This window comes from Vicia villosa, unplaced genomic scaffold (assembly GCF_029867415.1).
Source record: "Vicia villosa cultivar HV-30 ecotype Madison, WI unplaced genomic scaffold, Vvil1.0 ctg.000358F_1_1, whole genome shotgun sequence".
Lineage (NCBI taxonomy): Eukaryota > Viridiplantae > Streptophyta > Magnoliopsida > Fabales > Fabaceae > Vicia > Vicia villosa.
In genome coordinates, this window is record NW_026705161.1 from 215 (window position 1) to 72303 (window position 72089).

The window sequence follows — 72089 nt, forward strand, 5'->3', positions numbered from 1 at the left end:
ATCCCAGTGGGGCTTAATCTTTGACGGAGCTGTCAATGCTTATGGACGAAGAATTGGGGCAATCATTGTTACACCTCAGGGTACCCATATTCCATTTACTGCCAGATTAACTTTCAAATGCACAAACAATGAGGCCGAATATGAAGCTTGCATCATGGGTCTCGAAGAAGCCATGGATCTAAGAATCAAACACTTGGATGTATATGGAGATTCTGCTTTGGTCATCAATCAAATCAAAGGAGAATGGGAAACACGCCAACCAGGGCTAATTCCTTACAAAGACTACGCGAGAAGATTATTACCATTCTTCGACAGGGTAGATTTTCATCACATTCCTCGTGAAGAAAACAATTTGGCTGATGCATTAGCCACACTCTCTTCCATGATTAGGATAAATCATTGGAATGACATTCCTCGGATCGATGTTATGCGCCTGGATAGGCCCGCTCATGTGTTCACAGTAGAAGCAATCATCGACGACAAACCATGGTATCACGACATCAAGAACTTTCTTCAGAAGCAAGAGTACCCTCTTGGGGCATCAAAGAAAGATAGAAAGACTTTGAGAAAGTTAGCTTGTAGATTCTTCTTGAATGAAGATGTTCTGTACAAGAGAAACTTCGACATGGTTCTGCTCAGATGCGTTGACAGAAAAGAAGCAGAAATACTCATGAGAGAAATACATGAAGGTTCCTTTGGTACTCACACCAATGGACATACCATGACAAGGAAAATACTGAGAGCAGGATATTATTGGCTGACGATGGAGTCAGATTGCCACCAGTACGCAAAGAGGTGTCACAAATGCCAGATCTACGCCGATAGAATTCATGTACCACCATCTCTGCTCAACATACTCTCTTCCCCTTGGCCTTTCTCCATGTGGGGAATCGACATGATTGGAATGATCGAACCAAAAGCGTCCAACGGACATCGCTTCATCTTGGTAGCCATAGACTATTTCACCAAATGGGTTGAAGCAGCTTCATATGCAAACGTTACAAGACAAGTTGTCGTCAGGTTTATCAAGAATCACATCATCTGTCGCTACGGCATTCCTAGCAAGATAATCACTGACAATGGGTCAAATTTGAATAACAAAATGATGAAGGAGCTTTGTGAAGAATTCAAGATCGAACATCACAACTCATCTCCTTACAGACCAAAGATGAATGGAGCTGTAGAAGCAGCTAACAAAAACATCAAGAAAATCATTCAGAAGATGGTCATTACTTACAAAGATTGGCATGAAATGCTCCCGTATGCTCTTCATGGTTACCGTACATCAGTACGTACTTCGACTGGAGCAACTCCTTTCTCCCTTGTATATGGCATGGAGGCAGTCCTACCTATAGAGGTTGAAATCCCATCAATGAGAGTTCTGATGGAGGCAAAATTAACAGAAGCCGAGTGGTGTCAAAGCAGATTCGATGAATTGAACTTAATCGAAGAAAAGCGCATGACAGCTTTATGCCACGGACAGCTATATCAACAAAGAATGAAGAAAGCTTTCGACAAAAAGGTTCGACCTCGCACAATCAAAGAAGGCGACCTTGTACTCAAAAAGATTCAATCTTTTCTCACAGATTCGAGAGGGAAATGGACTCCCAATTATGACGGCCCCTACGTGGTCAAGAGAGCTTTCTCAGGAGGAGCCTTAATACTCACGACTATGGATGGAGAAGAATTCACCCGTCCTGTGAACGTCGACGCAGTCAAGAAATACTTCGCCTAAATAATTAAAAGAACAGCTCGCTAAGTTGAAAACTCGCAAAGAGCGGCTTAGGCAAAAAAGAGCGTCTCGGTGAATCGAAAACCCGAAAGGGCGATTCAGGCAAAAGTTAGAGACATAAAAAAATAAATAATCAATCCCGGTAAACTTAAAAACCCGAAAGGGGTAGTTTACGCAAAAGTTAGGGATATATGGCAAGTAACTGTGTTCAGGACAAACTTGATCATTCAAAATCCATAGCGGAGTATTCATCATCAGCAGGTCATCTTCTACGAAGCACGAATACAGCGCAACTCGGAGTGGAAGGGAAAGATAACGGTCGTTACGTTTCATCGTAGCCCTTTTCCCAAAAATTACCAATTTCCAACTTTGTAAATACTCCATGGAATCAAGCATTTGGCTGATTACCATTCCATATATAATAATTTGAGCCTTGTGCTTTCCTTTGCAATCTAGTCTTATTCAGTTTCTTGAAATGCATTTTAAGTTTAAACAGTCATTTTCTTGAAACAAATGTTTTCATAAAATTAAAATGAGTTTACTTGCAAAGATAAAGGTGAAATTTCTTTCTAAGGTTTACAAACAATAGGAAGAATGCAAACAGTTGCTCCGAGAATGGTTGAGACTCCGGGAACCAAGTTTTCCCCATGAGGTCGCTTTGCGAACATCTCCCAATGACGGATCTTTACTTCAATTCATATTACTCATTTCGGACAGCGGACAACTGATAGCCAGATATTCCAAACAGAGTTCGAACTACAAGAAGAGGACATCTTCTGATTAACAAGAATTCAAGTCGTATCATTAGGATTTTCCATCCGCGACAATTCCATTCACATTCACTTTACATTTTATAATTGTCATAATATTCATGCATACATTACATCACAACTGCATAGTCAAATTAGGCTTTTAATCATGAGAATGCCCGAATCATGAGGGCATGAACTCAAGTTTCCCCTGCAAGTCCTGGAGAAACTTTTTCCTTCAAGACAACGATCCATGTAGAGAGGTTTCCCCAAGCAAGTCAATAAATGATGGTCTCCCTCAAAGAGATAGTTTGTTCACTTTTGGGAATCCCTCAACTGAGAATCTCCTGCAGAGCGACATTCGACAGTCTTCTTCAGGTAAGATAGTCTGCTTCACATTCCGGAACTCCCTACAGGTCTGGTATTTCCCCAGCAAGGTCAAGAGGTGCCATTTCTTGTCAAGGGAAAATTCAGAATCTCCCAGCAGATCGACAAATGATTCCCTAGCGGAGTCAGCGAATGGCAGTCTCTTTCAGCAGAAGACAGTTTGCTCACTTTCTATCACAACAAAGTCAGCAAATGGCAGTCTCTTTCAGCAGAAGACAGTTTGCTCACTTTCTATCATAACAGAGTCAGCGAATGGCAGTCTCTTTCAGCAGAAGACAGTTTGCTCACTTTCTATCATAACAGAGTCAGCGAATGGCAGTCTCTTTCAGCAGAAGACAGTTTGCTCACTTTCTATCATAACAGAGTCAGCGAATGGCAGTCTCTTTCAGCAGAAGACAGTTTGCTCACTTTCTTTCATGACAAGGGTCGATAAATGGCAATCTTCCCCGGCAGAAGACAGTTTGTTCCCCTAACAACTGGCAAATGGCAGTCTTTTCCCAAGAAAAGACAGTTTGTCTGTTAAATACTCAAGAGATCGACAAATGGCAGTTTCTTCAAACAGTTTGTCTGCTCATGGGATGCTTAGCTCCCCACAGAGTCAATGAATGGCAGTTTTCCTCTTAGGAAAACAGTTCGTTGATTCCCCAGGCATCAGTTGACGAATGGCAGTTTTCACCCTGAAAACAGTTCGTCCGCCTTCAAACAAAGTCATTAGCCCCTCAAAAGATCATGAGGCCATATGACATTCTTTCAAAGACGTCAAGTCAAAAAGGAAGATGGTGAAGTTTCTTTACAGCCGTCAAATGGCATCTTATCTCCAAGCACTAATAAGAAGTTTGACGAGGAAACAAACCCTTGAAGTTTCTTTACAGCCGTCAAATGGCATCTTATCTCCAAGCGCTGATAAGAAGTTTGACGAGGAAACAAACCTTTGAAGTTTCTTTACTACCATCAAATGGCGTCTCGTCTCCAAGTGCTGATGAGAAGTTTGATGAGGAAACAAACCTTTGGAAATTTTCTCTTTATCTGAGATATTGTCCAAACGCAACCAAGACCAGTTTCGAGATATGGACATCCGAAACGAGGAAAGGTTGTCTACCTTTTTCTAAGTATCAACACTTAGTTAAAAAAGATGGATTGCGCATCCCACATTGCCATCCATTCACCAGAATCTACATCAAGTATTTCTGCAGGAGTTTGTCTCCGCATCCCCCGCCAAGCGCGACAACGGGATCAAATCATGCAAAGATTTTATCAATTACAACATCTCAGGAGCGCCCAAAATTCGGGCATTCTTTGATATTTAAGTTCCTTTTACGCAGGAGAGATCGAGATCTCAATCTCTCTCCCTCCAGATAAAAGAGACTTAAATAGGGGCATCTGTCATACCCTAATTTTTGACCCCCCTGAGATGGCATGTCTTCAGGATTTTTCATCAGGTCAAGACAAGTACTCAGAGCAGTCATTTCTCCATCTGGTACCTAATCGAGGATGCTCAAAGACAAGAAAGCTCAGGCAAAGGATCAATCAATACAAAGACTAGTCTCTAATACAATCATGGGGCTCAAAAACTTCACTTTTCTCATCTATGATTGATTAGACATCCAGTCATATGAGTACAGGTTTACTCAGGTCACCAGATTAGGGTTTTGAGCCTGTCAAGGACTGAAATCAGGGATCACATTTGGGAAACCCTAAAAAACCTCAGAGGGTCATTCAAAGACATCAATCATCTTCAAATAACTCATATTACAAGGTCTACTGGACATCACACTTCAATTCAAAGTCTACAGTCATTACTTTCACATGGTCGACAAATTAGGGTTTTGACCTAATTCACCAAGATAGTTGACTTCTGATCAGGGCATGAATCCAAAACTCAAGACATGATTTAAGGATCTCTACTACCTCCATATAATCCATTTATATCATCCATTTGGGGAGAAGATCTTATTTCTACACAAAAGCCCAAAAAGTCACTTTGTCAGGAAAAAGTCAACTGTGAAGGATCATCATTGACTTTTAAGGTTTTTGGTCAAAAAATGACTTTCAAAGATCAATATCATCAATATATGGATGTCAAAGTCATTTGGCCAAAGAAATTCAAAGAAATTCATCAAGGAGCGAAAAGTCGGGAATTAGGGTTTTTGAAGGCATGGTGAGATCTCAAAATTTCACCTACACAACTCAAAAAACTTCCAACATGAAAGTTGTAGATCTTGCAAAATAAAACAACATCTTACAAAGGAACTTTTTTCAAAAGATCAACCATTTATGAAGTTTTGGAGATTTTGAAGTTTAGGTCATAAACACTTAGAAATTTTTCTAAGTGTTTTAACCTAGTTTTCATCCAACTTTGAGCTCATTTTTCACAAATTTCCCAAATGATTCTGAAGAAGACATAAACTAATGATTTGAAGTAGATGTTTAGGGCTTTCCAAATTGTGTTCAACCTTCTCCAAATTCAATTTGAGCTAAGAGTTATGCTTGTTCAAAGTTGGCCTCATGAAGTAAAATTATAGGTCATGTGCAAATTGGACTTTGCAAATTTTGTGCAAATAACCTCTCTTATGGATGCTACACGACCCATAACACATCTGAAACCATGCCATACATCCATTTTCATCATTGCATAAGGATTAGAGAAGATTCCAAAAACAAATGCATGTGATTATGTAATGATTGCATTTTTGAATTTATGACAAATTGGTGATTCATCAAAGGAATCTTCTCCCAACCAATTGGAGCTCATTTCTGCAGCCATTTGGTCCCCTAAGATCAAGCAAAACCGATGGCTAGGGAGTGGTATAGATTATGTGGGATATTGCATAGATGATGTTATGCTTATCCGTATGATGAATTCTCCGCTGTGTAAACATGAGATGTTTGTGTATTATGACAGATTGTTCCTTAGTGAAAGCATGACAATGAATTTGTGATAATTTGTTCTAAATTGAATTGTGGCACCCTTGTTTTCATGTTTTACTCTGAAAATTATTTTATTAATTTCCGTGGGGTTTAGAAGGGTGTTACAGCTCACACTCTCACTCAGTACTGAACCAATTGCCTATAAATAGAGGCCTCATTCTCATTCAAAAAACACACCAAAGCAACCATATTCCTTGCTTTCTCTTTCTCTCCTCTTGTTCATTGTTTTTCAAAGTTCTTTGGCAAGAAGAATCGATTTCTTCAAACCAGAGCTTATCTTTGGGAAGTGAGCATTCTAACATCTCAAGGGAGATCATTTGAGGTGATCCAAGCACCTGGATCACTTCTGTAAGTGGAGGAACACCATTGTTGCTCTCACTTTGGAGCATTTGCAGTTGGAGGTCCATGGAGTGATTCAGAAGGTTTCAAGGCAAGCCAATCATCCAGACACACTCCTCAGGTCATAGTGAAGCTAACCAGATGGCTGCAGCTCACCTGTAACTCCAAATTCAACAACCTCCATGTCCACTTGAAGTTCAAATCGAGGGAGGTCCATAGAACAATTCAGAAGGATTCAGGCTACAATAAGCATCCAGTTAGCATCATTGAGTCTCAGGGAAGCTATTGAGATCATTCATTCAAGCTCAGTTGCTCTCAATCATCCTCACGACCTTCAGTTTCAGAGGTAAGTTTCTGAACTCCCTCTCTTTAATTTAAGTACTCTTTGTGAAATATCTCGATTCTATCTTGTTCAGCATCATCAGAGGATTGAAAACCATCTATCATCATCCACTTATCTTTCAGTATAGTCATTTAATTTGATTTTGAAATTTTAGGGTTCTTCACGATTTCTGGTAAATTAGTTAGATGTAGTTAATGTTAGTTCATGTTAGTTACATATTTAGAATCGTGAGTGAAATTGGAGCAAGTTTCGTGTTTACATCATGGCAAATGATTGAGAAATGAGTGAGTTCAGAAATCCAAATTCATGGAGCTTGAGGTTGAAGACGAAGATGGTGGTGGCGCGCAAAATTCAAATCTCAGGGCAGAGTTATTTTATTTTGAGTGATATGCGTTTTATTAATGACTAAACAACTTGCCCTAGTGGCCACACATGCGCCCTTAGTATCATCATGCCACAAGTCTGGGGTTCGAATCCCACTCGCCCCAGACTTTTTGTTTCTTTTATTTTTCAAAGATTTACAACTTGTTTTGAAACATAACCAAATGGATGCAAGTTACTATCACCACACGCGCGTTGGCTCAGTGGTGTTTGTTTTGTGTGTGTGACTTAGAGGGCGTGAGTTCAAGCCTTGGTGAAGACATTTCTATATTTTTTTACCACTTTTCACACTTATTTTCTTCACAACTTCACATAAATATTTAACCTATCAAATTAATTTATTTTTACTTCATTTTTCACACACTTATCATTTAATATACCTATTTTGTGAATAATCAAAAAAATCATAAAAATATTATTTATTTCTTGAATTTTAATTAGGTTTAAAATAGTATGTTTTTAAGTGTTTTCTTAAATACTTTAAATATATATTCTCACTTTATTTTAACCTAATCACTTTGTAAATAATTTTATGATAAAACCCTAATTATTTAGGTCTTAATTAAATAAAAATCTTGATTTTTACTTTAATTAAGTTGACTTTTGTCAAATCTCAAAACTATTTTCAATCTCTGATAAAATCAAATGATTAGGGTTTTCAAACAACAAAACCTTGTGTCATTCCAGATCATTTTCAAATTGCTTTTGCACCAGTACTGCAAAGTACTGGGCCTCTAATAGAGTGTAAGTCCCAAAAATCTTCTCTTCTTAGCTTGTTTTCAAAACTGTATTTTCAAAATCTTCTTTCTGTTTTCAAAACATTCTTCTGGTATTTGAAGGGCATTATTCCCGGTGAAACTCTTCAGATACCTATGTGACCTTTGTCCATCTTCACTTCTTCTGTTTTCAAAAAAACCATTAACTGTTTATCATATATATATTCAACTGTTATCAACAAAACAACAAAAATACTGTTGAGGCTCTGTACATACTTCTTCAATGGCCTCCACTCCATCCAGGTTAGGCTTTACAAGCTTTCAATTTACAGTCTTTATTTAAATTACTGTCAAATATAAACTGTGCATATATATATTAGTTTAGAACTACGTTTGAGTGTAAACCCTAGGACAGTTAAACTATATATATATTATAGGAATATGACCTAGGATTGAGAATGTCTTCCCGGTGAAGGCTCTTTCCTAATTAGAGATCTGTAGTTCAAACCCCCAAGATGAATTATTCCCGGTGAAACATCTTGGCAAAAACCTTAGAATCCAAAAATATAGGACACATCCACCCAAAGAGGAATTATTCCCGGTGAAACCTCTTACCCATTTGCTTAGAGCCAAAATAAGTTCAAAACTACATAAGCTTTCTCTTGTGCTATAACAAGGACCCTCGATTAGCCTCCTCTTGGGCTTTGTACAAGGACCCACAGGCTTCTTAAAAGCATTTCCAGCTTCCTCTTGAGCTTGTATACAAGGACCCATCAGGTTTCTTATAAACATAGGAACAGGTCTTTAGTCACCTTTTAGCCTACCCTGGTGAGTTTCTTCCAATTTAAAACCAGACTTTAAACAAGCTAAGTTTGTCTCAATTTCACATTGAGTACATTTTTGGAATGAGAGACATGGACAGTCTCTGTCACCCTTATCTTCATCAATCTTCCTTAGCAGAGTCTAGGATCCATGATTGGTCACCCTCAGCATTGAGTCAGCCTTCATCTTGGGCTTTAAACAAGAAGTCTCCACTAGATATCTTTCTGCCAACCTTTTCATCCTTTAATAATTAATGGAGTGCTACCCACATTCTTTCATTTAATAAAAACCCCTGGAAAGGGTTAGCCTCCAAAGTCAATTAATAAAAAGTCAAAAGAATAATTTCATTCTCTTAGGAGATAATTTCCCCAAAAGAGTCAAAACCCCTGGAAAGGGTCAGCCTCCAAAAACATGATAAAAGTCAGTCTTTTAATAGACAAATTCACCAGCTGAGTCAAAATCCCTGGAAAGGGTTAGCTTCCAAAGAAAAACAGTCTTTTTAATCTCCAGTAGAGTCAAAACCAACAAAAACAGTTAGCCTCAACCTTGGGCTTCATACAAGGCACCAAACAATAAAACTCCCCTGTTAAGAGTCAGCCTCAACCTTGGGCATTGTACAAGGCAGATAATAGAGTCTCCCCAGTGAGTTCTTCATCATTCAGCAGCCACAACCTTGGGCTTTGTACAAGGCAGATAAACCATATCTTTCATGTGTCAAAGATTCCTAACACTTAGGATCTTTACTCATATAGTCATCCATACTCAATTCATTTATTTAAGAGTCCGCCACAACCTTGGGCTTTGTACAAGGCAGAAAATCATGTTTTCCCTAACTAGAGTCATAGTATAAAAAACCCAATTTTTCTCAGCAGTCAGCCACAACCTTGGGCTTTGTACAAGGCACACAAATAGAGTCTCCCTAAACAGAGTCAGCCTCAATTCTGGGCTTTGTACAGAACACCAAACAAAATCCATCAAATAAACACTCTCCAAGTAGAGTCAGCCTCAATTCTGGGCTTTGTACAGAACACAAAAATACCCTGTAATTAATCCCCAATGGAGTCATCTCCCAGAGTCAATAATATTAATTAATCAATCAAAAAGCCTCAAGCTTGGGCCTCATACAAGCCAGCTAAAGTCAAATCTTTTATACAGTAGATAGACATAGCTTATCTCTATAGAGAGATATTTTTACTACTCTACCACATTCAAACAAACAAACATTTCAATTTCAATTTCAATCAAAGTCTCCCATTTAGGACTCTGAAAGACATGCTCTGGCACATCCCCAGACTTGTACACTTTCCCTAATTTGGACGAGCATCTTTCTTTCATTTAAGAGGCATCTGACTGGCATACTTGCACACACACAAGTAAGGTCCCCCTCTTGAATGAAATGAATTCAGTTATTCTGTCACTCTTTCAAAATGTTTGTGGTAGAATAGTACAAATACCTCTCTGCAGAGATAATTTCATGTCTCTTTACTGTAAACAGAGATTTAATTCCAAGCTTCAACCTTGAGCTTCAAAACAAGGCACCCAAAAACAAGTAATTTCCCTAGTTAGTTCCCCGAACTACATTAAGCTCTGACTTCCACTAGGGATATGTAGGCATGAGGTTCACAAGGAATCTCAGCGAGCTAATAAAATACCAAAAATAGTCAGTCTGTCTATCTGTCTGTCTTTCTTTAAACAATTCAATTCCTTCTTCTAACACAAAGGAGAAACTTTCCCAATCATTAGCAGCAAACACAATCACAATGACACAGAGAAGGTTCCTGTAGAGTACTACAGATATGTAGGGTGTTTAAACACTTCCCTATGTATAACCGACCCCCCGGACTCCAGAATTTCTAGTCTAGGTGAAATCCCCACACTTAGCAAACTCCTAGGGTTTAGTTGAGATCTTTTTTCCCCTTTCCTACTCGTAGGACAAATAAGAAAGTTCGTGTGATATCGTAGGAAGAACTGAAATAAAATTCATCCCGCCACGGGCGCATTCTCCTTCCAAATTTCGCGTGAAGGGTTTAGCGTGCCGTCCTCCCAAGTGAAACGGGGAGGTAAAAGAAAACGACACCACAGTCCGAAATCAAACAAAGATTAGGTTGTGGAGCAACTCTAGCTCGGAGATTCTTCAGAAAGAAACTCCAAGCAGCAGCTGTTTCTCCTTCTACCAGAGCAAAGGCTATTGGAAAAATGTTGCTGTTTCCATCCTGCGCGACCGCCATCAGCAATGTTCCCTTGTATTTCCCATATAACCAGGTTCCATTAATTTGAATTATCGGCTTGCAAAAACCAAAACCGATGATACATGGTCGAAACTCCCAGAACAGTCTATGGAAGATTCCATTACCTTCGAGAGGGGTTCCGTCTTGGGATTGTGCCGGCAGTGTCTCCAATATAGTAACAGTCCCAGGTGAATACAATTGCAGTGCAGCCAGGTAGCGAGGAAGTTGTTGGTATGATTCCTCCCAGATGCCGTAGACTTTTTCAATTGCTTTCTGCTTCGCTAACCAAGCCTTTCTGTACGAAGGTCTGTACTTGAACACAGAAACGCAATGGGAAATAATTGTCTTCAGCTTCAGTGATGGGTCAGTTTCTACGAGAGGAATGATGGTATGACATATCATGTCATGACTGAGTTTTCGATGATCTTGCGCCATATTTGTGTTGACGCAAGTGTGGCCTTGAGATATCGAACGTATCACCCACGCATTAAATTTCTTTCAAAATGATGCCTTCAGCATGTATCCACACTCCGAGTTTTTGCACACAATAGTGACTCTCTCTGGATTTGAGCGATCAGCTTTAAAATCAACACAATTTTCTAAATGCCAATTTTTTATAGCTAACATACAATCATCCTTCGAACGAAACGTGTCACCCTCTTTTAACTCCTCGTCTGACCTCATATATGAATTGTAGAACATATCGGACGATGGCTCGTCCTCTCCCAAATTAAGTGTTGTGAAATGTGCTGGAGGTGAATATGCATGTGTATCGGTACTGTATCCGGTGCTGGAACTTGTTCGTCATCTTCGGAAGAATGGTTCACCAACTCATCAACGACATCTTCTATTTCAGTTTCTTCGTCAATGACATCTTCGGGCTGTTGTTCGTCATCAACAACAGGATCAATAACCTGTGACTGAATATTTTGTGAAGGAACAATTTGTTCAATCACTATGTACAGTTCCAGATAATCATAACCAAAATACTCATGGGTAAGGAACATGTTTTGAACCTCTATGTCAGTTGTTATCTGTGATTGATAAAACTTGACCGAGTTGTTAGGCTCAACTAAGGGTTGTTGGTAAAATATTTGAGAGACTGGTTCTCTGATTTTGGATTCGATTTTCCTTTTTAGATAAGAGAAATCCGCTTGTCTATTTAGAGCAAAACGTGTTGAGTTAGTGTTTATAAATAGAAAACCGTTTGTGTCGCAGTGGTAAGTCCCACCGTTCATATGAACCCGAACTTTGTATTGCGAGGTGGATGCCATAATTTTGATATGTGTTTGTGAGGAATATATGGGATGAATGTTTGTGAAGTTTATGTGTAAAAGAAGAAATATTTGTGAGAAATGTGTTGTGAAGTTTATGTGTGAAGTGGTTCATATAATACATGCAAGAATGCATGCAATAATGCAAGAATCAAACATGACAAGACTAATGCATGCCACAGTGGAATCTCGTCCCCACCTCTTACACAAGCATGCATGCAAGAATACACGCAATACAAAGTCTGAAACAAATAAATGTGACAAGACTAATGCATGCCACAATGGAATCTCGTCCCCACCTATTACACAAGCATACACGCAAGAATACATGCAATACAAAGTCTGAAACAAATAAATGTGACAAGACTAATGCATACCACAATGGAATCTCTTACACACCTATGCATTAATGGTAGTCGCCAAAGGGGGTGGCGACAACATTGATTTTTAAGAGTTGTCGCCAATGGGGGTGGCGGCAACATTGATTTTTAAGAGTTGTCGCCAATGGGAGTGGCGACAACATTGATTTTTAAGAGTTGTCGCCAATGGGGGTGGCGACTTGCTTCGAGTTAAGTGTTCAACCGTCGCATGCACTTGTCTTGTCACATTTAATTGTTTCAGACGGTTATTGCACCAAACACATTTAATTGTGTTTCATTTTGGCTATAAATAGGTTCCCAAACTTGTTCATTTTCTTCATCACCAAACAACTATCATCAGAGCAACTTTCATCAGAACAACTAGTTTTCATCATCAACAAAAATGTCTCTCCTAACAATGGGTCAAGAGCATCGAGGATCCATTGCAAACATCGCCGATTATGTAAGTTTGAGTAAATTCAATTTATTTTATTTCTAAACACTAATTTTTTTAATTAAATTTACTAATTTCAAACATTCAAATACTTATGGTTCATCGTTTTTTTATAGGATATCACGAGATTTAGGACCCGTGCTGGACTGATAAATGCTCCGGACCCTTGGATTGTGCCTTATCTTGACCATGCGGGGTTTGGGAAGGTAATGAACTTAATACGTACCTCAATCGATATGAAGTTTATATTAGCATTATGTGAGCGCTGGAGGCCTGAGACCCATACTTTTCACCTTTTAATGGGTGAATGTACCGTCACTCTAGAGGACGTGTACATGTTATTGGGTCTCAACACAAATGGAAAAGCTGTGTTTGGAAATGTCCAACAACCAAACGCTCTATGCGTCGAATTGTTGGGTGTTGATTTAATAGAGGGTGAGGGGCGACAAAGAGGTAGGGGCCAAGGTATAAAGCTTGCTGCCCTTCAACAAGCTTATCAAGGCCTTGAGTTGAATCAAGGCTCTAGCGAAGAAAGTAAACTACAAAAAACTAGAATGTATATTATGTTGTTATTTGGTAGGTTTCTATTTCCCGAAGGCACGGGGAATAGTGTTAACTTTATGTACTTGTGTCTACTTGAGGACATTGATGCAATTAAGACGTATAGTTGGGGTTCGGCGGTGTTGGCATACCTCTATAGCTCTTTGTGCAAATGTGCAAAAATGGATAGTTGTACATTTAGTGGCTGTCAATTCTTGCTACAAACATGGGGATGGTGGAGAATGCCGGTATTAGCCCCTGAAAATTCGCACATTTACGTCTTCCCTTACGCATCAAGGTAACTTAATTATCTTATTTTAATTAGTGCCTTTTTTCCATTATTAATTGTAACTATATTGATTTTTATTTTTGAATGTGTTTAGGTTTAATGCAACCGGGATGGACTACACCAATACGCCAGTAAACAAAATCATTTTTTACCGCCAACTATTGGATCGATTAAGACCCCAAGATGTAATACCACTAAAAATTTTCATCTTCTAAATATATTTGTAAAATTAACTATCTTATATAATTTGAAATTAATATTTTTTTTGTTGCAGTTTATTTGGAGACCTTACTTGGGTTTGGACCACGTACCCGACCCTAAAGAGGCGGCTGTTTGGACGGCAAAATCACCCATCATACGGTTCACCACTGTGGAGATGCACCCAAGTGACCATGTGAAGCTCCAATTCGGCATGCATCAAGGTATCCCTGACCCCTCTGAGCCTGACTCTTTGGGACGTTGGTATCTGGCGAAGGTTAGCAAACAGTAGTACATAGAAAATTGGAAGACGTTTGCTAGAGATCAGCGTAAAATACGGGCTCGTCGTTCCACCACTGTTTTACAATTTCCTGTGGCGCCGGAAGAAATGAAACCAACGCCTGAATATGTCAACTGGTACAGATCGGTCACAAATCCCGAAATGATTGTGTCTGCCCCTTTCTATTTGGCTGACCCGCGAGAACAACAACCATATTTTGGAGGACAACAACAACAACCACATATTTTCCAACAACAACAACAACAACAAAATTTTCAGCGAGAACAACCACCACCATATTCGGCATGCATCAAGGTATCCCTGACCCCTCTGAGCCTGACTCTTTGGGACGTTGGTATCTGGCGAAGGTTAGCAAACAGTAGTACATAGAAAATTGGAAGACGTTTGCTAGAGATCAGCGTAAAATACGGGCTCGTCGTTCCACCACTGTTTTACAATTTCCTGTGGCGCCGGAAGAAATGAAACCAACGCCTAAATATGTCAACTGGTACAGATCGGTCACAAATCCCGAAATGATTGTGTCTGCCCCTTTCTATTTGGCTGACCCGCGAGAACAACAACCATATTTTGGAGGACAACAACAACAACCACATATTTTCCAACAACAACAACAACAACAAAATTTTCAGCGAGAACAACCACCACCATATTTCCAACATCATCAACCACCACCAAATTACCAACAACAAAATTACCCACCACAACAACAACAACAAAATTACCACCACCAACCAATCCACCAATAAACACCTATTTACCAACAACAACAACAACAATCCCAACAATACCACCACCAACAACCATCCCAAACTCAACCACAAAATCAACCCCACCACCTACACTTCCAAGAACTCCATGTGGGAAGCTCTTCCAGATCACACTTCCAAGACCTCCATGTGGGGAGTTCTTCCAGATCACCACCACTAACCCCCGACATAGGCATACAAGAAGAATACCCGCCATACAACACATTCGACCAACCAACATCACAATACCCCAGCCAACCATTGAACTTCAATACACCACCACAACCAATCTATTTTAACCAAACCGAATCCACCACCAACTTCCAAAATCCAAACTTCCAAGCCGCACCCACTAGGAGAAATTTCAACGCACCTAGACAAAGCTTTGACGGCACCGCGGGCACCCGCCTTTCCTATAGCGGGAATTCTAGAGGTCAAGAACGACTCACAGATTTTGTAGACCCGGAATGCATTGAGGGGTCGTCGACTCAAACATAAGATGAACCAAATAGAGGGGGCGTCGCAGGATTATGGGAGCACTACCAACTCGTGACCCTTCTACACGACCTATTAGACAACTTGAATGCGGATCGTACCATGGTCCACGTGGCGCTCAATAGAAATTTTATTTGTATCGTTAATGTATTTTGTGTTGTTTTTAATTTTAATGTACCTTTTTAATTATGATTAATGGCTAATGTATTTGGTAATTTTTAATTTATTGATATTATTTTTCCAACCTAAAAAAATTAAAAAACAGCTAAAAAGTTAATATAAAAAATATTTAAAAAAAAAAATTAAGAAAAAAAAACAGCTAAAAAAAATAACATAAAAACAATGAAAAAAAAGGGGGGTGTTGTCGCCAAGGGGGGTGGCGACAACACATGATTTCTGAACGTAAGCGCCAGGCCCACTAGCGACAATGCATTGGGCTAAACGTTGTCGCCACCCCCCTGGCGACAACGTGTTGTTTTTTTTTTAAAAAAAAACCATTTTGGTAATTTTTTTGAAAAGTTGGTTATTTTTGAAATTTTTTTAAAAAAATTGGATATTCAAAAAAAAATTCGCAAATAGCAATGGCATGAATGGTAGAAGTAAAAGGGTATTGATGAAAATAAAATTATACATGCACAGTGATATGTTAAAGAAAGGTTTGTGGTGCAGTTTAGATTCATCTGACAGAAAAATTTATTTCATTTAAAATAAAATTCTATGTAGTGTAATTTTGAATAACTAATTAAAAATTTAATTTAATATAATTTATTTTGAATTTTTTAGATAATTAAATTATAAGTTGTACTTGTCTATTTAAATTATAAAAAATATAATATTATTGGTTAATAATTGTCTTTTTAGTTTAAAGCCTATAAAATAGTAAAAAAATCAAATTAAATATATATATATATATATATATATATATATATATATATATATATATATATATATATATATATATATATATATATATATATATATAAATATATATATAAGGAGGGTTATATTTACTCCAGGAGTAAGTTATTATAACTTACTCCAAATCTAGACCATTGATTCTTCTCGATCTAATGGTTAAAAATAATAAGTAATTAAATGTGGAGAGAGAAAATTATTACCTATTATTTTTAACCATTAGATTGAGAGGAATCAATGGTCTAGATTTGGAGTAAGTTATAATAACTTACTCCTGGAGTAAATATAACCCTCCTCTCTCTCTCTCTCTCTCTCTCTATATATATATATATATATATATATATATATATATATATATATATATATATATATATATATATATATATATATATATATATATAGGGCATATCATATGAGAATGTCTTTTTTATATGAGAATATGAGAATAAATCTGAACCATTGAATTTTAAAATAAATGGTGGAGATTATGGGTGAATATTTTTTCTCTCTCTTAGATTTTGAAATAAATGATGTAGGAGAGTGAAAAAAAGATTCACTCATAATCTCCACCATTATTTTAAAATTCAATGGTTCAGATTCATTCTCATATTCTTATATAAAGATGACATTCTCATATGATATGCACTATATATATATATATATATATAAATATATATATATATATATATATATATATATATATATATATATATATATATATATATATATATATATATATAAAGGGGACGACTCAAGTGAGAACACTTGGTTATTATGATAATTGAGAACAATGAATCACGACCATTAAATTTTGATTTTGTTGATTTTAATGGATTGAATTGGTTTCTCTTTTTAGGATCCTTAATATTCATTTTAAATCAACATAGAAAGAGAAACCAATCCAGTTCATTAAAATCAACAAAATCAAATTTTAATGGTCGTGATTCATTGTTCTCATTTCTCATAATAACCGAATGTTCTCACTTGGGTCGTCCCCTATATATATATATATATATATATATATATATATATATATATATATATATATATATATATATATATATATATATATATATATATATATATATATATATATATATATATATATATATCATATAAGAATGTGAGAATGTGAGAATGAATTTGAACCGTTGGATTTTTAAATAAATGGTGGAGATTATGAGTGAATCTTTTTTTTCTCTCTCCTATATTTTGAATTAAATGATGTAGGAGAGAGAAAAAAAGATTCACCCATAATCTCCACCATTTATTTTAAAATCCAATGGTTCAGATTCATTATCACATTCTCACATAAAAAAGGCATTATCATATGATATGCCCTATATATATTATATATATATAGTTTTAATTAGTATTTCTTCAAATATTGTTGGTGATGGTAATAATGTAGACACCCTTGATAGTAGAGCTGTCAATATGGGCTACCCTGCCCTAAACGGGCCGGTCCTAGCGGACCCTGGGCTTTTCAGGGCTAGGCCAAAAAAGACCTGTATAATATGGGTTCGAGATTTACTATTCGAGCCCGGCCCTAGATGGGCTTCGGGCTACCCGGCCCTAAATGGCCTTTTTTGTTTAAAAAAATTAAAATAAAAACTCCATAATATTTATTATAAATAAAATTAAAAATTATGTTATTTTAAACATAATACATTTTTAAGTACTATATTATCTTTTATAAATAATATAATGTGTTTCTAAATACAATATATGTCTAAATTTTATAAAATAATACTTGAAAATTTATTATAAGAGAAAAACTAATATAATATGATGAAAAATGTTGATTATATTAATGTATAATATTTAAAAGAGAAAGATTGAATAAAACAGGGATAAAATATAGTGAAGTGAAAAAAATCAATATGCTATTTTGGAGTAAGATAATATAAATATTAATATATTTTTTTAAAATTTATAATTATGCGGGCCTGATGGGCTACCCACGGTCCATATGGGCTAGCCCTAATGGATAGAGGGCTTTTCAGGGCTGGGCTAAAAAGGCCCTGAAAAATATGGGCTCTAATTTTAAGGCCCACGCCCTATAATTTTTCGGGCCTGACGGGCCGGCCCATATAAGCTAGCCTATTTTGACAGCTCTACTTGATACGATGGACCTTCAAGTATATCTTTGATAGTGGGTTATACTTATAAACATTCTAACGATCGAATCAGTAATATTCGTAAGAGAGAATTATGATTTAAAATAGTATATATTTGAATCTATAAGGTTTAGAGGATTTAGAATCTTTTTTAAAACAATTGTCTCAAAGGACACATGTCAGATCATGATCTGTCTTTATAATCTGACGGTTCTTATGCATTAGCCAACTTTAATTAAATACATTGCTAAAGCATATTTGTCTTATGATTTTGAGGTTAGCATCTTCTTTAGACCATCTTCAATGATAGTTTCTTCTATTGAGTTCTCCACCTGTACCATTAATTTAATAATTAAATATTTAAAAAATTTGTCATGTCATAATAGAGTTGCATTGCAATGCAACAACTAAAAGATTGTAGTATCCAATCAAATCAAATTATGAGGTAAAGTTGTGGGACCCACATCAGATTTTTATTAAAATTAAAATTAAATAAATTCTTTTAAGATGATGTGACTTAGTGGATCCCATAAAGAACTCAAATGTAAATTGCAGCATTGGAGATACTCTTAGAGATAACGGTCTAGGAGACATGTGTATGTAGATACAATCCTCCTTATCATTTGTTGGCTCTCAGTCTGTGATTGTGATTCTGTAGTTTGCTAGGGAGATCAGACTTCTTTTTTTATTTGGTGACTAGATATCGAACGGTTTGGACTTCAACCCAATCCAATGCAATTGATTTTGAAAAAACAGTCCACACCATTATATCATATATGATCCGAATAGCTTTTATAAAATAACTAGAGTTTGACCCGCGCAATGTAGCTGTTGAATTTTTTTGTTTTCTTTTAACTGTATATTTAAATATTATATATATATGAAATAAATATCATACAATGATAAGCTAAATAAATTTAAAAAATAATAATTTTGAGTAAAAATAAAAAATTTTAAACATACATTAAAATTTATTTTTTTATAGTTAATATTTTATATGAAAAAGTGTAAATAAATTTGACAAAGTTGCTACTAAAATCTCAATAATTTATTTTGTATTTTTTAATAATAATATTTCTTAAAGTAATATATGTTTGTGAATATCTTTTTTTTTTTAATTTTAAAATCTAATATTTAAAATATACAATTTTTTTAAAGAAATTAATTGACATACATGGATTTTAAAATTTATGTAATGTAATTGATTCTAAAATTTATGTTTAATGCCACAATATATTTTTGTTAAAAATTTGATTTATTTATATCAAATTATAATTAAAATTTATATGCTATTTAAATAAGATTTATATTAAATTAAAAGTGTAGTATTAATAGTAAACATACATTTAAAACTAAAGAAAAAAGTGAGTTAATTTTTTAGGTTTTTAATTAATGAGAAAAAATAATGAATTTCTTGTCATTTATAAAATTGATATACTTTTACTTTTCTAATATATTTCATATAAAGTAAAGTTTTTATCATAAGAATTAATTAAGATCATTATTTCCGATAAGACGAAAACATTATTAGAATTCTCTATATTTAACTCTTAGGCTATGTTTGGATACAATAAAAAGAACGGAGCGGAATGGGATGAAACAGAGCGGAACAGAGTGGAATAAAATAAATATGTCATTCCATTGTTTGGATAATTCATGATGGAATAGAGCAATTTTGTCATTCCGCCCAAATCAGAGGGTATAAAAAATGATGGAAAGTATTAATAATTTTAAATTCTAAGCATTTTAAATGATTCAATTGAAATTCATTCATTTTTAAATTATTTTGCTTGAATGGAGTATTAAGATAATTTGGAGGACGTAGCACAATAGGGGTGAAAATAGGCTAGGCTAGGCATTATAAGGCCTGGGTCTGACCTATGATAAACTTGAAAGGTCTAAACCTGGCCTGTGGCCATAATAGGATCTCTTTTTTGGCCTGACATTTTTAAAAGTCTGGTCTGGTCTGAAAGCCTATTTAAAATCTTATTTTTTACTATGGTTTTCAATTAATTCAGAGTATTTAGGGTCTGTTTGGTTCAAATGAGGGGGAGGGGAGGAGAGAGATTTTAATGGAGGGAAGGGATGGGGAGGGGAGAGATTTTTTGTAATTATATATATGTTTGGTTCAAACGAGAGAAGGGGAGGGGAGGGAAGGGATTTCGTTTAAAAATATGTTAAAAATATGTTTGGTTCACGAGGGGAGGGGAGGGATTTTAATAATAATTTACAATTTTATCTCTCTAATTTTATATAAGTGATATGATATTCAATTGTAAAATTTTCATAAATATTTTCTTGGAAATAATATTTGTATAACTAAGTGACTAATTAGTCATACCTTGTACCATATTATTAAAAAAATTGAGTACACTTGATTCGTATTATAACTCTCTACACAAAATAAACTATGCGTTGATAACAACTTTTGAATACATAAAATAAATTATAATAAAACACAAAAAATTATAGTAGTTATAATTTTTATTAAGTAAAAAAATAAAAAATAATTTGAAGGTGAAAAATAATTATAATAAGTTGATGGAAAGCTTGGAAGCAATAGATAAAAAAAATCACAAAAAGAAAAGTAGAAACATGAAAGAAAATAATATTTTTATAATAATAAAATAAAATTGAGGATATTTTATTAAATATATTAATTTAATTAATATTAAAACTTAGATCCCCTCCCCTCCCCTCCGAATCCCCCCGATTCTAGTGAACGCAAAAAGTGTCATTTGGAGGGATTTTGCTCCTCTCCCCTCCTAAAAATTGAACAAACACATTTCATTTTAAATATTCTCTCCCCTCCCCTCGCTCTACCTCGAACCAAACACACCCTTAAGGAATCTTATAGATCGTCCTATATATGCATATATATGCTGGCCTATTTAGTCTTTGTTCTAATATATATGCATATATAGGCTTGTCTGTTAACCATTTTTTCTAATATACATGCAAATATAGACCGATCTATTTAGCCTATTTCTAATATACATGAAAATATAACTTCACTTTTTATCTATAAGAAAATATATTTTATATTGGAAAAATATATGTAAGGATATTAAAATCAAATATATTTTTTTTGATAGAAAAATGGAAAGTTTTACAACAATAAAAGTATTTAAAAGTTTTTTTTATTCCGATCATAACAAAATCTTCATAGTTGACCCTAGGGGTGGGGGAATAGGCCAGACCGAATAACAGAGGCCTACTGCCTAGAATACATAGGCCTAGGCCAGGTCAGGCTTTTTATGTAAATAGAAAAGGCCTAGGCTTTTTTATAAGCCTATTTAGCTAAAAAGACTAGGCAATAGGCCATATAAAAAGCCTTTTATGCCTATGAGACCGGCCTATTTGAATAAATATGAATAGTTTTATTATTATTATATTGTATTTTGTACTTTGAATTATAATATAAAATAAATCTTAGTTATCTTGAAGAAATTATGAAAATAAGATGAAAAAAAAATCTTATGAACAATGTCATAAGTTGCTTCCATAAGTTCTCTTAAACAAATAGTATCACAAAATTTATGCTAAAAGGTAAACTCAAATAAGCCAATGCAAACAAATATTTAATCTCACTAATCTTTTAATTTGTTAGTCTATATAAAGTTGAGTAGAATGCTTATTTACAAATGTTCAAATAAAATAGGCTTTTAGGTAGGCTAATAGGCCAATCAGGTCTTCAAAAAGGTCAGACTCATGCCAAAAAAATAAGCCTACGTTAGGCTACAGGTCAGACTTAGGCTTTGAATATTTTAGCAGGCCAGATTCAGGCTTGGCAAAGTCTATCTCGGCCCAGCCTATTCCCACCCCTAGTTGACCCTAATGATTCTAAATTATTATTCATGGTTAAATGATTATATATATATATATATATATATATATATATATATATATATATATATATATATATATATATATATATATATATATATATATATATATATATATATATATATATATATATATAAGATAATTATTGAAATGCCACTTATTTATTTGACAAAATAAAACAAAAATTTTACTTAAAAATATTTTTTATAATTTTTATTGTAGAATAGATAATTATTTGTTAAATTATAAGTAAAAATATGTATATTAAATTGTTATTCATAGTTTTTTTAATTATAATTTAATTAACTTTTTAAAGAAAAAATATTATATATTTTTAAAAAATAAATAAATAATTAAATTCCAATATATATATTTTGATAGAATTTTTGAATAAAAAATGAAAGTAATCGTGCAAAATATTTATTTTGTATATATTAATTTTTGTAAAATTTTTTTGTTGGATACGATGGTAAATAAATTTATTAATTTTTTATCACAAAAAAAATAATAACATGATTTTATTGATGAGAAGAAAATAATATTATATATTTTAGTGACATATATAATAGTTAAAATTTAGAAGATTCAATTTTAATTTAAAAATATGACCATAGAAAATTTGACACATTTAGTTAAAAAATATCATTATTGAAATGTCACTTCTTTATTTCACAAAATAAAACTTAAATTTTACTTAAAACCATTTTTATAATTTTTATTGTAGGATTGATAAATATATATTAATTTGTAATAGATACTCTTTTGTTAATTATAAGTAAAATATATATATATTAAATTGTAATTCATAATATTTTTTAAATTATAATTAAAATTTCTATTTAAAAAATTATATATTTTAATAATATACGTAAAAAAGTTATATTCTGACATATATTTTTTTAATAGACTTTTTTAATAAAGAATGAAAGTAATCATACAAAAAAATTGTTATATATGTATTGTTTTTTGTAAAAAGTATTTTGTTGCATATGATTCAAATGAAAGTAAGTTTATTAATTTTGTATCACAAAATAATAATAATAATAATAATAATAACATGATTTTATTGATGAGAGGAAAATAATATATATTTTAATAATATACATAATAAAAATATATCGATATGAAATTTTTTTTGATAGAAATTTGGAATAAATAATGAAAATAATGAAATAAAAATCATTATTATGTCAATATTATTTTTTGTAACTACAATATTAAAGAAGAAATATAATCATAATTGAATAGGTAAGAGTTATTAAATTTAATAGGGATAAAAGATTTTAAGATGTATTATGAGAAGTGTCATCTATGAATATTGATGATGTGGTAAAATTGATTTTATAAAGTCAATAATGATTTTATGAGGCAAATATGTAGGAGTTCTGTTTTAATATATATAATAAGAAATATTTAAATACATCCTATAATATTCGATTTTGTGTATTTTTTTTTAATTATCGAATTGTAGTTTAGTTGTAAATTGGTTTGATTTTAAACATATTTAATTTAATGCTATAATTAGTTGTACATAACAACGTCGGTACTTACTACTTACTCTCCATTAAGGAGGGTCCCATGTGTGGACAGAAAGATCAAATGAGCCCACATTTGAGAGGTTCCTCATGATTGTGTGTATTTTATTGCACTGGGTCCTGTGTGAGTTATAAGCCATGTTCCAGTGCCAGTCGCTTTCTTCTACTATCATATCAAATCCAATAATTGAATCAAAGAAAGCCTCATTCATATGCCATTTCACAAAACTTTGTATTTTGGCTTCTTTGGTTTAGCTTAGTAGTGGTGTAGGTGCTTCCCTCACAGCTTTACTTATCATCTTTTCTTTTGAAAATACATAGAATGGAGGATAGATATCACATGTGAGTTTGTGCACTCATCGAGACATGAAGATTGTGACATTACCTTGTAAATCCCTGTCTTGGCCACGCTCTCTCTTTTATGTTATCATTACACTTTTTATAAGAAAATGATGTAATTACTTTGAATTCACATAACTGAGGATAATAATTTCTCTTCGAAGTGACCTTTATTTTGAACAAAAGGGGAAAACCCCAAAGAGAAAGAAAAATTAGGAAACAAAGATCTTGATTAGAAATACATCAATCACGAAATCAGAAATACCGTAATAAACTTTTTTCAAATACATATTATGATTCAGCCCTTTTTTTAAAGGCACTTGGCAATTTCCACTTGGTTTGTTTCTTTTGAAAGTGACTTGTTTTCCATTGGAAATGAATTGTGGGTTGTTGTTGTCCAGCCTAAAACACACCCCTATACTTTAAAAGATTCAATTTTATCATTTATTTTAGTAACATTATGATTAATGGGTACCTTTATGTTAATTTTTGACTTAGTATTGTGTAAGATCATTTTTTCCTTCTTCAAATTACTATGAGATTATATTTTTCGGTTATCTTTCGTCAAAATTTCTACTCTTTATTGTTGTCAAGATTATCATGTTACTCAAACTACGAAGAATCTTGAATATTACAAGAGAAAAATAAGAATATTGAAATATGTCTTAAAATTTTAAGTGATGTAGAGAATGAACGTATATTTTGAGATTGTAGAAATTAGAAATTTTTAAAAGCATACATAAAGTATACAAAAGGTGTTTGAACCACGGGGAGACGGTCTGATAGAGGTGCATGGCGGCGGAAGGTGATAGTCGTCGGTAATTGAGAAGTTAGCCGTTGGGAAGCGGCAGCAACGCCAATGCCGCATGACGATAGCTGGTGGGCTTTGGTATCATAATGGTGGAGGCGTCGAAGCATGTGGTGATGGTTATCAGGATCGAAGCTCAGACGGAGGAGTCGTGCAATGCTATGCAGAAGGTCAATGTTGGACAAGTGACTCCAAACACAAGAGGGGGTGAATTGTGGAGGGTTGAAAACGCTATCCTATTAAAAATTATTTGCAAATGAAAGTATTTAAAAACAATTTGGTAAATCAAACAAAGAATAGACATTGGTATAAATAAAGAAATAGAAATCGGAGTAAATAGTTGAAATATAATAAAGAGATAAGAGTAAACAGAATTACACCAAGATTTATACAGTTTCAACTTATTCTGGCCCTAACAATTTCTTCTCGAGAGCTTCCACTATATCAAATGCAAACTTTTCATAGGTTATACCCACTAACCTTCTTACAAACAAACATGAGTTTTACAACGATTATTTTCCAAACCAAATAGGAGATTTTACATCATAACAATCTCGAAACTAGACATAGTTGTTACACTAGACTGATCTCAGGAGTCAAACAGAGATTTTAATGGATGACTAGTAGGAAACCCGTGCTATCGCACGGGTCTGGTCGGGTTTCACATTACACGTATTCAAATATCACTTGTAAAGTTCTTTTTATATAAATCAACCATTTATATTTAACCAAAATGCAAACAAATTTAGTCAATGTTAATCCCAAAAACATAATAGTTAACAATAAAAGAGTTAATAATACATCAAATTTTTTAGCTCTTTAAATATAAACAATAAATAACATTAATATATTTATAACTTATAATCATTTATCAAAATTTAATTCATGTGTTTGGAATATCAAATATAATATAATTTATTTTACAGTTCATAAATATTCACGTAATTTCAATCAATAAATGATATCTCATATATACATTCACATCTACCCGTCAATTAATTTTATAACTTCAATATATATAAAACAGTAACAAAATAAATAGTTAAAAAGATAGATATTAAAATCATCTCTCAATCACTGGTATCTCATAGATACGTTCACATCTACCCGTCAATTCAGATGAGTTAAGAAACGTCAATCACTGGTATCTCATAGATACATTCACATCTTCCCGTCAATTCAGATGAGTTAAGAAACGTCAATTATTGGTATCTCATAGATACGTTCACATCTACCCGTCAATTCAGATGAGTTAAGAAACCCCAATTGAATCCAAATGAGTTAATTCTAAAAATTTATTAAACCTATTTAAGATATTAGCCCATTTTACTAAACGTAAAACGAATAACAACTCTCGTTAAATGCTTAAGAGTTTCTACATTTAATGTATATTATTATAATATAAAAAATATATAATTTTATAAGTTTAAAAAATATAATTTTAATTAAGAAATTAAATATAGTTAGAGAATAAAATTTATTAAATCTATTTGAGATATTAGCCCATTTTTTTCAAACCTAAAATGTATGACATCTCCCGTCAAATATTAAAAGTTTCTACGTTTAATTTATACTTAAAATATTTAAAAATTAAACAAATAATAAAAATATGAATATGTTAATAGAGTAATTAGATCTTGAATATGTACAATTATAAAAAAAAATAGAAATTTAAAACCTATGTATGGTAAATAATATATATTTATTCTCATATATTTAAAATAGTCACATTAAATAGTCTTCATTGGATAGTGTAATAAATATAAAATCTCAAATTTAAAATGAAAAAACGATCGTAGTTTATTCAATTTATAAGATTGAATATATTAATAAATTTTTATCTTTTATCATTATTTTTCATGATTACCATTTATCATTAAATTTTCATGACTACACATTAACATATTTTTAACATGATTACAATTATGAAGTTAATTTGAAAAAATTCTGAGAAGTTTTAGTTATTTCATAAGTTTACAAAAATTACAAAATCTCAATTAATTTTGTTTTGTTTTATTCACCTTTCTATAAAAGTCTAAATAATTTCACAATAAATTTTATCTCAAATATGGATCTAAATAATTACAAAATTATTTTTATTCTTATATTTTTATAATGGAAAACTAAATATTTAACTTTGGAATAAAAAAAGTTATAATTTGTAGTAAAAAGTTATAAATTTTATCTCTATTGATTTAGATTTGTTTTTATTAACCTTTTTCTAATAATATAAATGATTACAAAATATATTTTATTTCAAGTTAGAACTTTTAATTTTAATAAAAAAATTAAATAAAAAAACAAATTAGTAGTATAAACAAATTAATTGTATTATAAATAAATTTTAAATTAATAATTATGAGAAATTATTTAGTTTTCAATTCAATAATAATAATTTCATTCAATATTATAATTATCATTTAATTGAGTTTCCGTATCTGCATTAAGAAACTTTTCATCTTCCTGTGTGACTTTTCAAATTAATTGCATTAAGCAACGAAAAATTGATTTTATATTAAAAATTTAAAAGCATGAGTTTTAATAGCTATGATAATTAAATAGTCATTTACTCGTGTATGTCTGTGTCATTAGCCTTTAACTTCATGAATTATTGACACATTTTAAACATAACTTTAAAAAATATATATATATAAATCCACTTATATTACTTTAGGATGATAAAAAACACGTAAATGAAATTTATTTCATTTTTAAATCCTAAGAATTGTTTTGAGGATATACGTTAATAATTAATAATAATAATAATCAATTAATATTATTTAATTTTATAATAATGGTGATTGATTTTGTAATCAATTTAAAAGGTGTATTTTTTGTATTAAATACATAAAATATATTCCTATTTATTTGAACATTAAAATGACTATATTTCAATATTTTTTTCAACCTAGAATTGGAACATGTAGTATCATTACCCCTAGTCCAATATAGTTTCATTACGCCTAGTCCAAAATAGTTATGCCATTAGTAATTAAAAACTAGCTTTTAATTATTTCATTCCTATAATTATAACAATATTAAAAAAAATCTGATAATTATGTTGGCATTATCAATGACGACTCAACTAACCAAAATATTAGAAATAATTTAGAGAGTGATTTTTTTTTGACAAATAGAGAGTGACATTTAATCTAAATAAAAAGTTACCCTTTATTCTATTGAAAATTGACTACTACACTTTATCACCATAAGTAATTTTTAAATACTAATTAATCATATAAATATTAAACTTTTGTAACACTATGTATCAAACACTTTCTATAATAAACTATATATTCCTTGTAAACCAAAGCTATATATTTAATTAGAAGTTGTAATACTAAGTTGTTATACTGTTATAACATAATTTCAAAAGTTAAAAAACATAAAATTAAACACTGCTATCAAAGTATATACTATTATAACAGTATTACAACTTGGTGAAATCATGAAATCAAACACAACTATCAAAGTTGTAAAATCATGAAATACTGTTTGATAGCAATATTACAACTTTGTGAAATCATGAAATCAAACACTACTATCAAAGTTATAATAGTAAAATCAAAGTTGTAATACTGTTATAACTTCTATCAAACACTGCTATCATGGAATCAACCACATAAGACAATTCATTCAATCTCAATTTGATATCCAAACCAAGAAAACACACCAAACCATCATTTGAAATCAACCACAGCACAATAAATCAGCGCCTCACTCCTCGGTCCAGCGTCTTTCCTCATCTCTACACCACTAAACAAAAGCAAAGCAACCGATAATTCAGCTTTAAGAGTAAGGAAACGTCTCAATTCTTATTCATAGGAAAAATGTGTTTTATTGAGTATTCTAGTACATTTCAAACAGGGTTGCTACAAAATGAAATCTTAAATATATTGTTCTATGGATAAGGGTCCAACACATGTTTCAGTAAGACCTGCAACACAACCAAAATTAAGTCCATATTCTAAAATCATCTTATGTTGATACTTGATTTGATACATCAAAGTAAAATAGTATACCTTATTCAAGTAAAATAGTATTGTTTGTTGGAGGAACTTGTCACATTACACATATGTTTACGACGAACAACAATCTTCCCTCAAATCCTTTGAGTCGTTAATGTCACTCACCACTTCAATTGGGCGCGTCGTTGATGTTTTTAAAGACCTGTTACAAAAACTACGTTAAAATCGACGCAGAGGAAATGACTTCACAAATGGATGATACTATGATTCAGAACAACGAAAACGACAACAGATTCAAAAGAAACAGAAGTAGAGAACCGATATATCTATGATGCTTATACTACCTGAGTATTGGCAACTTACAATCTGGAGGAAGAATAGTTTAGGTCTTAAGAGATACACAATAGGCTTATTTATGGTAGATTTAGTAAATACCGTGTGGCATTTGTGAGCTGAAGGTTCAAAACGAATCAAACGTGTGGCATTTGTGAGTTACATCTAATATGAAATATAACATTTATTTGGTATGGTTTAAAATATTCAGCAAAACAATTGGTATGATTTAACTGCAAATATGGATTCACCTCCAAATATTAAAGGACATTTCACTGGCTCTTTCGCACAATACTTGTGCAATTCTTGAACAATTTCAAGCAACTGTTTATGTTCTTTCTTTTGCAGAAAAACTCCTCCATATGTTTGCAACACCTAATTAAAAGTTAAATTTCAATTTTCAGTATGAAAATAAAGATTATAAAGTAGAATAAAATGGACCGAAATAGAAGAAATTAAATATTTCAATTCAAAAAATCTTAAAGTTTTAGTGCTAAAAATGAAAATAATAATTATAGTTTAAAAGCCTTATATAAAGCTATTATATTACACAAACATGTAATAACCACAGGGCATTCAATTATACACAATAAATGTAAGAAACATAAATTAAACCTCAAATATGTTGTCGTGCATCCGATGCAATATGAATAAATCTAAGAAATTTAAATTGAATATGGATCAAATAAAGGAAACTTATAACATTGCCAAAACCAACGATACTGAGAAAAGTGGAAGTGCGTCTGGATTCTTCGACGTCTTTCGCCAAGGAGAGCGACAGCTTGGGGCATGGAATCGGAAAGTTGAACCAATTCCAGAATTATTTTAGGAACAATCTTTGCATATACTTGGTCAAATGAAACAACAATAATAACAAATTAGCCAAACCCTTTTGAGCAAATAAAGATTTACTGACTGTAGAGAAGAAGTTTCAGCAACAAATATGAAAACTAATAAAAATCAAATCATCACAACATAATCCTCAAAAGGATGGTCAAATTGTACATTTTTATATCTGCATAAAATGTGAATGTAAAATTAATCTTCAAAAGAAGATTTAGAAGTATTAATGTTCAACCCCTCTATTGTAAATTGACTATGATAAACTTATTTTTATCTTTGACATCTCTCAATTTCAGAAGGATTCTCTGATATACATGTTCTTCTTGTTTTATTTTTGGAAACACCGGCTGCATTGCTAGAACATGTGCAGCATCACCCTTCTTGTCTTTCTCGGAGTATACACCAGCCCCACCACTTTCTTCATCCATATTCTTCTCTGTTGTTCTCTTCCCCTCAACATAGAATGATAACAGATCCAATAAAAATATAATATCAAACAAAATATAAAAACTCACATATAAAACATATTCATTACAACTACAAATCTATTAGCAAAGATGAAAAAACATAAAAGGTGGTGTGCATAATAATTGATACTACTATCAAAGTAATAATTATTTTAGCATGGGCCAACAACACTGCAAGTTACTAAAATGATGCTCTTAAACATTTTATCAAATAGGTGGTGTGCATACAAGTTAAGCCATTATTATATACAAAGATCATGGAAGCAAAAAAATCAAAAACTAAGAAATGTAGTCAATTTTCTAAAAGTGTAGATCTCTTAAACATTCGGAATAATAAACGGGATGAAAAATCACCTTTTCAAAGGACCACCGGCGGAGCCAACGCTCACCTTAAAACCACTATCCGCCGCAACACAAACACTAACATCAATCCCTTCAATCTCAACCACGTCGCTTTCACCGGACCATTTCCTCATTTTTCTTTAAAAAAAAAATCAAACTGTATAAAATCAAAATTCTTTGCTAATACAATCGAAAATGAAATCCAATTAACTAAATAGGATCAAAATATCGAAAAATTGACGGAGGAGTTGATCTTGATGTGGGGGAAGAAATTAACAGTGTGCTGAAGTTCACATCGGTTGTGCAAAGAAGAGAGGGAGGGAGACTGTGATAGGAAAAAGAGAAAGAATAAAAAAGGAGATGGAAGAGGAAAAGAAAGAAGAAATTTAAAGATATGATAATTATTTTCATTTTCCCGTGTATCTTTACAATTATTAAGAAAATAGACAAAGTAAAGTGTGAATTGGAAAATGGAAAGACAGTTTTTTGGTAGTGGTGTTTTTGGTTTTCCAAGCCAGCTATTGTTGTTTTTTTGTTTTATCACGTAGGCAAGCATAATTAGTTAGGGTTTAATTATAATAATATATAATAACAATTAAAAAAAAGGAAAAACCAAATAAATAAAAATGAAATCAACCAATCAAAAAGTGGCACAATAGATAGCATTTAATGTCAAATGAATATGGTGGCTTTATTTATCAAAAGGACAAATTTACCCATGGAATTTGAACGGTTTTAGTTATTTAGTCAGAGGGCTTAAAATGTAATTATCATGTACTTTACTTTTTATATATTATAATAGATGTCACAAACCAAATGGAGATGTTACTTTGGTCTTGTTGGGGGAGTCACTAGGAGCATTGATATATAGTGTAGGAATGAGCACCTTTGTGAGAGGAACACCACTTCTCCACCTAAAACCTTAAGGTGATAGGTGAGTGAGTTCTCCCACTTATATATGCTCAAGTCTCCATATTCCTATCCAATGGGGGACTAATTTCCCACTTACTCACACTTGCTATATTATTCCAACACTCCCCCCTCAAGTGTGAGTCCACAATGCTCCCTCACTTTCACTTGTGCCATCGTTGACACCTTGCAACGGGACACCACTTTCTTGGATGTCATTTCGATACAAGTCCCTTTCGGTTCCTTTCTCGAACCAAAGGCTTTGGATACCATGTTGGGGAGTCACTAGAAGCATTAATACATAGTGTAGGAATAAGCACCTTTGTGAGAGGAACACCACTTCTCCACCTAAAACCTTAAGGTGATAGGTGAGTGGGTTCTCCCACTTATATATGCTCAAGTCTCCATATTCCTATCCAATGTGGGACTAATTCCCCACTTACTCACACTTGCTATATTATTCCAACAGGTATAAGCATACAAACCAAATAGATATTTTGACGGACAATCTTCCAAACCAAACGAGAGCTTTTACATCGGTTGAAGTGATGACAATTAATTTTACATCATTTTGTTATGTTTTCTTCATTCATTTTCATCCAATTTTGTAATTATTTAGTGTTTGGATCATGAATTATAAATAGTTTCACGAGGTTTCTAATATTAACTGAGCGGTATGACAATTTGGGAATAGTTTGACCTGTGTTGCAGAACCCGAAGTGAAAAGGAAAACTCAAAAAGAAGTCGTTGCCTGCCCATGCACGTTCAGATGCCACCCTGACGCGTCCAAACGTGTCTAGAAGATTTTTAGTTGAAAAACCTTACAGGCCATACGCGTCTCAGACGTGTACCAAACGCCCACATGCATCCAGACGCTTACAGACACGTCTGGCAGGCTATCAGGTGGAAACGCGTCACATACACATATGCGTCATCGAGGAAAAGTCCATATACGTCTGGAAACATCTGGACGCATTTTTGCAACTTCTTGGCATTTTTTTAAGGTATTTAAAGAAGGAAACTTGAGATTTAACTTTTTTTTTTTGCAAAAATCGAATATTGAAGGCAAGGAAGTGCAAGAGGCTTAGGAATGAAGGTTTTCCTCTATTGAAGATCTAATTCTACATTAATTTTCATGTATTATTACTATAAACTCATAGCTTATATTAATTATATTATAAGTAGCTAATTTCCTTTTATTAGATTTTGTTAGATACTTTCCTGTTGGGACATCTGTTGAGTTTTGTATTATTTGCATACTTTGATTAATCAATATTTGTTATTCAAATAAATCTTGTATTCATTTATTTGTATGTGTTGACAAGCTCATATATTGAACCTATAATTATAGGGATTACTAATCCTAACTATGCGATTCTGATCTTAATTAATTGTTCAACTTAGTAATCGATTAGGAATAAGAAATTATAAGTTGTGACTTAAGGTTTTAACGTTTTAATTGCCTTTTTAACTGCGAACTGACCTAAGGGATTGGGGAGTTATAGTGTAGAATAGTGAGTTATATTCCAAAGGGTTAGGTATAATGGCTGGGTTAAATAGATATTTTTTTTATAAATCAACTTAAGACAAAAAGACGCAAGCATCACCAGCGACATACATGGAATTCGAAACAAAGCCTAATTACATTTTATTTGCTAAAGTTTTGTTCTTTTATTTAGGTATTTTTACATCAATTCAAACCTTGAAAAATCTTGATTTTATTAACATAACAAGTCAATTGTTTTGATAAAATAAAACAATCCACGTGGATACAAATTTATTTTTATTACTTCAATAAAATTTATTACACTTGTTAAATTATTCATCAATAAGCTAATGAACAAAACAAAGATTTTGACTAGTTAATCCAACCAACCAAACATGATTTTGTTACTAGTTTAGCTCACATGCCAAACAACTTCTCATAAGAGATATTACAAAAGACGGAAAGTCCCCATGAGTTAATTACAAGAACAACCCCAACGCTTGAACAAACAAAAACCTAATTGATTTTTTCACTCTCGAAGCACTAATGCAATTTAGTGAAAAAGAAAAAAATGAAATGGAGAGAATAGAAAGTGAGAAATTATATATAAATATATTTTTCAGGTGTGTTTTTAAATGAGAAGAAGCCCTTTATTTATGGGATAAAATTTTGACTCGAAAAGAAAAAATATCCTTGGGCTTTTAAATGAGCTAATTGATTAATCCATTGAGTATTGAACTCATCTTGAATCTTGAACTCACTTGTGTGTTGGAATGCTAACCTTGCAAATCCATCCCTAGACCATCGTATTAGAGATCAACACCATTGATTTTGAATTTTGCACCAACAAATGACATTCAATTCTGTTTCTAGAATATAATTGATACCAAAGTCAATATTTTATAATGTAGGAGAACAAATAAATTTTTTAAATAATTGTAAGGGTATTAAAGTGTAACTCAAAAGTTAGTTAAGTTACTTATAATTTAATTAAGTAACTAATTAAGTTGACTCTGAATTGTTTGACCCTCTTTAATGGTTTTAATCTCAACTTATGTATTGTATAACTAAGCATTGTGATCATGAATGAAAATGGTGAAGTACATAACCATTTTGAATCACAATTTTTGTTTGTCATCACTATGTGTGTTAGATCACTAAGTTCTAACAAGTAGTATCTAGAGTCTCAAATTAAATGGTCTAAAAAAATCACTATCCAAATGTCCATGTGTTGTTTTTTATCATTAAATGAAAATGACAAGTTCAATGGATAATTTTGGTAGAAATTTTCAATTCTTGACAACAAAAATAGGATGGAATGAAAAAACAAATGAATGTGATATTTGGATTTCAATGAAGTGGTACAAAATGGCTTGCAAGATTTGACCAATGATGTAATTGATGCTAAACGTGTAATGTACATACATTCTAAGAAGAATGACTTCAAGGCTATTATTTTCACCCATTTAGGTATATGGATATTCGGTCTTATACATATCCAACAATTTGCCTATTCATAATTAATATGAGACTTAAACACTCACTTGAATCCAACATCTCCTCCACTTGTATGATTCTTTCACATCCTATAGCACGATCTAATACATGATTTATTCACACTTCGATACCATTTATTAGGAAGTTTGGAGAAGCTGAAAGCAACAATTAGTCAATGATCTAAGATAAAAGAGTTGGAGACACCATGTATCCAATCAAAATCTTAATGAATTAGGTATAAGGTCACCTCTTCTATGTTTTTAACATTTTATACATTCATAGTTAATGTGAAAATACTTGATGAATTCAACTATCTCCCTGATAAGAGTGTGTCTTTCACATTCTATAACAATATCCAACACATGACACCTCTGCTTTGATACCACTTATTCGAAATCCTAAATCGTAAGCAACAATGAGTAAATGCTCCAAGACCCAAAAAGAAAGACGAAACATTTCCACTTAAAATTTAAGACATTAATTTTAACATTATTTTTTATATATTCAATATTTTATCAATTTATAATTGATATGAGATTTAACCACTCACACTTAAATTTAAGAATTAGTTAAATTGCTCCTCCGACCAGATGATTCTATTTTAATATAATTCGTGTGGTGTCAAAATGCCATGGCTTATTTTGAGACATTAGAGATAATCAAAGTTGTCGAAATAGACTATATGATCTTAAATGGGCCTTCCTTGACGGGCCTCAGACTTTTAGGATCGGGCCTAAAAAGTCCACTTATAATATGAATTCATAATATATTATATGAATTCGGACCTAGACAAGTTGCATACTATCCGACCATAAACGGATCATTTATTTATTTTTTATAAATAAATAAAAAAAACACATAATATTAATTATATAAAGTATGTTACTTTATATAAAATATATTTTAATTGACTATATTATTTTAAAAATAAATCCAAATACAATACAAATATTGTACAAGTTTAAAATTATTTAAAATTATCCAACAATAACACAAATTAGTAGAATATAATTAAATAATTTTTAATTAAATTATTGTAAATATTAAAAATTAAAAAATTAAATATAATATAAGAGATAAAATTAAGTAAGGTGTTACAACATTACTATAATTTTAAAAATTTTGAGTTATATGTGATAAACGGATTATCTATAACCTATACAAACTGGCACTAATGGGCAGGTTTTAAAAAAGTCCGCGACTGCGAAAACAGCCGCGACAAAACGGTTTTGGAAGATATCGAAATCGATATTGTTATCACCGTTTCTTATATTGAAGAACATTGTCGTTAATTCACATCGCGACGACCGCAATACACTTGTACCGACCAAAATCACAAAAAACTTTACGCGTCCGCGACCGTTTTTTAAATCCTTGCTAATGACACTAACCGGTACACTGACGTAGGGTGAAAAATTCACCGGTAAAAGTCAATTGATAAATAAAAAGAGTAAAATTGAAATATTTAAAATAAATAAAAAAAATTAAAGGTGAGAGGATAAAGGTAGGGATATATGGTAAAAAATTCTCTTAATTAGGGCTAATTGGATGGGTCTTGCAAAAGGTTAGGGGCGTCTGAGTACATATAAGCCTGAAAATGTAATCTTTATGAAGGTGAGAAAGACTGGCATTATGAAGTTGGTGGTGCATATGGATTCTGAGATGCTAGCAAAAGTATATAAGGTGACAAAACTGGAGTGTCATAGGTTTGAGCATCATGCGAAGGGTTCAAGCCATTGTGCTAATGTTCTGGTTAATATTTGTTGCACCGCTGATTCTGAAACTATTGTGTTTCAAATAACCTCCTTCTTCGGTTGCTCAAGTCTTAGCTAATTATTTTAGGGGAGTTTCGGTTTTCGAATTTAGTTTTATCTTATTTTTTAACTTAGATCCAAATTATTATAAATAATAATAATAATAATAATAATAATAATAATAATAATAATAATAATAATAATAATAATAATAATAATAATAATAATAATAATAATAATAATAATAATAAAATATAATTAGATTTGGATGGAAATCAGTTCTATGATGCACATGATGCATAATAGTAAGAGACTTCTACGAAGCATTGGCAATCAAAATCAAACACGGTTTGAACATTAAAGCTAGCAGTGTGATAAGGTTGTCTCCTTTAAATTGATTTAGCAACAGTAAGTTGAATGGACATGTCTTCCATCGATCAAAAAGTCCAAATTTGCTACATTCTTTTTGAAATTATTACAATGCGGAAAGGAATATTAATGATCTGGATATAAGAAGTTCTTTTGATAATGTGGTGCAGTTTTTTGGGAGTAAAGTATACTTACAAGATTAACACTCTAATGTTTAAGTTAATGAAGTCAAAGAGGTATAACTTGCAAGAGTTCATAGACTTCATTAACACTCTAATGTTCAAGTTAATGAAGTCAAAGAGATGTAACTAGAAAGAGTTCATAGACTTCAGCGAACGTCAATTTGACTTCTTATTTGAGGCATTTTAATAAGGGTTAGAAGTCTCTTCGGTATAGCACTCTCCCTAAGATCAAATACAAACTTGCTCTTCTTTTTATGAGACTGGCATCGGCAGGGTTGGTCGGTAGAATTTTGAACTATGTCAGTGATCCCCATGAGGAACAGGTGGTGTAGCCCGTCGCAACCACTATCATCTATGAAATTTTGATGTTAGGCTTGTCTAATATTTCATGTATGAAGGAGTAATTGACACCTGATGCCCTTGTGCTCGCAGGTTTAGATAAGATGTCCGCCCTCGTGTTCTACTCACGTGGTACGTGTGTGATCATATGGGATCTAAACGCGATCAACTTGTCTCTTGTTAAGGCGACATACTTCTACTGTAAAGGGTGTTGTGTGCAAGTGTGAGTTGTTAGTCCCACATTGCTTAGAAAAGTGGAGGTTGAGCACTTTATAAGTAAGATGACCCATACACCAATCACTTAAGATTTTGGATGAATATGTGGTGTCTCTTTCAGTTGAGGGGGAAATTATTATGGACTCACACTTGAGGGGGAGATTGGTGTGGACTCACACTTGAGGGGGGAGATTGTTGTGTGCAAGTGTGAGTTGTTAGTCCCATATTGCTTAGAAAAGTGGAGGTTGATCACTTTATAAGTAAGATGGCCCATACACCTATCACCTTAAGGTTTTGGGTGATTGTGTGGTGTCTCTTTCACTTGTGTGTTGCTCTTGACCCAATGGAGTTGCTCCCCGCGATGACCCAACAAAGGGTCATTATTTTGTGCTTCCCCCTTAACTTGGAAAACGATCGGTTGGGAATTTGTTGTAATTTAACTTTTTTCTACTCAACTCTGAGGCTAAAGTGAGACCGAAAATAAAGACTTCATACTCCCCTTGAGTGTTGGTAGTGGAGAACTAAAAAACATAAGGATCATTCAACTACCAAACTTGCTTCACTCTCTAGGATGAGTCATGTAACACTTCCCCTACTTCCCCTACTTTTGGATGATCCATATGTAATGACGATCCATATTTTGCATTGTTTCAATGTAGCTAGGGTCTTTTTGCAATGAAATTCGTGAATACTTGGACCCTCAAAGCTTTCCTTGATTTGAAGAATATATCGAAGTATGGGAGGAATTTCTTGAGAGATTAGCAATGTGAAGGCTTACTCGCATTCTGAAGTTCAATCAAATGTACTTCTTTCCTTAGCAGCTTATATAACGGTGGGGCATTTTGGGCTGATTTTGAAATAAATCTATTGAGAGGACATCCCATTTAACTTCATTATATTCTTCTTTGTGGTTGGTGTATCCATTTTAATAATTGCATTTTTCGGGGTTTGCTTCGATGCCTTTTTCTATCAAATAGAAACCCATGAACTTGCCGACCTTGACCTCAAAAGGGCATTTCTTGGGTTTAAATATCATGGTGTACTGCCAGACATGGTTAAATACGTTCATGAGGTAGCCATTGTGAAATAGTTCTTCGCTAGATTTTACGATAATATCATCCATGTGCACTTCTAGCATCTCATTGATTTCTTTTTAAAGAATCCTATTCATCATTATTTGGTACTTAGAACTCACATTCTTTAAGTTAAATGGAATTGAAGTTGTATCGATAATTGGTGCGCTCTATCATGAAATCATTTTTGTCTCTATTTTCTTTATGCATAGGAATTTGGTTGTATCCAGATTAGGCATCCATGAATGATACTAGTTTGTACTGGGGTGAATTTTTCACCATTTTATCGATTTTGGAAAGCTTATACGAATCTTTGTAACAATCTCAGTTGCGATTAATGTAGTCAACGCACATCCACCACTTGCTCAAAGCTTTCTTAACTAGGACGAGGTTAGACAACCATTCAATGTACTTCAACTTAGAAATGTTGGCTTGTAGGAGCCCCTGAACGATGCTCCTAATGGCCTCATATTTTTCAAAGGATTGTCGCCTTCTTTCTTAGACCATGTATCTGACGGAGGGATCAATATTCTAATGATGGAAAGCCACAATGGGGTCAATATCGGGAATCTTATATGACGAAATCGAAAAGAGGTCACCATTGTCTTTGAGGCACTTGATGAGTTCCTTTTTTTACTAGGACTAGTAGGCCAACTCCTATCTTCATTGTTCTCGCCGTATTTTCTTCGAGTTTCACGACTTCATATTACCCATCTGGAATTAGTATTGGGTTTTCACCCCTACCTCAGTTGGGACGTCTCGCATTTCATCTCTTGTGGTTTCGTCTAGGCGTTTGTCAAAACTCATGGTACAAATGTTGGGTCTGCTCCAGCTAGGGATGAAGGTCCTTGTTGCTCTCCTCTATTGATTGAGGGTTGTCATAGTTGAATTTTTTAGTAGTATTTCATATATCAAGCATAATTTAGATATGTCAGCTTGGATGGTAACTGATTGGTCATAGATGTTGTAGTATTTGATATGTAGGTGGACGGTCAAAGCAACTATGTCTAGTGGTGCAAAGAAGGATCTTCCCATAATGTAGTTGTAGAGGTTTTTGCAGGGGACTACCAAGAATTTTATGTCTATTGTCCATATGTCCATTCTCCTAAGAGGACTGATAACTCTATATTTTCCTAATGATGAAAAAATCTTTGGACACTTGAAGATCTATGCCTTTATAAGGTGATAATCCTCTTTTGTCTACTCTATTCTCCTCGAAGAGACTGACGTACATGATATTGCATGAAATTCATCTATCAATCAGAATCTTTGGTACTACAAGATTCACTACTTTGATTGTTATCACCCATAGAAGCATTTTGTAGGGATTATCATCCTCTTTTTCGTTATCTATGAACCTTAGGATTGATTTTTCATCTCTTGGCTCTCCTTTTTCGTCATCCTCTACGATCCAGAGGCTTTCCTCTTCTCAGATTTTTGGACTAACTTCTCTAGATTGGAAGTTACCATTATTGTTGGAGATTGTTTGCAAAGATTAGATCAGGCAATATAGTGATGCGTTGAAAAGGATTTGATGATTTGATGTAGAAATTTGTGAGAATCAGAATATGATTCCCACATACGTCGTCATTATTACAGTGCAAAATAAAAGATTATGACGTGTGGATATGAAACTCTTTTGATACGATGGTGCAGGTTTCCGGTATTACGGAGTGAGGGTGTGACTACAAGGTTAGTAATCCAATGAAAAATCATTGAGGTCTGAGATGTGTAACTTGCAAGAGTGAAAGAATAACGTACGTGTTATGCTGCATAGACAGAGTTTTATATATCGGACTGTTAAATCTGCTCTTAATTGATTTAGGGCAAAATATTGGAAACTATAAAATTAGATCCAATGGGTGATGGCGAGCGAGTAGTCGATATGGTGTGCGGTCTACCTGCTCACCATTCTCCTTCGAAAATATTTGGGGATTTCTTAAGGAATCCTAAGTTTTGATTCCACACCTTAGTGAAAAATCCAAACTACCGCTAGATTGCGGAAATGCATCTCCATACCCAACACATGCACACACAGTTCATTTGCTTTTGAGTCACATCCCAATTTTATGACTAAATTTATTCTGGAAATGTGTTTCCAGAATGTCTCTAGAAATGCATTTCTGGAACCTACTGAACCTGGAAAAAATGCAGAAACTTATGTGATAGTCATCTCAGCAAATGAATTATTTTATAAAAATCAAAACTAAAGATACCTTGTATTTTGAAATAAAAATATGTTTCACGTTGAGTAAAAAAACATCTAGTATCTTGTCTTAATTATTGTATGGAACTTGAATTTAATTTGTTGAAAATAAGGGGAAATTTATAAAATCAAACGTAATTTAGCCCCAGTTTAATTGTCTGCTATTAGAAGTACGAGTATCTGTGAACTGTAGCCAATTCAATGGTGCGTTATTCTGTGAACTCGGAAAAAATGTATGATCAGAAACTATCATTTTCACAACGCCCTACACTGAGAAATGAATAGAGTGGTTGAAATTGCACTTGTTATTCTTCTCTAGTAAGACGACCACTAAAAGCAAAGAGGTGGAAACTAGTGATAAGGTGGGTCCAAAGATACATTTCTAGAATAAACTTTGAAAAAAATTGAGCTGAGATTTAATTTGGGCTTGTTTTGATTTGATCCTAGTGCGTTCGAAAAATGCACTTTTGTATTATGTTTAGGGTGAATCCGGAGATGCATCTCCGGATAAATTTATCTCAAAATGAATGTGTTTCAAATATGAATTTATGGGGTGCGCATATTCAGAGATGTATTTCCAAACTAAATCTTAAAAATCTAGAGTGAGACTCATTTAAGACGTGTTCGGTGTATAAAAGATGCGTTAAAAAAATGCATTTTTGAAATTAGAAGAACATTTTCGAATGTTTATAGAGTAGTTTTCCACCATTTAAGATAAACTAGCATATTTTAGAATGCATCTTTTGTGTTGAGCCTATTCTGTTGGGCCCTTTAACTGCTCTGGAACATAATTGCAAGTCCTAGGAAGGTAAAGTGTCATTCAGTCCTTGGCCCCCATGATGATCCAAAGAAAGTTAATTAAAGTGCAGCTTTACACATCTATTATTCTTTCTTAAAATTAAAACTTATCTATGTATTTGGATAGACAACATTGGGGACATTGCAACCGATCTTTAATTACTAGTAGCATATAAAAGATGGCATAAGATTTGGCATATGCCACTAATTTATAAACCCCCATATATAGCAAGTACTGGACTAATTACACATAAAGTACTTATCTACCTCTGTGTTATGTTATTTATATGTTTCAAAATTATTGAATCTATGTGGGGTTAATTAAAACACCAAGTGGGTAAGGGAAAGCTCCATAGAAATGCTTTTTATATACAATGTAAGCCAGCTTGGCTTCAATTCAAAGGAGACAAAAGTCACTAAGCAAATACCAAAATACCAAAAATAAATAAATAATAGGTCCCTATCATAAAATCACTCGTGTGATATATTTAATTAATTTAAGTAATGCATTATTGAAAGGCTACGTAGCCACATATCCATATATGTCTTCACTGATCTTGTGTTGGTACGTAGGCCATGCATATCTTTACTCCTTGCATAGGCTTTTATGGATAAAATGCAGTATTCATAAATTTTTGTAATTTCTTAAAATATTTTTTCATGAAATATCAGTTTATTCTAATAGTTGTGGAATAAAAAAAGTATGAAAACATATATAGGTTATGTTTTCAGGTGGTTGGTTTAAAGTGGAGTTTCTCATTATCCCTTTATGTTAGCTTTGATCTTCATTCCAGTTGGATTACATTTGAGTTTAAAAAAACTATAGTATTTACTTATCAATAGAGCCGTATTAAGTTTATAGAGATTATGTGTTGATTAATTAGTTATAGTTTAATTATGATAAATAAATAAAAATTATTTTTAATCACAATTTAAATTTAACTTGACAAATATTTTATGAGGTCTTATTTAATTATAATTTAACTGTGATAAATGTGAGGTCATGTGCAATAGTCTGTCTTGTATACCCTAAAAAACAATCCTACTTATGAATCAAGGTTTTAAAAAATTGTAAAGATATCGATAAATATTAATACTGATATTATATTATATTGTTATTCACCGTTTTATATTAAAAAATAACTTTTTACTAATTCATACAACACGGCTGTATTTAGTGTCGTAAAATATTACCGATCAAAATCTTGAAAGTGTTTATACGACTGCGACCGTCCGTTTTTTAAAGTCTTCCTTATGAATCTACTCAATCATTTCCCGGAAACATCTTAGACTATTCCTTAGAAAGCAAATATGATTTGAGTATAATTCAAAACAGTGTAGAAGTAGAATAGTTGACTATTGAAAACACATCATGTGCATGAATATGATAACCTCACCAGAGATGAAGAGAGAGAGAGCATAAGTCATCAACTCAACTCTCTTGTCAATGGTGGATCCAGGATCTTGATTTAGAAGATGCAACCAGTCCATATTTTTTTGTTGATGATGAATAAAAAATAAATAAAGTAATTAAAAAAATCAGATAAAATAACCATATTATACAAATGTGATTTACTACTTATATATATTATCCTTAATTGTTTGGTTTTTTTGTGTGTGTCTTGTTATAGTATGTACTATTCAAGTGGGCCAGATTCCAGCTAATGATATACAATGATTCATAGAACTCTTCCAAGTGTTTCTTTTTAATTTTTTGTTATCTTTTAATTATTGTTTTCAAAGTACGTGTTTAGGTTGATCAATTTTGTTTTTCCTGATTAGGTTAATATTGTTCACTTGTCTAATACTGTTCTATAGTTCTATGCCAACTTGCAAAGAATATTCTTATACAAAAAAAAAAAAATATGTATATATTTAGAGGATAGTAGCTAATAAATTCTTTTATTGCAATGGAAAAGTTGTAGAAAACAACAATAAAGAGGTACTATTGTATTCATTATCAATAAAAACAAAGTACAAAGAGACCTTATCCTCTTTTGTTATTCGACTCTTCTTTAATTAACACTTGTAATAGGATGATGAAGACATGAGAATACAGAATATTTTATGTATCTTTTTCTTTAATATTAGAAATCTTCAATAAATATGAAACCATAAAATATAGAAATATCCGATAAATGGAGAGAAATCTAGTACCCAAAGGAGCTATACCACAACCTTTTAGTTTTATGTGTCCACTTTTTTCAACTTGCACACGCATTTGAGAAGTATATATGCTTGTTACCGCATTCCTTTTGGTCCGATTGGTAGACATGACGAAGCAAAGAAATTGGTTTGGAATTCGGATGTCCCTTTCAAGATAAAGGCGTTTGGATGGAGGCTTCTTGCGAATAGGCTCCCTACAAAAGATCTCCTTATAATTAGAGGTATTCCGCTATCTTTTGATGCTTCCTTGTGCTCTTTTTGTAAGAATGATCCGGAGAATCGGGATCATTCTTTCTTTTCTTGTTCTTTTGTAAAGAATATTTGGAGGGACATAGCGGTGTGGATAGGTAAAGAGGGGTTAGTTAAGGAAGAGAGCCATTCAAGTTTTATGGAATGGCATTCCTTTTGTATATCTAAGAAAGTTTTAGATAGGAAGGTAGATATTATTTGGTTAGTAACTTCATGGGCTTTATGGTTAAGTAGGAATGGAGTTTGTTTTAGGGAAGAGCTTTGGAGATTTTTCTTCTTTGAATAATACACTGAACAACAAATTTTGTTTTTCAATAATGACTTTTTAGCTATTCTAAAAAATAAGGATTTTTGAGTTATTGAACTAAACATGTGTAAAATGCAAGATAAAAATGGGAAAATTAAATATTAAAAAGAATGTATTAAGATGTGTGTTTATTAAAAGAAGATTGATATACAAAAAGGTGGGGTACAAAAACTAAAATCCACTTAAGAGTATCTAAATCTATAATGAGATAAATCTAACTTATTTTTTATATAGGCACACTTAATGTCAATAGGTAAAGAGTCAAACAGAGTGAAGGTGTTACATGTGCGGCCTTCATTAGTAAAAAACAAATCGCATAGTTATTTTCTTCCCAACAAATGTGAGAAATTAGTAAATTCATATCCAGAATAATGTTAAAGCAAGCAAACCATATATTTCTAAGTTGCCAAGGCACAAGATCAAGCATAAACGAAGAAAACGCATTAACTACAATGGAAGAGTCAGACTCGATGCAAATTTTGTTCCTGCCTCTGGAATTAGCTAATTTAATGCATTTGAAAACTCCACAAAATTCAGTATATTTCTGGCCCGGATGGAGTGCTAATTGGGAATGCTATTATAATATATGATTGAATGACCAAACGATACTAGCAAATGAGCAATTGAAAAATAAGTGCTTCGAATTTTTAACATTTCTTTTACAAAGAGAACACAGTGAAACAGCCGGAATGCCACGAATATGCAGTTGGTCATCTGTTGGAATTTTATTATGGATGAGCTTCCAAGCAATCAGCGATTTTCTCAGAGGAATGTCCAAACTCCGAATATCAGTCTCCCAATGAGGTTTCCCCTGATGGTGATGTTTGAACTTGAAACTCTGGCGTTCAGATCACAGATGTGCTAAAGGATATCAAGACAACATTTTTCAAACACACACAATGATAAGGTATAAAAGTGCAGTGCAGAAATAATTAAGAACACAAGTAATTGTTCTCCCAGTTCGGTATCAATAATACCTACTCTAGGGGCTTCCAAGCCAGGGATAAGTCCACTATAATAAAATCAATTTGAAGCTAAACTCCCCCATTTACAACTTCTCACTTAATCACTACCAGTGTTAACTTGTACCTAAGACTCGCCTAGGTATGAGACTCACCTCAACCCCCCTCAATCACAATTGTGATAACAATTACAAAGATTAGAAGACACGCTTCTAAAACACAATCATTCAATGCTTAAAAGCTTATGAATGAACACAGAACTTACAACTCGATGAAAACACCAAACTCTTCTATCAATATGATATAGGAGTGGCTCACAATACACAAGACTGCATAAACCCTAACACTCTACAATTTAAGTTCATGAAATAAAAGGTTTGATGCTTGCTATATAGAACAATCTTTTTGACTGGATTTGGGCACAAATCGTTGCAGGGTACTCCAGAAAATCTTCCACAATCTTCTCCATGAAGATAGGACTTCAAATATTAGATTCCTAAATATTCTCCATATTTAGTAAATAATCAAATATCTTGAAATCAGAGACAATCTCATATCCCTTAAATCAAGCGCTTCTAGGATTGCATAATATTCCAAAATATTATGCACTTGTACATCAACTAACTCCAACTGATCCAGCAGTAGCATAATAGGCGCGATGTCGAATGAACTCTGGATAGAACATCTTTCTCGACATGTCTTCATTAGTTGCATGGAACATTTTATTCAACATGTTCCCATAAGTTAGTTTTACCAAACATAATGCCAGTCAGAAAAACTGATAATTAACAATCTCCCCCCTTTGGCTTATTTTGGCTCAAGCAACTTATCAATTCGCAGCCTTGTATAGAATACACTTTAGTAGTTCCACAATCAGAGATGCAGCGGAAAACAACCGCATGTAACACACATGTTAGTTGTTAGTGGAATCTGCACACATACTAGTTGAGAGATGCACTTTCCCAACTAGTAAGATGTCAAAACATTGTGTCTGACATCCCTCTCATGTTAATTCAGCTCTTCTTCAACATGTAAAGGAACTCCCCCTCAATATCAGCAGCTTTTCAGCAATAAACCAGGGAAAAAAATCTCTCCCTCAGTCAGTGGTTAGCATACACTATTACTCCCCCTTTTTAGCCATAATATGACAAAACAAGGTTTGTAAAAAACCAAAAGAAACCACTGATCATACCGGGCCAATACCAGCAATCAACACTAAAATTCCTAGATCAAATGGGAACCCGTGATTGTAATAAGAGTCCAGAATTCCCACTGTAGTTGCACTAGTCGTGATGATAAAGAAACAGTGTTGAGATCCTTCTTCCTTTTCTTCAATACTTGACTGCAGCCCATTCAATAATTTCTAGAACTCTTCACACACACATATGCCCTGTTTGCTTCTTAATTGCTCAAATTGAACAGCATACAAAGCCTTTGTAAAAATATCAGCAAGCTGATTTTCAGTTTTGATAAGCTCAAGAGTGATGACTTTGTCTTCATCAAGGTCTCTAATGAAATGATGCTTGATATAAATGTGTTTAGTCCTATTGTGTTGAATAGGATTCTTGAAGATATTTATAGCACTCAAATTGTCGCAGAACAATTTCATAACATCTTGTGTGACATTGTACTCAGACAATGTTTGCTTCATCCACACAAGTTGAGAGTAGTTGCTACTGTTGGAGCGGTAAAGCGGCAAGCAACAAAAGTTTTGGAAGTATTTATCCGGGAATTTATCGTGTCCACAGAGGTTAGTGCTACTGAACTGCCGTTCGACGGATTCTTAGTTCTAGAGTTTGGGTTAAATGGGTTTAGACAGTAAACACGGAAATTTAACACATGAACATAAAAAGAATTCATTCTTGATAGAAAATAGCTTATCTGGTTCGAATCTAAACTACTCCTCACAAAATTAGATTTATCACTCCGCCGTACTCAATCTATAATACTCGTCAGAATCACCACATATCCCTCACATCAATGTCCATGTCTGCAATACCGACAGAGTTCAACTATATTGCTCTTTCGACGATGTCTCAACCGATCGAACAACACAGAAGCATTAAACTCAGATATTAAGTGGATGTTAACCCCAATCCTATGTCTAGAATCAAAAGCTAACAGATATCCCCCTAATCAAGATTTGTGATGTCTATTTCTACAACAACACAAATCCAAAACATTTAAGCAAAAAGATCAAGGAAACACCGATTAAGATTTGTAAAGCAAACTTTATACAACTAGTAGAAAGAGTAACAAACATCCATGGGTTTAGAGTATTTACATACAAACTCACCAAAAGAGAAATACAAAGAGAAGAGAAGAAGAAGAAAACCAAATCTTTCCATTGCAAGCTCCAATGGTGTTTCCAAGCTAAATCTACCCAAAAATGACCTAGGATGAGTTGGGGTTCAAAAATACCCAAAACATGACCTAAGAAATCTGATTTTCGCCTATTTATACAATTTTGAGATCTGTCCAGCGCGCGTCGCGCGCAGGAGCGCGCATCGCGCCCAACACGCGGACTTGAAAAAACAATTTTTAGTAAAAAAGGCGTAACTTGAGAACCGTAACTCCGATTTGCGCCCGGTTCGAAGCGTTGGAAAGCTTATTCAATTTCCTATCTAACAATGACAACATATCAACCAAATTGGTGATTTATTATTCTTTGATTTTGAGCTTTATTCGCCGAATGAATTGATTCTGCCGCTCAAAATCGCGCGTTTGAAGCCGTGTCTTCGACACGTTATTGCTCATGCTCCAAATACGCAAGAATACCTTCAAAAAGAGTAGAAAACTATCAAAAAGTATGAAAGTGTATGAAAATATATCTATTCACAAAGTATACATATTTATGCACAAAACGGGGTATTATTCAAACGTTATTAACAAAAAGTATCGATAAGTGCCACTATTTACAATCACAAAATAACTACATTTTGGCACTTAACAACTCTCCCCAACTTGAATTTGTTTGTCCTCAAAAAAGGCCAAACACTCAAATCGCAAAAGTAAAAATCCAAAGAATCAAGAATCAACATAGTTTCGAAAACGAAACAATTGCACAACTCAAACCAAAAACGTACAAACAAAGTAAAAACTTACCACAATCCTACAACGACGCATGAAAATGAAACCAATCCTAAGTACAATAATCATACAAAACATTCTAAACAAAAACAAGCTCAATAATGAATCACGCCTAGCAAAAACTAATCTGTAGATGAAAAACACCGAAAGGTGAGGACTTTGAACACACATCCAACAATCTTGCAAACAAAAGACAAAATTATGCGTTCATCTAAAAATAGTATTGAAAATGCAACAGCACGAATCACAAGGGCTTTCAAGGTTGTAATGTGGCTCGGTTAACAAACAAGTGATAAGTCCTAAAGCTAATCGAAACAAAAACTTGCCTAAACCTAAGGGAGTAATTACTTCCACAAAGTTTCAAACAAAGGAATTTCAATCAAACTCTCTTCTTCATCACAAGTTTCACACCAAACACAAAACTTATTAACACAAATCTTATTCATACTCTTTTTGTTATTTTCTTTTTCAAACTTTTTCTCTTTTTTTCTTTCTTTTTCTTTTCTTTCTTTTTCACATTTTTTCTTTTCTTTTCACAACCTCAAAATCAATCAACCAAAAAGTAAGTAAACATTCTCTCCCCAACTTGACTCCAACCATAATATCAAGTGAATACTCCCTACTTTCTAAGGCAAGGTAAAAATCCAACCAAACATCATAGGTGAAGGTCAAGAAAACAAAGAATCAAACATCCATACAAAAATGAAAACCAAACGCTCATAGACAAGCATTAAGCAAAAACAATATGGATATTGACAAAAAGGCTCAAAAGGGGTTACTAATGGTCACACACTCACAAGGTGAATTGATATTTGGCTTTGGTAGTTGTGCTCAAAATCAAACAAGTGCCTTGATCCCTTTCGTGCATTCACAAAAACAATACAAACGAAAGATTAAACATAATAATATCCAGTTAAAACAAGAATTGTCGGTCTCTCGCATATATATAGAATGGAAAGCCACCTCACATTTATGGTAAAAAGGGAAAACTAATTGTGATTCAAGTCATGAGCAAGTTATGCAAAAAGAATGAGTAATATGAAATTTGTACAAATGAAAAGTCTCCTAAACATGCTATGCTATAGAATGCGATAAACGAGTACCTTGCGACGTACAAATTTGAACAATCATTACTGCACAACCGGCATGTTGAATCTATCACAATCGGAGAATTACCAAATGCGACTCCAAGTAATCGGGCCAAAATTTGAGTCTAAACAACAACAAAAGAAATAAAAAAATAAAACTATAAAATACTATACAATAAAGCCTTGGTGTAAGTGGGAAAAAGGCGAGCCAAGCGAACAATTAAAAAGAATTCACTGGCCAAAAGCAACACAGCGCGCGACGCGCCCTCAAGACCGCGTGACGCGCCCTATGTTCTGCCAAACCAAGCTCTTCAGCTCCCAGGCCGTGCGACGCGCCCTCTTTGCGCGCGACGCGCGCTACACCAGAAAAGCAAAAACCAGTCCAGAAGACTGCACAATTGGTGTAGCCTCCACTTAACACCTACACATCTCATTTTACACAACTAACAGAATTTACAAAAGTCAAAACCGTTGGGGTGCCTCCCAAAAAGCGCTTGTTTTACGTCGTAAGCTCGACGCCTTTTATTGTTTCGTGAATGGTAAGTAACTTCGTCGCGGTAAGCCAATGCTTTCGCCTCAAACGCAACCTAAAGAAAGCGACCTGCCCAAACACTTAACAAACGAATCAAAAGCAAAAGTATACACAAGTATGTGTAAAAACACAAATATACATAAAACACAATATTTACAAAATCCTTAATTGGCTAAACAAATTAAAAAGTGAAGATTTAGAATTTACGAACTATCCGAGTTCAATTTGTTTAGCCAACTTCACCTTGCTAAATAGCAAAAGTAAAGAGGAACAAAATCAAACACACAAACATGTATAAGTATGAAAATATAAACATGTATCAATATACAAAAATATACAAGTATGAGAATATGCACAAAATATACGATATTCACAAAATTCAAAAACAAAGAAACTATCGCAATGCGAATTCAATAGAAACACCAATCCCCGGCAACGGCGCCATTTTGTTGGAGCGGTAAAGCGGCAAGCAACAAAAGTTTTGGAAGTATTTGTCCGGGAATTTATCGTGTCCACAGAGATTAGTGCTACTGAACTGCCGTTCGACGGATTCTTAGTTCTAGAGTTTGGGTTAAATGGGTTTAGACAGTAAACACGGAAATTTAACACATGAACATAAAAAGAATTCATTCTTGATAGAAAATAGCTTATCTGGTTCGAATCTAAACTACTCCTCACAAAATTAGATTTATCACTCCGCCGTACTCAATCTACAATACTCGTCAGAATCACCACATATCCCTCACATCAATGTCCATGTCTGCAACACCGACAGAGTTCAACTATATTGCTCTTTCGATGATGTCTCAACCGATCGAACAACACAGAAGCATTAAACTCAGATATTAAGTGGATGTTAACCCCAATCCTATGTCTAGAATCAAAAGCTAACAGATATCCCCCTAATCAAGATTTGTGATGTCTATTTCTACAACAACACAAATCCAAAACATTTAAGCAAAAAGATCAAGGAAACACCGATTAAGATTTGTAAAGCAAACTTTATACAACTAGTAGAAAGAGTAACAAACATCCATGGGTTTAGAGTATTTACATACAAACTCACCAAAAGAGAAATACAAAGAGAAGAGAAGAAGAAGAAAACCAAATCTTTCGCGGTGTCAATCACGAGCAAAGAAGCTTCGACTCCGGATCATCCGATTGCAAGCTCCAATGGTGTTTCCAAGCTAAATCTACCCAAAAATGACCTAGGATGAGTTGGGGTTCAAAAATACCCAAAACATGACCTAAGAAATCTGATTTTCGCCTATTTATACAATTTTGAGATCTGTCCAGCGCGCGTCGCGCGCAGGAGCGCGCATCGCGCCCAACACGCGGACTTGAAAAAACAATTTTTAGTAAAAAAGGCGTAACTTGAGAACCGTAACTCCGATTTGCGCCCGGTTCGAAGCGTTGGAAAGCTTATTCAATTTCCTATCTAACAATGACAACATATCAACCAAATTGGTGATTTATTATTCTTTGATTTTGAGCTTTATTCGCCGAATGAATTGATTCCGCCGCTCAAAATCGCGCGTTTGAAGCCGTGTCTTCGACACGTTATTGCTCATGCTCCAAATACGCAAGAATACCTACAAAAAGAGTAGAAAACTATCAAAAAGTATGAAAGTGTATGAAAATATATCTATTCACAAAGTATACATATTTATGCACAAAACGGGGTATTATTCAAACGTTATTAACAAAAAGTATCGATAAGTGCCACTATTTACAATCACAAAATAACTACATTTTGGCACTTAACAACTCTCCCCAACTTGAATTTGTTTGTCCTCAAAAAAGGCCAAACACTCAAATTGCAAAAGTAAAAATCCAAAGAATCAAGAATCAACATAGTTTCGAAAACGAAACAATTGCACAACTCAAACCAAAAACGTACAAACAAAGTAAAAACTTACCACAATCCTACAACGACGCATGAAAATGAAACCAATCCTAAGTACAATAATCGTACAAAACATTCTAAACAAAAACAAGCTCAATAATGAATCACGCCTAGCAAAAACTCATCTGTAGATGAAAAACACCGAAAAGTGAGGACTTTGAACACACATCCAACAATCTTGCAAACAAAAGACAAAATTATGCGTTCATCTAAAAATAGTATTGAAAATGCAACAGCACGAATCACAAGGGCTTTCAAGGTTGTAATGTGGCTCGGTTAACAAACAAGTGATAAGTCCTAAAGCTAATCGAAACAAAAACTTGCCTAAACCTAAGGGAGTAATTACTTCCACAAAGTTTCAAACAAAGGAATTTCAATCAAACTCTCTTCTTCATCACAAGTTTCACACCAAACACAAAACTTATTAACACAAATCTTATTCATACTCTTTTTGTTATTTTCTTTTTCAAACTTTTTCTCTTTTTTTCTTTCTTTTTCTTTTCTTTCTTTTTCACATTTTTTCTTTTCTTTTCACAACCTCAAAATCAATCAACCAAAAAGTAAGTAAACATTCTCTCCCCAACTTGACTCCAACCATAATATCAAGTGAATACTCCCTACTTTCTAAGGCAAGGTAAAAATCCAACCAAACATCATAGGTGAAGGTCAAGAAAACAAAGAATCAAACATCCATACAAAAATGAAAACCAAACGCTCATAGACAAGCATTAAGCAAAAACAATATGGATATTGACAAAAAGGCTCAAAAGGGGTTACTAATGGTCACACACTCACAAGGTGAATTGATATTTGGCTTTGGTAGTTGTGCTCAAAATCAAACAAGTGCCTTGATCCCTTTCGTGCATTCACAAAAACAATACAAACGAAAGATTAAACATAATAATATCCAGTTAAAACAAGAATTGTCGGTCTCTCGCATATATATAGAATGGAAAGCCACCTCACATTTATGGTAAAAAGGGAAAACTAATTGTGATTCAAGTCATGAGCAAGTTATGCAAAAAGAATGAGTAATATGAAATTTGTACAAATGAAAAGTCTCCTAAACATGCTATGCTATAGAATGCGATAAACGAGTACCTTGCGACGTACAAATTTGAACAATCATTACCGCACAACCGGCATGTTGAATCTATCACAATCGGAGAATTACCAAATGCGACTCCAAGTAATCGGGCCAAAATTTGAGTCTAAACAACAACAAAAGAAATAAAAAATAAAACTATAAAATACTATACAATAAAGCCTTGGTGTAAGTGGGAAAAAGGCGAGCCAAGCGAACAATTAAAAAGAATTCACTGGCCAAAAGCAACACAGCGCGTGACGCGCCCTCAAGACCGCGTGACGCGCCCTATGTTCTGCCAAACCAAGCTCTTCAGCTCCCAGGCCGTGCGACGCGCCCTCTTTGCGCGCGACGCGCGCTACACCAGAAAAGCAAAAACCAGTCCAGAAGACTGCACAATTGGTGTAGCCTCCACTTAACACCTACACATCTCATTTTACACAACTAACAGAATTTACAAAAGTCAAAACCGTTGGGGTGCCTCCCAAAAAGCGCTTGTTTTACGTCGTAAGCTCGACGCCTTTTATTGTTTCGTGAATGGTAAGTAACTTCGTCGCGGTAAGCCAATGCTTTCGCCTCAAACGCAACCTAAAGAAAGCGACCTGCCCAAACACTTAACAAACGAATCAAAAGCAAAAGTATACACAAGTATGTGTAAAAACACAAATATACATAAAACACAATATTTACAAAATCCTTAATTGGCTAAACAAATTGAAAAGTGAAGATTTAGAATTTACGAACTATCCGAGTTCAATTTGTTTAGCCAACTTCACCTTGCTAAATAGCAAAAGTAAAGAGGAACAAAATCAAACACACAAACATGTATAAGTATGAAAATATAAACATGTATCAATATACAAAAATATACAAGTATGAGAATATGCACAAAATATACGATATTCACAAAATTCAAAAACAAAGAAACTATCGCAATGCGAATTCAATAGAAACACCAATCCCCGGCAACGGTGCCATTTTGTTGGAGCGGTAAAGCGGCAAGCAACAAAAGTTTTGGAAGTATTTGTCCGGGAATTTATCGTGTCCACAGAGATTAGTGCTACTGAACTGCCGTTCGACGGATTCTTAGTTCTAGAGTTTGGGTTAAATGGGTTTAGACAGTAAACACGGAAATTTAACACATGAACATAAAAAGAATTCATTCTTGATAGAAAATAGCTTATCTGGTTCGAATCTAAACTACTCCTCACAAAATTAGATTTATCACTCCGCCGTACTCAATCTACAATACTCGTCAGAATCACCACATATCCCTCACATCAATGTCCATGTCTGCAACACCGACAGAGTTCAACTATATTGCTCTTTCGATGATGTCTCAACCGATCGAACAACACAGAAGCATTAAACTCAGATATTAAGTGGATGTTAACCCCAATCCTATGTCTAGAATCAAAAGCTAACAGATATCCCCCTAATCAAGATTTGTGATGTCTATTTCTACAACAACACAAATCCAAAACATTTAAGCAAAAAGATCAAGGAAACACCGATTAAGATTTGTAAAGCAAACTTTATACAACTAGTAGAAAGAGTAACAAACATCCATGGGTTTAGAGTATTTACATACAAACTCACCAAAAGAGAAATACAAAGAGAAGAGAAGAAGAAGAAAACCAAATCTTTCGCGGTGTCAATCACGAGCAAAGAAGCTTCGACTCCGGATCATCCGATTGCAAGCTCCAATGGTGTTTCCAAGCTAAATCTACCCAAAAATGACCTAGGATAAGTTGGGGTTCAAAAATACCCAAAACATAACCTAAGAAATCTGATTTTCGCCTATTTCTACAATTTTGAGATCTGTCCAGCGCGCGTCGCGCGCAGGAGCGCGCATCGCGCCCAACACGCGGACTTGAAAAAACAATTTTTAGTAAAAAAGGCGTAACTTGAGAACCGTAACTCCGATTTGCGCCCGGTTCAAAGCGTTGGAAAGCTTATTCAATTTCCTATCTAACAATGACAACATATCAACCAAATTGGTGATTTATTATTCTTTGATTTTGAGCTTTATTCGCCGAATGAATTGATTCCGCCGCTCAAAATCGCGCGTTTGAAGCCGTGTCTTCGACACGTTATTGCTCATGCTCCAAATACGCAAGAATACCTACAAAAAGAGTAGAAAACTATCAAAAAGTATGAAAGTGTATGAAAATATATCTATTCACAAAGTATACATATTTATGCACAAAACGGGGTATTATTCAAACGTTATTAACAAAAAGTATCGATAAGTGCCACTATTTACAATCACAAAATAACTACATTTTGGCACTTAACAACTCTCCCCAACTTGAATTTGTTTGTCCTCAAAAAAGGCCAAACACTCAAATCGCAAAAGTAAAAATCCAAAGAATCAAGAATCAACATAGTTTCGAAAACGAAACAATTGCACAACTCAAACCAAAAACGTACAAACAAAGTAAAAACTTACCACAATCCTACAACGACGCATGAAAATGAAACCAATCCTAAGTACAATAATCATACAAAACATTCTAAACAAAAACAAGCTCAATAATGAATCACGCCTAGCAAAAATTCATCTGTAGATGAAAAACACCGAAAGGTGAGGACTTTGAACACACATCCAACAATCTTGCAAACAAAAGACAAAATTATGCGTTCATCTAAAAATAGTATTGAAAATGCAACAGCACGAATCACAAGGGCTTTCAAGGTTGTAATGTGGCTCGGTTAACAAACAAGTGATAAGTCCTAAAGCTAATCGAAACAAAAACTTGCCTAAACCTAAGGGAGTAATTACTTCCACAAAGTTTCAAACAAAGGAATTTCAATCAAACTCTCTTCTTCATCACAAGTTTCACACCAAACACAAAACTTATTAACACAAATCTTATTCATACTCTTTTTGTTATTTTCTTTTTCAAACTTTTTCTCTTTTTTTCTTTCTTTTTCTTTTCTTTCTTTTTCACATTTTTTTCTTTTCTTTTCACAACCTCAAAATCAATCAACCAAAAAGTAAGTAAACATTCTCTCCCCAACTTGACTCCAACCATAATATCAAGTGAATACTCCATACTTTCTAAGGCAAGGTAAAAATCCAACCAAACATCATAGGTGAAGGTCAAGAAAACAAAGAATCAAACATCCATACAAAAATGAAAACCAAACGCTCATAGACAAGCATTAAGCAAAAACAATATGGATATTGACAAAAAGGCTCAAAAGGGGTTACTAATGGTCACACACTCACAAGGTGAATTGATATTTGGCTTTGGTAGTTGTGCTCAAAATCAAACAAGTGCCTTGATCCCTTTCGTGCATTCACAAAAACAATACAAACGAAAGATTAAACATAATAATATCCAGTTAAAACAAGAATTGTCGGTCTCTCGCATATATATATAGAATGGAAAGCCACCTCACATTTATGGTAAAAAGGGAAAACTAATTGTGATTCAAGTCATGAGCAAGTTATGCAAAAAGAATGAGTAATATGAAATTTGTACAAATGAAAAGTCTCCTAAACATGCTATGCTATAGAATGCGATAAACGAGTACCTTGCGACGTACAAATTTGAACAATCATTACTGCACAACCGGCATGTTGAATCTATCACAATCGGAGAATTACCAAATGCGACTCCAAGTAATCGGGCCAAAATTTGAGTCTAAACAACAACAAAAGAAATAAAAAAATAAAACTATAAAATACTATACAATAAAGCCTTGGTGTAAGTGGGAAAAAGGCGAGCCAAGCGAACAATTAAAAAGAATTCACTGGCCAAAAGCAACACAGCGCGCGACGCGCCCTCAAGACCGCGTGACGCGCCCTATGTTCTGCCAAACCAAGCTCTTCAGCTCCCAGGCCGTGCGACGCGCCCTCTTTGCGCGCGACGCGCGCTACACCAGAAAAGCAAAAACCAGTCCAGAAGACTGCACAATTGGTGTAGCCTCCACTTAACACCTACACATCTCATTTTACACAACTAACAGAATTTACAAAAGTCAAAACCGTTGGGGTGCCTCCCAAAAAGCGCTTGTTTTACGTCGTAAGCTCGACGCCTTTTATTGTTTCGTGAATGGTAAGTAACTTCGTCGCGGTAAGCCAATGCTTTCGCCTCAAACGCAACCTAAAGAAAGCGACCTGCCCAAACACTTAACAAACGAATCAAAAGCAAAAGTATACACAAGTATGTGTAAAAACACAAATATACATAAAACACAATATTTACAAAATCCTTAATTGGCTAAACAAATTGAAAAGTGAAGATTTAGAATTTACGAACTATCCGAGTTCAATTTGTTTAGCCAACTTCACCTTGCTAAATAGCAAAAGTAAAGAGGAACAAAATCAAACACACAAACATGTATAAGTATGAAAATATAAACATGTATCAATATACAAAAATATACAAGTATGAGAATATGCACAAAATATACGATATTCACAAAATTCAAAAACAAAGAAACTATCGCAATGCGAATTCAATAGAAACACCAATCCCCGACAACGGCGCCATTTTGTTGGAGCGGTAAAGCGGCAAGCAACAAAAGTTTTGGAAGTATTTGTCCGGGAATTTATCGTGTCCACAGAGATTAGTGCTACTGAACTGCCGTTCGACGGATTCTTAGTTCTAGAGTTTGGGTTAAATGGGTTTAGACAGTAAACACGGAAATTTAACACATGAACATAAAAAGAATTCATTCTTGATAGAAAATAGCTTATCTGGTTCGAATCTAAACTACTCCTCACAAAATTAGATTTATCACTCCGCCGTACTCAATCTACAATACTCGTCAGAATCACCACATATCCCTCACATCAATGTCCATGTCTGCAACACCGACAGAGTTCAACTATATTGCTCTTTCGACGATGTCTCAACCGATCGAACAACACAGAAGCATTAAACTCAGATATTAAGTGGATGTTAACCCCAATCCTATGTCTAGAATCAAAAGCTAACAGATATCCCCCTAATCAAGATTTGTGATGTCTATTTCTACAACAACACAAATCCAAAACATTTAAGCAAAAAGATCAAGGAAACACCGATTAAGATTTGTAAAGCAAACTTTATACAACTAGTAGAAAGAGTAACAAACATCCATGGGTTTAGAGTATTTACATACAAACTCACCAAAAGAGAAATACAAAGAGAAGAGAAGAAGAAGAAAACCAAATCTTTCGCGGTGTCAATCACGAGCAAAGAAGCTTCGACTCCGGATCATCCGATTGCAAGCTCCAATGGTGTTTCCAAGCTAAATCTACCCAAAAATGACCTAGGATGAGTTGGGGTTCAAAAATACCCAAAACATAACCTAAGAAATCTGATTCTCGCCTATTTCTACAATTTTGAGATCTGTCCAGCGCGCGTCGCGCGCAGGAGCGCGCATCGCGCCCAACACGCGGACTTGAAAAAACAATTTTTAGTAAAAAAGGCGTAACTTGAGAACCGTAACTCCGATTTGCGCCCGGTTCGAAGCATTGGAAAGCTTATTCAATTTCCTATCTAACAATGACAACATATCAACCAAATTGGTGATTTATTATTCTTTGATTTTGAGCTTTATTCGCCGAATGAATTGATTCCGCCGCTCAAAATCGCGCGTTTGAAGCCGTGTCTTCGACACGTTATTGCTCATGCTCTAAATACGCAAGAATACCTACAAAAAGAGTAGAAAACTATCAAAAAGTATGAAAGTGTATGAAAATATATCTATTCACAAAGTATACATATTTATGCACAAAACTGGGTATTATTCAAACGTTATTAACAAAAAGTATCGATAAGTGCCACTATTTACAATCACAAAATAACTACATTTTGGCACTTAACAGCTACCTGTTGCTATATACTAAACTTCAATTATGGAAAGCGATACACAATTCTGCTTCTTGCTGAACCATGAGATCAAGTTGTTTCCCATAAAGAAACATCCATCAGAGGTACTTTTCTATCATCAGCACTTCCAGCCCAATCAGCATCACAATAACCCAATAGAGTGGTGTTTGAGTTATGTGAGTACAGTATCCCATAGTTGTATGTACCATTCACATACTTCAGAATCCTTTTGACTTGGTTGAGATGACTTACTTTAGGTTCTTCTTGATACCTAGCACATACTCCAACAACAAAAGTAATGCCTGGTCTGTTTGCAGAAAGGTAGAGGAGACTCCCAATCATGCTTCTATACAGACTTGGATCAACACCAACCCCCTGTTCATCCTTTGTCATCTTCAAGTGCGTAGGAGCAGGAGTGCGTTTGTGACTGGAATTTTCCAATCCAAACTTCTTCACAATATTCTTTGCATACTTTTATTGGCAAAGAAAAATGGAGTCTTCCATCTGCTTGATTTGTAACCCAAGGAAGTAGGTTAATTCACCAACCAAGCTCATCTCAAACTCATATGGCATCTGCTTTACAAAATATTAGACCATCTCATCCGACATTCCACCAAAAACAATGTTATCCATATATATTTGAGATACCATGATGTTTCCATCATGTTCTTTGACAAATAGGGTCTTATCAATTCCTCCCTTCTTATAACCATAAAGAACTAAAAACTCAGTCAGTCTTTCATACCAAGCACGAGAAGCTTATTTTAGACCATATAAGGCTTTCTTCAATTTGAACACATGATATGGATATGTGGGATCATGAAACCCTTTGATTGTTAACATAAACCTCTTTAATCGAATATCCATTTAGGAAGACACTCTTAACATCCATCTGGAATAGCTTGAACTTTAAGATGCAAGCTACTCCAAGTAGTAACTTGACAGATTCCAGGCAAGCTACGGGAGCAAAAGTCTCATCAAAGTCCACCCCTTCAATCTGAGTATACCCTTGAGCAACAAGTTTGGCTTTGTTTCTAGTAACAACACCTTGTTAATCTAACTTGTTCTTGTATACCCATTTTGTTCTAATGACATTGGTTCCTTAAGGCCTTGGTACTAGGTCCCAAACCTCATTCCTCCTGAATTGTTCAAGTTCTTCTTGCATAGCATTAATCCAGAACTTGTCAGTTAATGTTTCCTTGACATTCTTTGGTTCAACTTTTGACACAAAGCAGGAGTTTGACACAACTTCTCTTGACCTGGTGGTTACCCCTTTATTCAGATCTTCTATGATCAGCTCCTTAGGATGATCTTTCTGAATCCTGATATAGGATCCTTTGTCAACTTTCTCAGTCTCTGCGGATTCTTCATTATCACTTGAGTCAACAACAATTACATCCAGAAGAGGGGATGTTTCAACATTCTCAGCAGGAGCAGATGTTTCAGACTCATCCATAGGAAAAAATATTCCAACATCATTTATGACAAGATCTTCTTTTGGTGAGTCATCAACTACCACATTAATAGATTCCATAATCACCTTTGTTTTTGTGTTGAAAATTTTATATGCTCTACTGTTGTTAGAGTATCCCAAGAATATACCCTCTTCACTTTTAGGATCCATTTTCCTCCTCTGATCGCGATCAGCCAAAATGTAACATTTGCTCCCCAAAACATGGAAGTATTTCACAGTTGGCTTCTTCCCTTTGCACAACTCATCATACTTCTCATGAAAGAAATCAACCTAGATATATCTAGAGTAATCATCAACACATTTCTTTCTTCTAAGACTCTCAACTTTCAATGGTCTCATGAGATCCATATGAAGTAGTTCAAGCATGTGTGTTTTGGTAAGATGTTGAACCTTCTTATGTGACATTTTGGATTGCTTTACTACTTGAAAGTTACCACATATTTTACATTATTTGATATAGAGATCAAGTAGTCCAACAATATTCTTCCCAACAACAGTCTTCCTCATACTTCATAGATTTAAGTGCCCCAGCTTTTTTGCCACTGTTTAGTTTCTAGAGTTTTGGAAATTAAACAACATTGAGGTTGATTCTTTACAGAATAAGAGAATATGTAGCAATTGTTTGTAGATTTGGATCTCTTCATTAATTGATCATGTTTTTTGTTTGTGATAGTGCATTCAGCGATATTGTAGTTGACACATAAATCTTCATCAGATAGTTGATTGATGCTAATAAGATTAGTAGTAAGGCCATCAACTAGTAACACATCATTAAGCAAGGAAGACCAGGTAGTCTAACTCCCATTTTCCAATAAGTTTTCCTTTAGCACCATCACCAAGCGTGACATAATTGTTGGAATATGGTTTGATGTCTTTCAGATATTTTACTTCTCCACTCATATGTCTAGATCAACCACTATAAAAGTATCAATCTTCATGATATGTAGGGATGGCAATGGGTATCCATGGGCATGGGTACTAGTCCCCTGCTACCCACCCTGTTTAATAAATATGATACTCATACAAGTCTCATACTCGTACGGATATTCCCTCAGACTGTTATTTGTAGATTTTGAGATACCCACGGGTATCTATGGATACTATTATTTTAATATTTAAAAAATAATAATATAATAAAGGGTTAAATATACAAAACTCCATGTAATGTTAGCGAGTTTTTATTTTAGTCCCTGTAAAAAAATTGGATTCCCCCTTGTAATATTAAGATTCCATGTCTTTAGCCCCTCAATTGACCAAGTGGCGTGGAATCTTCAATTTTGCTTACGTGGCATGTCCACGTGAATTTTCTTTTAATTTTATTTATTTTTTAAAATCCCCGTGGAATTTTTTTAAAAAAATTATAATTTTTTTATTATGAGGGAGGTAAATCAAAATTCTCTAACATTGCAGGGGTAAAATACTTTTTTGTTTTGGATATAAAAACAATTATCTATTTGAATTTTATCATTTAAGGGTTCTGATGTCAAGGGGGAGGGGACGTCCGAAAAAGAAGGCGGCCCGATCACCGGCGACATGCTAAACATCAACGGTGAGAGACGATCAAGATACAGTAGTTAACAGCGTAACACAAAGGGTGAATGATTCAAAGCAAGGAAGTAACGCGAAGTAACGACAATTATGGTTTGGGGAGAAACTGACTCCTCTGAAGAGGGACAACCTTCATAGGTCAAGGATAATGGAAAGAAGTTATGGGTGGATGTAATATGAGTGAATAGAGACACATCGAATGGAATTTGAAGATATTTCATCCTCAAATTCAAAACGGGGCAAGATATGGATGCAGTGATGATGAAGGGCCCTTATACAACTCAGAATTTGCCAATGATATTGATAGAGTGGAACGGTGATTTCTCTTTGGAAAGAGATATGATGTGTGCTCTCACAATATAGATCAAGCTACCACATTTGTCTCTCCATTTGTGGGGAGCTAGGAGCTTGGGAAAGATAGAGAGCGCTATTGGTAACCTTGTGTTCACAGATGAGTGAACAGCGGGTAAACTAAGAGTAACCTATGCCCAAATCTTGGTGGAAGTGGATGTGACACAGGAGTTGTGTGAAACGATCACCATCAAGGACATTGAGGGACGGAAAATTCAGAAAAAGGTGAAGTATGAATGGAGGCTCAAATATTGTGATAAATGTCAAAAGGTAGGTCATAAGTGCCATGAAGAGAAGAAGCAGCCTATCAAGGAATAGAAGTCGAAACAGGTGAACACGTAACAACCTGAAGCAGTTGAGAACAAGCAAATAAGCATAGACAATGATGGTACTCAAATCCTCAAAAGCGATAATGATGGGAATGAAACTCCAAATGATGCAAGCAAATGGACTGCAGTTAACAGAGAGCTGAGAGACACGAGCAAGCGAATTATGGAAGGAGGACCAAGTAACCAGGTAATATGTTCTAATGGATTTGGCTCCTTGGAGGTTTGGGATGACTCTTCAAATGATCATTTACTAAATAAATGATTTCATGGAATATTAAGGGGCTTAATAAGACAGCCAAGAATAAAGACAGTGCAAACACAGAAATTCAAAATAAGGATTGTATTTTATATCCAAAAATGTAATTTAATTAAAATTTTCAAAAAGATAATTGTCTTTATATCCAAAACAAACAAAAAAATTATTTTACCCCCTACAATGTTAGCAAATTTTGATTTACTCCCTCGTAATAAAAACAATAATAAAGTTATATAAAAAAAATATTTTTCGAAAAAAATAATTTTAAAAATAAAAATAAATTTAAAAAAAAATCATGTGGATTACATGTGGGATGCCACGTAAGCAAAACTAAAGATTACATGTCACTTGGTCAACTGATGGGCTAAAGACATGAAATCTTAACATTACAAGGGGAGTCCAAAAAATATATATTTACAGGGGCTAAAATCAAAACTCACTAACATTACAGTGGGATTTTATATATTTAACTCTGTAATAAACTAAATATTTTTATCCTTTTAAAAACAAAAACATAGTCTCAAATTTAACACATAATAATAATCACAAAAATAAGTCACATTCATTTTATTTTTTCTTTTATCAAATAATTATACTAGATTCAACAGAATAATATAGTTTCATATTTAACAAAATAATAATAATAATAATAATAATAATAATAATAATAATAATAATAGTTTTTTATTTAACAAAATAATAATAATAATAACAATAATATTAATAATAATTTTAGATTAAATAAATTAATATTTTAGTAATTTTGCTAATAATTAACGGATACGGATACGGATACCCGCGGGTACAGGTATTATAAAATTTGTATTTGTAATCGTAAGAAAATGGGAAACCAAATATCCGTTCATTTTATCCGTGGATATCCATTATGAAGGATAGAAAAACACTTAGAAAGGGGGGGATTGAATAAGTGTGACTTTAAATCTTGGACGATAAAAATAAATTGCACAATTATTTTTATCCTGGTTCGCTGTTAACGAAGCTACTCCAGTCCACCCCCGCAGAGATGATTTACCTCAACTGAGGATTTAATCCACTAATCGCACGGATTACAATGGTTTTCCACTTAGTCCGCAACTAAGTCTTCCAGAGTCTTCTGATCACACACTGATCACTCCAGGAACAACTGCTTAGATACCCTCTAAGACTTTTCTAGAGTCTACTGATCAACACGATCACTCTAGGCTTAGTTCACTCCTAAGACTTCCCTAGAGTATTCTGATCAACACGATCACTCTAGTTACAAACTGCTCAGCCAACTGCTAAGACTTCCTAGAGTATACTGATCACACGATCACTCTAGTTCCTTACAAATTAATGTAATTCTAAGAGTATTACAAATGCTTCTTAAAAGCGATAATCACAACTGCGATATTTCTCTTAATCGTTTAAGCTTAATCTCACTAATATATTACAACAGCAATGTAGTGAGCTTTGATGAAGATTCTGAGCTTTGATTGAATAGCGTTTCAGCAAGTTTATTTTCGTTCAGAGTTGTTAAGAATTGGTAACCTTGCTTCTCATCAGAACTTCATATTTATAGGCGTTGAGAAGATGACCGTTGAGTGCATTTAATGCTTTGCGTGTTCCGTACAGCATTGCATTTAATGTTATACGCTTTTGTCAACTACCTCGAGCCTTGTTCACGCTGTGTCTACTGACGTAGCCTTTAGTAGCTTTTAACGTTCCTTTTGTCAGTCAGCGTAGTCTGCCACGTGTACTTCCTTCTGATCTGATGTTTGTGAATACGACGTTTGAATATCATCAGAGTCAAAACAGCTTGGTGCATAGCATCTTCTGATCTTCTGACCTTGAAGTGCTTCTGAGCGTGATACCATCTTCTGATCTTCAGTGCTTCTGATCTCATGTTCTTCTGATGCTTCCATAGACCCATGTTCTGATTCTGCTTCGACCATCTTCTGATGTCTTGCCAGACCATGTTCTGATGTTGCATGCTGAACCATTTGAGACACAACTTCTGAGCGCTGAATTATGCGTACTCTTTATATATATTTCCTGAAAGGGAAATTGCATTGGATTAGAGTACCATATTATCTTAAGCAAAATTCATATTATTGTTATCATCAAAACTAAGATAATTGATAAGAACAAATCTTGTTCTAACAATCTCCCCCTTTTTGATGATGACAAAAACATATATAAATGATATGAATTTGCGATCAGAAAGAATAGACGGCAAAAGACAAATTACACAGCTATAGCATAAGCATATGAATATGTCTCCCCCTGAGATTAACAATCTCCCCCTGAGATAAATAATCTCCCCCTGAAATAAATACTCGAAGAACTTTGATAAAAGACTTCCCTGATTATTTCGGTAGAGACGATCATATAAGCTTCTGCCTTCAGAGAATTCATAGCTTCTGACTTCTGCTTCCATTGGACAGCTTCAGAACTTGAATTTCTTTAGATCCTTAGAACACTCACAGCTTCTGATTCCTGCTTCCATCGTGGACAGCTTCAGAACTTGAATTTCTTTGATCTTCAGAACATTCACAGCTTCTGACTTCTGCTTCCATTCAGGACAGCTTCAGAACTTGAATTTCTTTGATCTTCAGAACATTCACAGCTTCTGATTTCTGCTTCCATTCAGGACAGCTTCAGAACTTGAGTTTTCTGGATCTTTTAGAACATTCACATCTTCTGATTTCTGCTTCCCTCGGATAGCTTCAGAACTTTGAATGTCTACCAACATCACTTCATGCTAGATTTGTATCAGAACATTGTTGAATGTACCAGAGCATCATCAGAGCATCTCTACATCCTGAAATGTTACAGAACAAAGACTAAACGACAAAAGTCAGCATGAACGAGTTAGAACATAAAATGTATGTTTGAACACATTATATGTATCAGAGCCATATAGGCTGAAATAATGTATCAGAGCAAATAATGTATCAGAGCCATAACATTATATGTATCAGAGCAAATAGAATATTGTCAGAACAGGATAGACAATGATATTCAAATTCTATTATCAGTGCTTCTGATTCATTCTTCTTTCTTGCTTCTGATCTCTGAAGCTTGACAGCACTCAGCTTGCTTCAGTTTCCAAGAGCTTATTCCTTTTACAGAATAATGCTTCTTATGGTTTTGCTTCTAGTGTTTGCTTCTGAAGATTTTCTTCACTTCTCTGTACCTGCAAAACACTTAAACTATATAGAACTTGCAGTTCTTGTTAGTGAATGTGTGGGAGCCTTTACCCAGCAACTGATAGATTTAATCAAATCATTTATCATTTATCTTCTCCCCCTTTTTTGTCATAACATCAAAAAGAATATTTAAAAAGATTCAGATGCATAAAACGACAAAAGAAAACATTTACTGGAATGTAAAACACAAAGAAACTTTTCATTGATAATCAAAAGATATTACAAAAGGTTCCTATGTTTAACAAGATGAAAAACATTCCTAGCAAATACAAAGTAGAATTTCCAAAGAGGAAATGACTACAAAAATTAAAAAAATACAACATTCGGTCAAGAAACTCAACATAGAAGTTGAGCATATCTTCCTAAAACTCAAGAAAGTCTTCTGTCTTTGGATGAAAGTTGATAACAACATCAAAGAAGAGTCTGACTTGAGCGGTATTAGAAGAGCCATCCCGAGATGCACAGAGATCTGTCGCCTTTGAGTCATGGAGCTTCATCAGACGCTAGGTTTTGAGAGAAGAAATGAAAAACGAGAGAGAGAGAGAGAAAAAAAACTTTAAGAGGAAAACAGAGAGATAGGAAACCAAAAACCATTTTGAAGAGTATTTAAAAGAAAATAAAGTGAAACGAATGATGAAAAGCATTTAATGTTACGTGACGTGAGGAGAGATAATAAAGACAAATGAGGTGACTAGCACAGTTACCTATGGTCGGCGTCCCTTCAACTGCACGCGCGTTTATCCATGAATAGTAACGACAGGTTTACCACCCCGAGATAAAACGTAACAGCTGTTTTGCTTTAAAAGAGGTTCTGAATCAACTTAGACAATGAAACGTTAGTAATAACCGAATCATAATTTCTAAAAGAATTCAATCAGAACTTCTGACAAAAAAAAATGTTCCACATTCATTTCAGAAGATACTCATACATGAGAACTTCTCATCTTCTCATTCTGGGCATAAATCCATACTGATGTTCTTCAGAATGAACTTAAACCTATCTTCAGCCAGGGGTTTTGTAAAGATATCAGCCCATTGATGGTCTGTATCAACAAAGTTTAAAGATATAACACCCTTCTGAACATAGTCCCTTATGAAATGATGTTTAATCTCAATATGTTTAGCTTTTGAATGAAGAATAGGATTTTTAGATAAACATATAGCAGAAGTATTATCACAGAATATAGGAATGTTACTCTCAAATATCTGATAATCTTCTAACTGACTCTTCATCCAGAGCATCTGTGTACTACAACCAGCAGCAGCTACATATTCTGCTTCTGTCGTTGATAGAGCAATAGTTGCTTGCTTTTTGCTGTACCAGGAGATTAAATGACTTCCAAGAAATTGGCAACTTCCTGAAGTACTTTTTCTTTCAATTCTGTCTCCAGCATAATCAGCATCACAGAATCCTACTAAGTTGTATTCTTTAGATTTTCTGTAAACTAAACCAACATTAGTAGTACCTTTCAGATACCTTAGAATTCTCTTAACAGCAGTTAAATGAGATTCTCTAGGATCTGATTGGAATCTAGCACACAAACAAACACTGAACAGAATGTCAGGTCTAGAAGCAGTCAAATATAGAAGAGATCCAATCATACCTCTGTATAACTTCTGATCTACCTTCTTACTTACCTCATCCTTACCTAGGATGCATGTTGGATACATAGGAGTTTTGGCTTCTTTGCAGTCTAGAAGATTAAACTTCTTCAGAAGTTCCTTCACATACTTGGTTTGGTGAACATACGTTCCTTCTGATGTTTGATTTATTTGTATTCCAAGGAAATACTTGAGTTCTCCCATCATGCTCATTTCAAACTCAGCCTGCATAGACTTAGCAAACTCCTTTCCAAGTGTAGCATTAGATGTTCCAAAAATAATATCATCTACATATATTTGACAGATTAAAATATCTTTTTCAAAGGTTTTACAAAAGAGAGTAGTGTCCACTTTTCCTCTAGTGAAACCATTATCCAGAAGGAAAGAACTTAAGCGTTCATACCAAGCTCTGGGAGCCTGTTTCAATCCATATAATGATTTCTTAAGTTTAAAAACATGATTAGGAGACATAGAGTCTTCAAAACCAGGAGGTTGATGGACATAAACTTCTTCATCTATATAACCATTTAAGAAGGCACTCTTAACATCCATCTGATAGAGAGTGATGTTATGTTGAGTGGCAAAAGAAATTAATAAACGAATAGATTCTAACCTGGCCACTGGTGCAAAGGTTTCTGTATAGTCAATCCCTTCTTGCTGACTATAACCCTGAGCCACCAGTCTGGCTTTGTTCCTTATCACTTCACCTTTCTCACTGAGCTTGTTTCTGAAGACCCATTTTGTGCCAATTATATTGAATCCATCTGGTCTAGGAACAAGATCCCAAACATCATTCCTTGTAAACTGATTTAGTTCTTCTTGCATAGCAATTATCCAGTCTGGATCTTCTAGAGCATGATCAACAGAAGTTGGCTCGATCAAAGATACAAGACCTAATTGACAGTCTGCATTGTTCTTAAGGAATGCTCTTGTTCTGATTGGATCATCCTTCTTTCCAAGAATGACATCTTCTGAATGACCAGAGATGAGTCTGGATGATCTTCTGACAGATGGCTCTTCAGAAATGCTTAGATCCTCCAGGGAAGCTGATACTTGATCTTCCGATTCTTTGCTTCTGAGAGGTTCTGCTTCTGATGCGTTGCTTCTTGGCTCAACAACTTCTGATATGTCAATATCACAATCTGCAAAATTATCAAACTGCTTTGGTTTTTTAGAACCAAGCTTATCATCAAACCTGATATTGATTGATTCTTCTACAACCAATGTTTCAGTATTGTATACTCTGTAGCCTTTTGAGCGTTCAGAATATCCAAGAAGGAAACATTTTTGAGCTTTGGAATCAAACTTACCAAGATGATCTTTAGTGTTCAGAATAAAGCATACACATCCAAAAGGATGGAAATATGAAATGTTGGGCTTTCTATTCTTCCACAATTCATAGGGAATCTTATTAAGAATAGGTCTGATAGAGATTCTATTCTGAATATAGCATGCAGTGTTTATTGCTTCTGCCCAGAAATGCTTAGCCATATTGGTTTCATTGATCATGGTTCTGGCCATTTCTTGCAGAGTCCTATTCTTTCGTTCTACAACCCCATTTTGCTGTGGAGTTCTAGGACAAGAGAAATCATGGGCAATACCATTTTCTTTGAAGAATTCTTCAAAGGATCTGTTCTCAAATTCACCACCATGATCACTTCTGACCTTTATGATTTTACACTCTTTTTCAGATTGAATCTGAATGCAGAAATCAAAGAACACTGAATGAGTCTCATCCTTGTGTTTCAAGAATTTTACCCATGTCCAGCGACTATAATCATCTACGATGACTAATCCATATTTCTTTCCTCTGACAGATGCTGTTTTGACTGGTCCAAACAGATCAATGTGCAAGAGTTCTAATGGCCTTGAGGTAGAAACAACATTCTTGGACTTGAATGCAGGTTTGGAGAACTTGCCCTTCTGACATGCTTCACAAAGAGCATCTGATTTGAATTTCAGATTAGGGAGTCCTCTGACCAGATTCAGTTTGTTAATCTGAGAAATCTTTCTCAAACTAGCATGACCTAATCTTCTGTGCCAGGCCCACTGCTCTTCAGAAACAGACATAAGACAAGTCACCTTCTGACTCATAAGATCTTGCAGATCTGTCTTATAAATGTTGTTCTTCCTCTTGCCTGTAAATAGGATTGAGCCATCCTTCTGATTTACAGCCTTGCAAGACTCTTGATTAAAGATTATATCATAACCATTGTCACTCAATTGACTGATAGATAAGAGGTTATGTGTTAATCCTTCTACAAGAAGTACATTAGAGATGGAAGGAGAGTTACCAGACTTTATAGTTCCAGAGCCAATTATCTTGCCCTTCTGATCTCCTCCGAACTTGACTTCTCCTCCAGACTTAAGCACCAGGTCTTGGAACATAGACCTTCTTCCTGTCATGTGTCGCGAGCATCCAGAGTCCAGGTACCATGACATGTTGTGCCTTGTCCTTCTTGCAGCCAAGGATATCTGCAATAGGAATAATCTTATCCTTAGGTACCCACATTTTCTTGGGTCCTTTCTTGTTAGATTTTCTCAAGTTCTGATTGAACTTGGGTTTGACATTATAAGCAATAGGAGGAACAGCATGATAATTTTTAATATGAGTTTCATGATATTTCCTAGGTTGTGTCACATGCTTCTTGGTGTGTGTTATGTGAAAACTTTGTGCATGTGAGGTGTGCCTAATATCATGAGAGTGGCCATACTTGAACTGATCATACAATGACTTGTATGTGAGTTTCATTTCATCAACAGGTTCAAGTTTGTATGGGGTTTCACCCTCATAACCAATGCCAACTCTTTTGTTTCCAGACACGGCATATATCATAGAAGCTAGCTGACTTCTGCCAATACTTCTAGATAAGAACTTCCTGAAACTTAAATCATATTCTTTCAGAATATGGTTTAGACTAGGAGTGGATTTTTCTGAATCAGAAGGAGATCCAACATTATTGGATAATTTTAAAAGTTTTTCTCTTAATTCAGAATTTTCCAACTCAAGCTTCTTTGTTTCAAATTCAAATTGCTTTTTCAGCTTTTTGTATTTGAGACTAATTTGAGACTTGAGTTCCAGAAGTTCAGTTAGACCGGAAACTAACTCATCTCTAGTAAGTTCAGAAAATACCTCTTCAGAATCTGATTCTGATGTAGATTCTGATCCGTCATCTTCTGTCGCCATCAGCGCACAGTTAGCCTGCTCATCTTCTGATTCATCTTCTGACTCATCCCAGGTTGCCATAAGACCTTTCTTCTTATGAAACTTTTTCTTGGGACTTTCCTTCTGAAGATTTGGACATTCATTCTTGTAGTGTCCAGGCTCATTGCATTCATAGCACATGACCTTCTTCTTGTCAAATCTTCTTTCATCAGAAGATTCTCCACGTTCAAATTTCCTTGAACTTCTGAAGCCTCTGAACTTCCTTTGCTTGGTCTTCCAGAGTTGATTTAGCCTTCTGGAGATCAGGGACAGTTCATCTTCTTCTTCAGATTCTGATTCTTCAGGATCTTCTTCTTTGGCCTGAAAAGCGTTAGTGCATTTCTTGATATTAGATTTTAATGCAATAGATTTACCTTTCTTTTGAGGCTCATTTGCGTCCAGCTCTATTTCATGACTTCTCAAGGCGCTGATAAGCTCTTCCAGAGAAACTTCATTCAGATTCTTTGCAATCTTGAATGCAGTCACCATAGGACCCCATCTTCTGGGTAAGCTTCTGATGATCTTCTTTACATGATCAGCCTTGGTGTATCCTTTGTCAAGAACTCTCAATCCAGCAGTCAGAGTTTGAAATCTCGAAAACATCTTTTCAATGTCTTCATCATCCTCCATCTTGAAGGCTTCATACTTCTGGATTAAAGCTAGAGCTTTAGTCTCCTTGACTTGAGCATTTCCTTCATGAGTCATTTTCAAGGACTCATATATGTCATAGGCCGTTTCCCTGTTAGATATCTTCTCATACTCAGCATGAGAGATAGCATTCAGCAAAACAGTTCTACATTTATGATGATTCCTGAAAAGCTTCTTTTGATCATCATTCATTTCTTGCCTTGACAGCTTCACGCCACTGGCATTTACTGGATGTTTGTAACCATCCATTAGAAGATCCCATAGATCACCATCTAGACCCAGAAAGTAACTTTCCAGTTTATCTTTCCAGTATTCAAAGTTTTCACCATCAAATACCGGCGGTCTAGTATAACCATTGTTACCGTTGTATTGCTCAGCAGAGCCAGATGTAGATGCAGGTGTAGGTGTAGACTTTTCACTTTCATCAACCATCTTTTAAATGAAGCGTTTTTCTCTTCCTGAATCTTTTCTAAACACGGTTAAGTGCTTGCACCTTAGAACCGGCGCTCTGATGCCAATTGAAGGATAGAAAAACACTTAGAAAGGGGGGGATTGAATAAGTGTGACTTTAAATCTTGGACGATAAAAATAAATTGCACAATTATTTTTATCCTGGTTCGCTGTTAACGAAGCTACTCCAGTCC